Raw genomic sequence first — 72,089 nt, 5'->3', positions numbered from 1 at the left:
TATTCATATATCTGTATATATATGTTTATGTAAATACAGGGTTTGTTACCCTTACACAGTATTAATCTTTAGGGAGAAAAACCAGCTCTTGGAGATCAGAGACAAATCGTCAGATTTTAGAGATGTTCTTATCAGAACAAAGACTCCCAGTAAGTTTATAAGATCTACATTCAGACAACAGTTTGGCAAAGCAGAAGTTGTATATATAGATAAATATATCACATTTTCTTTATCCAAGACATTAATGCCTCATGTATTTGTATGACTGCATGACCAAGGTGATCCACAACAGGGACAATCAGAAAAATGAGAAATTATACTCCATTTATGTATGATTTAGCAAAATGTATAAATGCATTCTACTGTCATGCATAACTAATTAGAACAAATAAAAAATTTTTTTTAGAAGTTTGAACTCAAGTCTTTGTTTTTTCATCTGGCCCTTTGTTCCTTTATCCATACATTAACGTCATGCACTTATTTATATTCAGTAGATTTTATGACAGATACTAGTGATCAGGTTGTACGCAAAATGGACGGATGTGGTATCTGCTATCAGGATGATAAGCTTATGCCAAGACTGACACAGATTGATACAGCGGTCTGTGTGCCTCTGGGTGTGCACATGGGCACTCCCGCTCAGGCCTGGATGAGCATATGCTGAAGTGTGAACTGAGTTCACAATAAAATCCACTGAACTTCTAATGCTGTGCTTCTGAGAGCGTGGCATCAGAATTAGGACTCTCTATATGGGTGACATCAGACCCGAGACCTGAATAATAAGAAGCCAGCCGTGAACAGATCTGATTATGCTGAGTTGGAGGAAGAAGTAAAAAGGTCTCAGATGAAAATGACTTTGGCCTCTTTGAGGAACAAAGAGAAATCCAAGGTGCATGTAAGTAGAAACGGGGTTATAAAATTTGGCACCCAACAGAGATAGCATCGCAAGCAGGTTCTAGATCAGAGATTATTTCTATGAAGGGTTCTTCATTTCAGACACTAACTGTCTGAGGATTCTGAAGATCCTCAAAACCCTGAATATTTGGAAGGACAACATTGTCTTTGTCTAATTGTCTATGCATTTCCAAAGTAGTGTATGACCCAAAGAAGTCTAAGACTCAAAGAAGTCTAAGAATTCAAACCTGGTATATTTTGGTTTTAATCAAATCTGAGAACTGATCTGATGTAGTTTTAATAAAAAAATACATGTAGACACCAAAAGCCATGATTGGGTTCTTTCAAAGTCTTATGATACCTGAGATCAGTGATTTTCCAATATCCACGCTTATGCATTCCAATCTAAAGAGTTCATAGAGTGAAACGCACCCTGCATTGGAGGGTTTGTTCTCTTCGTGTGGAAAATGGAAACAGTTCATTAAATCAGACCAAAGTTCATACAGTTAAACTTTGTAGAGACGGATACAACAAGATTAGGAGCTGAATGCTACGTTAGGGGACACTGCCTGAAATGGGTAAGAGAGGTCATTTTTAGCCTGTGATAATAACTAGCAGCTGTAAAAGCTTCCCTGTGTCCTCAACCCAATGCTGATGACCTGTGTGAGAACAATGGAAGCAGAGACGTCACTGTGCTCAGTATCCCAAACACATGATGAACGATAACACTTACAGTTTACAAGAAAAATGGCCCAATTTCAAGTGTCCTTTCTGGAAGTTCTATGACTGTTTTGGGAAAACTTGCTAAAAATACTAAGGCAGTAGAGACAAAAATAAAAAGAATGAAATATAGTCATCGTCATTCTCTATTTTTTTTATGTTCTTAAGGACACTGTTTAGCATACATCATTTTGACAAATCTGACTTATTTATTAAATAAAACTTATGATCATTAAATAGCTTGCCAGGTGCTGTGTCCATGAACGGTGCATTCTGAGGAAGTTCATTATGTAAATCAAAACGTTGAGAAGCACCATTTTAAATGTGATAAATGTCTGCTTTGCTTCATAACTTTGATGGAAATGACCTGATATATGAATAAATATTTATATCAACTTTTATACTAAAAAAGAAAAGACTGCTTGAAAATGTTTTGTTGCAGCTACTCACAGGTATTTTCCTGATCGTTATCTGTGTGATGTGTCTCTACTACAAAGCATATATTAAAGAGATAAATATATGTATATGCACATAAAAATATATATTTTGGAGAGTATATATATATATATACACACACACATATATTTATAAATGTATATTTTGGAGGGTACTAGGAATTGAACATAGGCGCATTCTGCCACTGAGTCACACCACCAACCCTTTATGTGTTTTGAAACAGAGCCTCATTAAGTTGCCAAGGCTGGCCTCAAACTTGTGATCCTCATGCCTCAGCCTCCTGAGTCACTGGGATTACAGGCATGCATCACAGTGCCCAGCTGAAACATGTTTTAAAACAAGCAGAATCTGGTACAGAACCACCAGAGAACACATGGTTACATGAGCCAACTTATAACTGCTGAAAAAGTACTCAGTTCAGAAAAACGTCCATTTGTCTGCAGAGCCCTGAACAACTGGTTGGTCTCCCCACTTTCTTAAAGTCCCAATTTCTGTGGTCCTGGGAAGACCATGAGAGGTATTTTTCTGTGTTGGATTCTGGAACATATTCTCTCTAGCTTGAAGAATCAAGAACAAGTATGGGGTGTTTAGGGAGATGGAGAAGAACAAAAGCAGAAGGGAGAAGAGGAAGAGTGAGGTGCAGCTACGGCCATGAAAGAGAAAACATCAGAGGACGAGGAGAGAACTTGATCTGTGCGCAGTGAGGAGCCACTGAAATCCTCGATTGGATGAATGGCGCTGAAACTGACTTTTTTTAAAATTGTAAACAAATGGGATACATGTTGTTTCTGTTTGTACATGGCGTAAAGGCATACCATTTGTGTAATCATAAATTTACATACAGTAATGTTGTTTGATTCATTCTGTTATTTTGTCCTTCCCCCCACCCCTCCCACCCCTCTTTTCCCTCTCTACAGTCCTTCCTCCCTCCATTCTTGCCCCCCTCCCTAACCCTAACCCTAACACTAACCCCTCCCACCCCCCATTACGTGTCATCATCCACTTATCAGCGAGATCATTTGTCTTTTGGTTTTTTGAGATTGGTTTATCTCACTTAGCATGATATTCTCCAATTTCATCCATTTGCCTGCAAATGCCATAATTTTATCATTCTTTATGGCTGAGTAATATTCCATTGTACATATATACCACAGTTTCTGAAACTGACTTTTGAGAATCCTTTATCCAACAAGTGGGGGCAAGAGAGGTGTGTCCAAGGGTGCTTTCCTCTGTGTGGTGCAGATAGGACCTCTAGAAAGTAGCTTCCAGCAGGAAGAGTGGCTTTGACCAGCAGGACACAGGAGGCGCTCCTACCCGAGAGGCCTGGAGCTCCCTCCGGTTCCCCCTGGCCATGCTTGGTTCCTGCCATGCTGCGGGAAGTGCGTGCACCCCTGCACCACAGGGCCAGGCTCCACACTCTGAGGCTCGCGTGGTCAGGGAGTCTGAGGAGTATCCCGAGACGCACAGAACTCCAGGGCAGGATCCCACAAGCGACTCTGATCCTAACAGGGAAGGGAGGCTTCCCAGGGGCTTCACCAGCTGAACACAGCCACACAAGTGAGCCCGCAGCCCGCAGGAGAATCGTCCGGCTCACCCACGGACCCCTGAGGGATGACGAATCACTGTTCCTGAGCCATCAAGTTTGGGGAGGGTCTACTGCCTTGCAAGGAAAACCCCAAAAAGCATTTCACAGAGTTTTCCCCATGATCACACTCAGGAAGAGCTCAACGGGATGCACCGAAGTCAATTAGGATTCCACTGCAGGAAGGTGACCCTGAGAAAATGAGGACATGGCCAGGGGCTGCTGCCCAGGCTGCCTCCTCTCACCGGAGGCTGGTGCACAGGGCAATGGAGGGTTCGAATGTGTGGTTTGGAAGTATACTGGGCTTCTAGTCTGGTTCCTCCACTTCAAAGTTTCCTCCCTGAAGTCAAGGTCACAAAGCAGAGCTCATTGTAGTTCCCACATAGGATCCGGACACATCTGAGGAGGACATCAGAGTTCTGGGGTTGCTGGGCACAGAGTGGGCGTCTGCTGGGCTCGCCCCCAGGCCTGCCGTGGATATTCTCAGTTGTCCCCCTCCCTAACATTTCCTCTTTATCTGCTGTTTACCTTCGGTCCCTCCAGGAGCAATGTGGGAAAAAGCGAAGGAAATAGAGAAGGACAATTCTTGATTTTGGGGTTGCAAAAGCTTAGGGGATTTGTGTTTCCAAAGGCTGTGCCCTGAGGCCAGCCTCCATCCCCTCCCTGAGAGGAAGGGGCAGAAGCATCTCCCCTCACTCTCTCCTACCCCTGTCGCCCGGTCAGGGGAGCAGTCAGAGTGTTTGGATGCTGCATTCGGAGCACGGCCACAAGGAAGGGGCCCTCTCCTGTCTGCAGCATTCCCCCTCCAGGTAAACCAAATCCCAAGATGGGAGGAATCATGGAAGCCTAGATGGGTCTAAGGCGGTTCAAAGCAGAGACTTGTGCGCCCTTCCCTAAGGTGGCTTCACTAAGGTGGGTTTCCACCCTGTGACCCCTACACCTGACAAGAACGACTTAGCAGAGGGAAAGTTTCTTTGGGCTGATGGTTCCGAGGTCCAACCCATGCTCCACTCCACAGCTCTGAGCCGAGGTGGGCCGACATCATGGTGGAAGGGCGTGGCTGAGGGAAGCTGCTCAGTTCACACAGCCAGGAAGCAGGGAGCTTGAGTGTCAGGGGCCAGGGTACATAACCCTCCCCCACTGACCTGACCCATCCAGCCACATCCCACCTGCCTACAGTTACCACCCTTTAATCCATTTAAAGTATTAATCTATCAAATGGATTGATTCGCTGATGAGGTTTCAACTCTCACAATCTAATCATTTCACCTCTGAACATTTCTGAAAGCTTTTGGGGGAATAATTCGCAACCACACCATTACAATCATTTTAAGGGAAAAAGCAACAAGACCCCAAGGTTTCCTGGTGCCTGCGGCCTGTTTCTGTCATTAAAAACTCGGAAAGACTTTGAATGGGCAATAAAAATTGCCAGGTATCCTGTCTAGCAAATCCTTCTGGGTTATCTCTGCCTTTCATTGTCTTTCAGCTATTTTATAGCTCTATAAATTGTTGCAAGCTGGTCGTAAGGCGAATAATTCTTATCCACAGAAATGCAAATTGCACGCGGGCAGATGAGCTGACTATTGCTCTGTGGATATTGCCAACTTGATGTACCTTTGTCAGTACTCCAGCATCCCTGATGGCCCACGTGTGTGTGCCTGTCCTTCCGGGTTTCCACAGAAGCAGCTATGACATGCGCTCATTCCAAATGCTGATGAGTCATCAGGGCTTATACCTTTGCAGGAGGATTCCAGGGCTACCACCCTACAGGACCACAGGCAAGGTGGCTACAGAAATGGAAGCTTATTTTCTCCACTCTGGGAGCCAGAAGTCTGAGCACAAGATGTGGGCAGGGCTGGCTTCTGCCTAAACCTCTGCCTGGGGTGTACAGAGGGCCTGTCCCTCCTGCTGCCACAGGTCCCCCCTGTGCTTATTTGTGTCCTAACCTCCCCTTCTCTGAGGGCTGCAGACCTGCAGAGTGCATGCCCAGCCACAGGTGCTCAGTGACTTTAATTACTGCTTCAAAAGCCCCCTCTCAAAACACAGTCCCATTCTGAGATACCGTGCAGCAGGACTTCAATATGAACAGGGAGAATGCAAGTGTCTAAGAGCCTCTTTTAAAACGTTATTCCAAAATACGCTTCACGTGACAATATTCTAAAATGGATCTGTGAAAGTATACTTGAAATATCCTAACCGGGCTGATCTCAGGAATAAAGATTGTGGGCTCCTTTTCTGCCACATGCACCTGTGTACACCTCCACTACCCTTCCTGAGCCCTTTAGGGTGAAAGGCTCTTTATTACTAGCATACTGCTCCAGTCTTGTTTTCAGATTCAATGGGCAGGAGTGGAAAAGTCTCTTCGTAGCCCCTAATGCTTGAACTACAATGCGTACACACATGTTCAAGGGTATGCAGAATTAAGAAAATTGTGCTGGACAAAATTAGAGGTGAGCCCAGGATTTCAAAGGGTGCCATGAAAGTAATGAAAAGTTAGGGTTCCAGAAATCCATCATCTGGCTTTCCCTGGGGCAAGTCATGCCTGACTTCCGCTGGAGAGGTTTTCTCAACATTGCACCAGGGTAAAATGAAACATCAAGGGCAACCTGATTGGGTAAGACCAGAGAAAACCAAGGTAGTACGGATGTCCTCTCGATTCCTCTGGGAAACCCTTTTGGCATCTTGGAATGAGTCTGGCTTTGGGGTCTGAGAAGTTTCTGGAAATTATAGCTAATCTGGGATGAAGTTACTTTTGGGTAACTGTGTGAATGCAGAGGGCTCCCTGTGTGGTGTTTTGCACATCGTCACTGTGGGATCCCCCACCCACGTTGAGGGTGGGAGGCCTTAGGAGACAGGTCTGGTCTTCCTACCCTGCATCCCTGGAACACGTGAAAGGTTGAACTTGGTAGGTGCAGTGAGTTCTGCTGAGTGGAGTGATATCAGTTCACCTTCTGGATCGCAGTTTCCTTATACTCAGACCAAGGTGGGGACCCACTGCAGAGTGTTCCTATCAGGAATTAATATGAAGACATGGGAAGTCCCTAGACTCAGCAGGAACCTGGCAGGATGTTTTGCCAGAATGCCCCTCAGTCCCTTGGCAAATGGATTTCAGACTTCGGCCACTGTTTGACCAAGCACACCCACCTGTCTCTGGTTCCAGGTTCAGGGTCTAGCTCCAGCCCCGCTATAGCTTCATGACATTTGCAATGAGTCTATTTTCTCTTTCTAATGATGAGCCAGACAAAATTATATTAAAGTGCGGTTCAGGCAAATATTCCTTGCAGAGCCTGCCACGGTACTGACTCTTCATCCCCATGCAAGAAATGTGTGTTGGATGAATGGATGAACCACGGCTTCTGCCACAAACCCAAACCCTCCACACCCCTCCCTCCCTCTCCCACGTTCCAGAAGCTTCCTTTTTATGAGATGAATTTCTGCTGTGATCACTGATATTAATTTCATTTTTAACCTGGTTGAGGGATGATTACAGGTTTTGAAAAAGGCTTCCTGGTCAAATGGAATTTTCAGATGGGTGGCAATTTGCACAGCTCCAGAAAAATGCCCCTAAGCAAGCCCTCAGGGTGCCCATGAAAAGTGATGGCATTAGTGGTGATGGGCAGTGGCCACTTCACAGGCGTGTCAGGAGAGACAGCCAAGGGCTTCCTTCCTACTCACCTCAAGTGCTCAGAAATTGTCACCCAACAATGTGTTATGGGGCGCAACTTAATAATAGACCGATCACCACTGAGAAGTCCAAATTTGAGAGTCTTTATTAAGCTGGCTGCTGACTGTCTCACACAGTGCCCCTGAAAATGGCTATTGGGAGAACAGCCCTGACCACAGGGTTGTAGGGGTTCTTATACCAAAAATCACATCAATCCTAAGCGTCTGTTGCTATGATTCGAAATTACACATTAACATCATGAGATCATCCACAGAGGGGGAAGTGGGTCAAAACAACCCTTACCTAGGTACAAACTAAAGAACGGTTAGTAACATCCACACAATCACTGTTACATGGTACATTGTTTAGGAGCAATAGGAATCAAAAGAGAGCAATTTTTCATCACATAAGAATTGTCATTTTGTTTTGCTAAACATGTCATCCTAAGTAACTGAGGATGGGCACAGAGGCGGGGTATTCCCATGGGAGAAGCTTATTTCCTACATAACATGGAGTCTCAGAGCAACATGGAGTCTGTTTAGTCATTTCCCTTAGAGTCTGGCCTGTAACTTTCTCATGGAGTCAGATCTGTCAGCCCATCACAAATGCAGCTGTTGAAGAATTCTGCAGAAGGCACAACAATGAAAAGACCATTGCAAATCCCCCAGAGTAGCAAAAAACACTTTGAATGAGAGTGCAAACGTCTCTCTCTTTCAAGCATCCCAGTGGCAGAAGGACCCAGATGACCTGCAACGTTGCTCACTGGATGCGTGGCGTTGTGTATGCATAATACACAACACCATACATAATCTGGACTCGGTATCTGTTGCTTCTCTGCAACAAAACCATTGAAGGTGGGGGGCGGGGAGAGAGAGAGAAAGAGAAAGGAGAGAAACACCAGAAAATCTGCATTCCCCCAACATGAAAGCACCTTCACAACATTCAAGGTCCTTTTTGTTTTAATTAACTATTTCCTCTGCTTTAGAATCACCCTCAGGAGAAACTTAAAAACCTCCAACTTCAGAATGTGCAGATTCCCCAGAAGCCCCTGATGCCATTTTTCACTTGGCACCATCCACAATCACACGCCTGCAAATGGTTAGCAGGGAGTTTTAAAGTAAAGCAATCCCTAAAAAGCAGTCCCTGCACATGCATGCATCCCAGTTCTGCCTCTGTGAAAGCATTAGGAGAAGAGCTGATTGACAACAGGGACCACCGGTACCACAACTGCTCCCTGGGAGCTTGCGGAGGACCTTTTGGAAATTGCATTAACTCTTTCAGGCCAGGCCTGGACACCGACCTTTGTGCCACTGCGTGAGCTTAATCGGATGTCAGTGTCTGTAGGTAGCACTGAGATTTGAAAAGGCCAAAGGATATTTAAAGTTCTGTTGGTGTTGTTCCCAGTGACATTTGAAGCACAGCTCATTATTTTTCTTCTAAGATTATTTCTGTACTTCATGAGAAAGTCCCCTTGATCAAGATCCTGAGGAGAGCCTTTGGCTTTTGGATGGGAAGTTGATTGCTGCTGATGAAGCAAGAAAGCAGGAAAAACATTAAGGAGATGGACACAGGGAGATCTGAGGAGGAGCTGTTGGTCACGTCCAGAGTCAACCCACCACAATGGAGAGCATCTTTTAAGATTGGCCTCTACCCTGAACGTGCACAAACTGTTTCCTTGTCATGATTCCCTATGCTGTAGAATACAACGACTATCAACAAAGTGTTGGCAGCACCTCAGGTGTGATAAGTAACCCAGAGGTGACCTAAAGCACGTAAGATTCTAGGTAAACAGAGTGGATCTGTGGATTTGGGTGTCAGTGGGTATGTAGCTTTTCACCACTTTACCAATAATCCAACAAAAACAACTTAGAGAAGGAGAAGTTCATTTTGGCTCATGGTTGGCTGACTTTGTAATTCTGGGCTAAGGTGAGTCAGAACATCGTGGTGGAAGGTGTGCAGAGGAAAGCAGCCCAGTTCATGAAGATCAGGAAGGAGAGAGAGAGAGAGAGAGAGGATGCCAGGGGAAAAATATAAATCCCAAAGCCGCCATGTCCTCCACAGTGACTTACTTCCATTCAAGTGAATTAATCCACCACTCAAATCACAACTTTTATAATCTAATCATTTCACCTCTGAATGTTCTTGCACTGTCTCACACACATACTTTTAGAGGACACCTCATAACCAAACCATAACATTCTATCCCTGGCCCCCCCAAAACACACAACCATCTCACAATGCAAAGTACATTTAGTGCTCTTCCAAGAGTCCTCATAATCTTAACAGTTCCACCTTTGCCAAAAGTCCGACTTTAAAATCTCATCTGAGACTCATAATAAACTCTTGAGTATTTTTTCTATAAAGATCAAAAGTAAATTACATATATTCAACATATAATGTCAGAGAGGAAACATTTCCATTCCAAAAGGAGAAATAGGAGCATAGGAAGAAGGGGTGAGACCAAAGGAAGTCCAAAACCAAGTTGGGCCAACAAGTCCTGTAGTTCCACATCCAGTGTCTGTGGTAAAGGGCTTTCATAGATAGCTCAACCAATATGGCCTTGCTAGTTTTAGTCCACATCGCTCCTCTCTTGGCTTGTTTCTGCCTGATTCCTGTAGGTTTACTTAGTGGATATTCCACACCGCTGACATCTCTTAATCTTGGGGGTCTCCTCTGCAGCTTTGGCTTCTTTCTTATAACTTTATGCATTACCCAGTTAGGGGCTGCCTCCAGGCATTGTGACCATGCTACATTTTACCTGGCCTCCCAAGCCTACCTTTGAAATCTTGGTGGAAGACTCCACAATCCCCTATTCAAGCAGGGTGCTCCATGGTCCTCTTCTCAAAATAAAATTTACTTTTACACCTTTAATCCTGTGATGGGTGTGGTCTTGCCAATCCCTGAGATGCCTTCAAGTCATCTTTCCTATTTATTTCTATGTAACATACTTTGCATCTCTTTAGTTACTACAATCTCTTCAACAATCATACCTTTTGTACCCCAGTTTTACATGCACATGTCTAGCCAAATTCCAAGTTTTTCAAATTCCAGTCTGCTTTCTGTTCTTGATTATCTCAGAACACTTGACTAAAAGCCACCAGCACTACTCATGCCTCCATTTGAATGCTTCCCTGCCTTGAAATTTTCTCCGCCCTATTAAGGAGTCCATCACCTTCAAATTCAACCTGACAGAAAAAAATCTCAGGATATGGGGCAAAATATAGACAGCTTCTTTGCCAGGATGTAACATGAATGACCTCTAATTCAATTTCCAATAGAATCCTCCATCCTCAGAAACCCAGTGACTCCAGTTTTCACTCAGACCTGTTTGGAATTCTGTTTCTTTTAAGCTCCCACTCCTACAAGAATTACTCACCAAGTTTTACTTACAAAATTCTAAGACTTCTTTAACCCATATTTCCAAACTTTTCTAAACTCTTTCCAGTAATCAGTTCCAGATGCTTCTAAACCACATGGTCAGATTAGTCACAAAAATGACTTCACTTCTGGTACCGATTTCTCTGTTGTTCAGTTTTTTTTTGCTGTAACCAAAAGACCTGACAAGAACAACTTAAAGATGAAAAAGTTTTATTTTGGCTCATGGTTTCAGAGTTTCAGTGTATATATGGCCAATTCTAAAGCTCTGGGTCCAATGTGAGCAGAACATTATGATGGAAGGGTATGCATAGGAAAGTTGTTCAGATTATGATAGCAAGAAAGCAGAGAACAAGAGCAAGGTGCCGGAACAAACTATAAACCACAAAGTCACACCCACAGTGACCTACTTACTCTAGTCATTTTCTATCTGCCTACAGTTACCATCCAAATAGATTAGTCAGGTCCTGTCAGGTAGGGCCAAGTTACTAGATATCATGGAAAGCCCAGATAGTACCCTGTCAACTTACTCTTGAGAAAGTCTTAGGAAAGATGACATCTATCTCTCAAATACTTCATTTCGACATTTTTTCTTCTTCTTTTTTTGTAACTGGAGATTGAACTTAGGGGCACTCGACCTAAAATAGCCCCAGACCTATTTTGTATTTTATTTAGAGACAGAATCTCACTGAGTTGCTTAGCACCTTGCTTTTGCTGAGACTGGCTTTGAACTCGCCATCCTCCTGCCTCAGCCTCCCAAGCCACTGGGATTATTGGGATGTGTCACCAAGTCTGGCTCATTTCAGCTTTGAAACGAATCACTGATTCATTAGCTGAGCAGAAGAGGAAGAAGATTTATATTACTTCACAGATTTGTCATCAGTGTGTCTGTGTGTGTATGTTTGTGTGGGTGTATATCGTTTTAAATTAACCCAGTATTTGTTTTAATCAAATTTATGACTAAATTTGTTTTAGTCATAGTCATCAAAGAAATTTACTCACAGTTTCCTAGGAGCAGATAGCATGCCATGCCACAGAGGCCTACATGGGAAATACTAGCATTGTCAGGAGTAGGGGAAAATGTAAGCAGAGAACTTCACTGTGGTTTTCAAAAGGAATCAACAAGGGAAGGCAACCCTATATAGGATTAGCTAGTTTGAAAAATTTGAGCAGATTATTCTCAAATGGTATGGATAGGGGCTATCTCTAAGTGGTGTACTGTCCTAGGTGATTAGGAGAGATAGTGACCCAAAGTGCCATAAGTCACTTGGTGGTTGGATGGGTGGATTAAACACAAGCTTATAGGCAAGTCACTGTACTATGTCAAGGAAGTATCTAACTCTGGAGAGGTAGCTCCTCCAATGTTGGGAAGGCACCAAGGTATCAAAACAACAAAAATATGAACCAAAAGAAACACATACACACACACATGTGCATGTATACACACATTTAGAGTTTCAGTTACGTTTTGTGATAGATCTCACATGAACGACATAGAGGGGGAGAAGTTTATTTTGGCTCAGGCAGTTTCATTGGTTCAATCTGTGGTCTGTTGACTCATGGCGCTGGGCCCAAGGTGAGGCAGAACATCACGGAGGAAGGGTGTGGTGGAGAAAAGCTGCTCAGCTCACGACAACAGGAAGCAGAGAGAATTCTGCTCCCAGAGACAAAATATAAACCCAAAGGCACACCCCCAGTGACCTCCTTCCTCCAGCCATACCCTGCCTGTGTACAGTTACCTCCTAGTTAATCCACATCAGTGGACACACACATATGAAATGCATGTGTATATACACAAATCCTTCTTATGTATACAGCTCTTATTCCATCTCTTCAAACAACCTTCAGATTTTCATTTCAGGCATTCATTTTTGCATGAACCCAGAATCTAGTCACTACCTGTGGCACATGTTATTTTTGTGGGACTATCAAGAGTCTCTGGCCCTCTGTGACCAGGAGTGGGCCTCTGATCCAAGCTCAGTTCATCTTTCTCTGCCAGGAAGTTGGATCTCGCATGGACTCATAAAAGAAAGACAAGCTGCTGGCAGTGACTCAAAGTGGAATCCCAACACGCCAACCCACCAGCTTATAGCCAGATTTCCAGGGCAGTGTTGGGTTTGCTCTATCTAAAGTCCAGCTCCCCGTATGCTCTCATTAACTTGGTATTTAGCATTTTCCAGCTAGAGCTGATTTCTGTTGCTTTCCACTAAAGAAATTGCAAAGAAGCAAATTACCCAGGGGTAGAGAAAGTTTTTTTTAATAGGTCTCATCTCTACAGTGATTTCACAAGGTTTTCTTCTGATTGTGATTTTGAATTCTCCATCATGGGAAGAGTGCTCAGTGATATGTAAACATACGGATTCTAGTTTTGTGTGAAAATGACATTTGCCGTCACTACTAGTGAATCAGCAACCTGTTTCCCACTCGGGTCTTCTCCACCGCGGGTTCTCGTGTCTCCTTGCTGTGGGTGATGATAGCTTGTCTCTGAAAGTACAGAGTCAAGTCCACGCCCCACCACTGGCTTTTGGACGCCATGGCTCACTGAGGACCGATACCAGCTACAACCTCTCATCACCCTCTACTGTGATGTTCAGAGGTCTCAGTGACACTTCCTTTGGAAAGGTCAACACTGAATTACTTTCTGGAGCTGTGGTCATAGCAACGAGAAGAGTGCTACTCCGGGGGCTGCCTGGCAGGTACCAGGACAGCACAGCAGTTCCGGCCGTCCTAGCCAGATCCGTCTTTCCTGTCGGTCTGTGCAGATGTTTTCTCCATGGCTGTGAATGAGTGTTTGCGCTCTGCACAGTCACACCAGGGCATGTCCTCTGGTCAGACAATGGCTAACTTGGGTCTTGAAGCAGAGGGCCTCTGACAGCTTGAATATATCCGAAAATAATGTCCAGGCAACTAAGGGCTTTAGGATGTATTTCAGCTGTGTTGAACTCTGCTCTTTTATTACTCCTTATAAAAAGGTCTTTTTTTTATTTTTTTATTTTTTCCCCACTTACGGTGCATTCAAGAGACAGTGGGAAGGCTGGGCAACATCTTGCCTCTTGAGGAAAAAATAGTTCATTGTAAATCCAAGCTAAGAGATGGTCTTTGTTGAAAGATCAGTGCAAATACATTAGAAGCAGATATTGTCAGAGGGTCTGCTTGCAGGAAAGGAGAGAATGAGCTGATTTTTCCCCACTGAGATCCCTAGTGTAGTTTATACCACTTCCAAAGAAAATAGTTATTAGAAGACACATGTAGAAATGAGAAAATGAATCCCAAAATCCTATGCTTCCCATAAGGTAAACAAGGGATGTTCGCACACCAGGGCCATCAGCCGGGGAGGGTGATGGGGCTCGGGCACGCTGCCTGGGAAACAGGCTTCCGGGTGTTTTCTATACCAACCCATCAGATTCCATTAAAGCATAATTAGTATCAGACCACAGCGGGAAAGCCTTCCATCTGACTTGGAAGCCTATGAACAAGCGGGTCCCGGCAGCCCCATGGAGTGGAAAGAAGCTGTTACCCTGAGGTATGGTTAACAGCTGCTGCAGAATGCTTGGCTCTACCTTACCAGCGTCCGGTTCTGTAACCCTTGGTTCTCTTGCCCCCTGTACTAGAGAGGCGAGAGTTCCTCCTGGCAGTACTAGCCCAGCGCTTCCCACCTAAGTAGTTTCGGAGGTCCTCGAATGATCCCGAGACTCCGCAGAGCGGTTGGCAAGCTTCGCCTCATTTGACCTTCCATCACTGACGAAGTGGACGTACCATCTGCAGGAGACACATCAATGGCTTCCCCAGGACACGCAGTGAACCTCGGCCTCCGTGTCTGGCAACGTCCGGCAGGATCCCGCCCCCGCCGACCCCAGCGGCAGCAGCTCCTGACACTCGTCCCCACGTACTCCCCAAGTTCTGTTTCTTGAGTTCTCTGCACGCACCCTGCTCCACAGCCTTGGCACTTGTTGGTCCACTTGCCCACATTGCCCTTTTGGCCTGATCTTCATAACTGAGTTCTTTGCTTTCTGTTTTCAGCCAGGGCCTCACTCAGCTGGCCAGGTTGGCTTTGGACTTGCAGTCATCCGACCTCAGCCTCCTGAGTTGCTGGACTGCCCCATGCCTGACTGTGCCACCCCGACTTCCCTCGTTCCTGGAATGAGCCTGCACACAGCTACCGTAAGAGCCAAGTTCTTCTCATTGAGGTCTCAGCTCTGCGAGTGCATGAGGGTCTTTCCCTAACCACCTTTCTCAATGACTTTTCCCCATCTCTTCCTTCCATTTAATAATCTTTTTATTTGGGGGGTGCTGGGTGCCAGAGAGTGAACTCAGGGGCACTTGACCTCGGAGCCACATCCCCAGCCCTGTTTTGTATTTCATTTAGAGACAGGATCTTGCCAAATTGCTTAGTGCCTCACATTGGCTGAGGCTGGCTTTGAACTCGCGATCCTCCTGCCTCAGCCTCCCAAGCCACCGGGATTACAGGCGTGCAACACGGCACCCAGCTTCATTTACTATTCTTACATAGCACAGTACCAATGGAGTTACCCTGCTCCGCGACAGACCATGAGATAGTATCGTTCCCCCTAGAACGTGGAGCTCCAGTTCAGATACAGCAGTGGGGCTCACTCAGTAATTACCTATTGAAGGACTCTCTGGGTGGGCTTTGGGGAGTCCAGGCGACGCACCAAAGGTGATACGACTATTAAGTGATACGCCGGACTCAAACCCGGGTCATCCTAACTCCTGACCTGCGTTGCTTCTGGGTGGGACTTTACGCCTACCGGTTTCATTTATCCTTGAACCTGGGATGAGAGAGCTGGGGCCTCAGTGCATGGAGGCCCAAAGAACATAACCAGCATGCAAAACCACACAGGGCTGACATCTTGCAGCCACACCACCCAACGGCCACACGGGTGCTGAGATGTTAAACTGGAGCCGCTGCTGTGAGCTCCTGAGACCTGGTCTTCCCAGGATCTCCACTGCATGCGGCAAGTGGAAGGTCCGCTCTCCGCACTCCATCCACCCACCCCGTCCCATTGTGCCACCTCCGTTTCCATTTTTCCCGGGATGACACTGAACACGGCCATGGCAAATGCCGAGTTCCTGGCTTGGGCTGCCCTTTCTCCAGACATAAAACCTGAGCCGCTTCGGCTCGGCTGCACACAAGGTACAAAATCATTTTCCCCTTTGTCTCGTAGAATGCTCATTATAAATTTCAACTTAATAAGGAAAAGAAAAGGACGCGCACTCGTGGAGGGCAATTGTGAACTGCTAATTGAACTGGCAAACCCAGAGTGTCCTGAGGAAGATTTAGGGATCTATAAGGGACCATAATAATCATTTTCCCTTCAACTCTAGTATTTAATTCTTTTTGTCCCTGGCCTCTCATTTATATTAAATGTTATAGAGTAACCTGATGAATTGGCTGATATGAAAACTATCTTCTGAAAATGGTGACAACCTACACTTAATGGTCACCTACCATGTTTTGAGGATTATACTCAGTTATGTATGCATCCTTGAATCATTCAAATTCCCAGTTGTCACAGGCAACCCTTGCAACCCAGAACTGAGTATTGTAGGCATTTGCAGCTACTAGACTGTGTAACTACCCAGGGTTTGGGTCCAAATTTGAACCCTGGTCTTTTTGATGTCAGAGGAAGATCTTTACCCTAAAGAACAGCCTCTTCTCTATTAAAAACAAAACAAAACAAGAAGACAAACCTGACTGGCTTTACAAGTTTCTAGTTAAGATCTCAGCCAAGAGGGAAAACTACACATACACACACACACACACACACACATACCAGTCTATCTGCAACTTTCTGTTAAAAAGAAATAAAGAACTCTTTGGAGTTTAAGCAAATAATCCAGCAATGGTTATCTGTTTTTTTCCTTAAAAAGTATTTCCATATGTTTCTCTTCGGTTGGCATACGGTCATGCTGAATTTCAGAGCGTCCTCCAGTCCCCACTGAGGAGCAACTAAGCCTCCAGGTGAATCTAACCCCTAATGCATGCCTGCAAGTCCATTTCACCAAGATGCGGTTCCTGGTGTACTTGTCAGTCCAAAAATTTAAGGCCTGTATTAATTGCTTCTGGGGCTGTGGGTTAATCCCTTTGCCTGCCCTGACTTACGACTACCATTAATGGTGGCGTAGGCAGTGAAAATCCTAATAAACACAAAATAAAGTCTTGGGGGGGGCTGTGGTGGGGAAAGCAAGCCCCTTAAGTATTATTGATTAACTAATTAGCCAATATTTATAAAGAGCCTTAACAATTAGTGGACTATGTATGTTTTCAGAACCAAGTTATTGATAGCTATGCAGAGTAGAATGAACCGCTTCTCTTTTCGGTAGCAGAGCGGGGTAATGGATGGTGTGGGAGATAGGTACTGAATGCTGCCTGGTGGCAAATGCACACTATCCTCTGGCTACCCACTCATCTTCCCATACTAAAAACCACCTAAAATGTTCAATCTAACCATTAAGAGAATAACCAAATATATCTGTCTTCAGTGCACGCAGAGAGGAAGAATCCAGGCCAAGCAGACGTCAGGCCTTCCATCTTCCGTGATATTCTCTGTTGCCTTTTACACTTTGGGCCACTCGGTGGCAATTTGTGAGAATCCAAATGGGGTGGTAGGAACAAGATGGAAAGACCATCACGCCTTTCTATCTAATTATTCTGCTTTCCCACTTGACTTGGCGTGATTTCAGGAGTCAACTTGGAAGCCAAGTTAAATCACAGTTATTGCTTCAACTACCCCCTCCTACAAACACACAAATAATCACAACATGAAGAGGCTGAAAGAGAAGTATGCACACATGCATGATAACTGCAGAACTAGCGAACAGCGTGGAAAACCAGGAGACCAATGCTCTCAGTACCTGGGGCCTGCCAGGTGTGACTTAACCTTGTCTCTGGCACAAATGTTTGAGATGGGCATCACCCTGCACTTTGTCATAGCCACCCTGTGGCTCAGAGGGGCTGGCCTGTTCCAAGACCTGTTGCCAGTAATTGACAAGGCCAGAGAGAGCCCAGGTCTTTGACCCAAATGTCCATCATCTGTCTACACAAGAAGCTGTTGGAATACCTCAGGGTAAAGACTAAAACTGCAAGTCTTTGAAAGGTGGGTTGAACTGAAACAGAAAGAGTGTGTTTCAAAATAAATCACTTGTTTAGATGAGAGGGGAAGAGGGAGGGGTATGGTACAGAGCTGAGACCATAGACGAGGGTCAGACCCAAAAAGGCATGGGATGCATGTTCTGGAAGCATAGAGTGGCATGCCCCAAATGACCTCAGGGGACACAAGGCCGAGACCTCGGTGGCAGTGTTGAAGATGAACCACAGGGAGAAGGCTTGTTACCTGGAGATCTGACATGGGACTGCCACGGGCAGAGCTGTCTCTCCCCCAGATCTAGATGAGTGGGCCCCCAACCAATATGACTGGATTCTTACAGGAGAAGGAAATTCAGACACGTGTGAAACAAAAGGAAGGTGATGTGAAGAATAGAAGTCCTTCTCTGGCAATGGAGCAGCCACATCTCCACCGGACCCTCCCCTCAGCTCTCAGGAGGAACCAGGTCTCCCACACCAGATGGTCACCTTGGCCTTGGACTTCCAACTCCCAGTAGTGGGAGGAAATCAGTTCCTGTTGTTAAAGTCTCTCAATCGGAGATTTTCATTTTGGCAGCGAAGGAGATTTCTACGAAGACGGATGCCTGGCTTGTCTCAGGTCTCAGCAGAAGCCAGAGAGGACCTCCCTCCTTCACTCAGCACAACATCGGAACCTGCCTGCTGTCTCCCAGCCACCGAGCCGTGTCACTCATGTGTGGCACTTAAAACTCTTCTCTAGAGTCCTCATATCAAAACCCTCCTTATACCAAATATAAAACAAATCTAAGCACCTCTCTGGGTCTCTAATCTTTCATATAAAATTAATTTCTCTCTTCCACTTCCCTTGGTCCTTCTTCCTTTCATCTCAACCCAATCACACTCCTAAACTCCTTGTGAGGGAAAAGGGAACTTCTCTTCTGCCCTCTGCAGTTCCCTAATTCAGTCTGGAAATTCACCAACCATAGAAGAACAGGGAAACGAAGCACAAACATTGATTCTGTGCATGCACACGGGAGTCTGCATAAGATGACACTCAAAGAAGGACCAGATGGTTCAATCTGAAAAAGCCACAAAGACCTGGGAGCTTCTGGTGAGATTTCTTGGAAGGAGATGACCAGCTACCAGAGGGTGAGTAGAGGAACTGAGGCAGCAGGAAGACCCTCAGGGAGTGAAAGACAGCTGGCCAAAATGCCCTAGGCATGGACACCTTCCATCCCTTTTGCTCTGTGGGTTCATGGAGGTCCATGGTGACTCATGGTAACTGCCTTCCTTCTGGAGGAACTTCCTTCAGACAGAGAAGGGCAACTTTAGGGAAAGTCTCCCTGTCCTTCAGGAGAGGAAGAGGTCTTAGAGAGTCAGGCAGACCTTGGCTCTGTGGTTGCTAGTGAGTCAAGTGTTCAGCATGCCAAGCTGTCTGCTGCGGGCATCATTTTCTCATCCCCATTCCCCATCACTTACCCCCAAATATATATATACACACACAAACTCTGGAGTTTCTGAAATTCTTCTTTTGCCATTAATCTCACAAAAATAGAAGGAAGGCCAAGAGAGTACAAGAAGGACATCAAGAGGGAGGGAGGAGGGGAGGACCTGGGGAAGCACTGGGGAATAAAATCTACCAAATTTTACTGTGTCCTTGTATGATTATACCACAAGGAATCCTGCCTAGATATATAATTATAATGCACTAGATATAATAATAATGATTAATAATATCAACAATAATAGAAGAGAGGTCAGGAGAGTGGAGCAAGGAGATAGCAGAGGGAAAGGGAAAGTCCCGGAGAATGAGAATGGTCAAATCATGTCTTGTACAGGTATAAATATGGCACAATGAATCCTACTGTGATCTGTCATTAGACCGCATCAATGAAAATTGAATGATCTAAAGGAAGAATTGACAACAATGTCCCTGTGACAACTATAAGACCTGCCAAGCTATACAAGACAAATGGGGGTAACTATCAAATGTGTCTTTTCAAAAGTATTGAGATCAAGGAAGACAGGACAACAAATTAGGGCCAACTTTATGTATCTCAAAAAATTAAGATTTCTTTCAGCTCCTGGTGTCAAGAAATTAAGTTCACTTTGTTGTGTTTGCACTGCTGTATTTAAAATTAAGTGTTTGCTGGCTGTCTTCCTCTGCTACATTAGATGCTGCGTAAATGTAAGGACATCATCAATGCTACCCACTGAAATTCTCAGCACCCAAAATAGTCGTATTGGTAAATACTCTGTAACATGGGATATTTCATAAATATCAGTTGAATGAATAAGAAGATGCCTGACCACTTTGATAATGGACAGTTGATGATACTGCTTGCTATCATTTGAATATGAGGTGTTCCCAATGAAGAAACGTAAAAAAATGTACACTTATTTATCTAGGTTAGAACCGCTTTAATCATCGCAGGTGGGAATAAATGTCAACAAGTTAGAAAGTAAGAATATGTAAAAATTCTAGGCTGAATTCTCAAGGGAGACCAATTTTAGCTCAAAGAATAATGTATTTTATTAATTTATGCTCAAATTAAAATGTAATAACCTCTCCTCCTTGGAAGCCAGGGTGAGTGAATAGAGTACTCATGCACTAATATTGGTGTCCCTATTTCACTATGATTTATATTTTGAAACAAATGGTTGTAGTTGAATCACTAAGTTGCAATGCATTTATTATGTTTCTCCCAAACCGACAGGAATAGTCAACACATATCTGTGTGTAGGGAGCATGCGTGAGGCAAAAAATTGTTAGATATGTCAGAGGAGATGGTCAGGGTGGGAGGTAAGGACCCGACCTAACTTATCCCTCCTTTAATGGATACTGACAACCCCTGCCCCAGCTGTTGAAATAACCATGCCTGAATCATGTCTGCATGCTGGCCAAGGGTGCAAACAAGAGCCAAAGACAGCTTCACTTCAGCTTCAGGCACAATGAGAGATGGAGCATGGGTTTATCTCCTCCGAGCAGCGAATCCAGGCAGCACCTTGAGAATGAGATGGAGAGCCAGGACGGAATAGGTGGGAGAGATCTGAAAGCGGGCAGAAACAAGCAATACCAGAAAGCCAAATCTGTGTGATGGCGAGAGGTGTGCTGACCAAGCAAGACTGACACCTGCAGGGAGCTTGGCCGATGACGTCCATGGAGGTTGACCTTTGACTTTCTACAGCTCTGGCCCCTACTTTCACTGCTATGAGGATGAGTCACATTGCTAATAGGGGACCCTGGCCCTCTGGGTTACTGCTATTGCTCGGCTCCAGGTTGTACCTATGTCTACTCTCACAGGACACTCCACTCTCCCTGGAAGTGAGTGGGTCTCTAAGTGATGAGAGCAACCCAAGGTGTCCATGTCTTTCTTCAGTGCACAATATCAAAAGCCTCTATTCTTCCCCTCGCTACCCTCCCTTGTTGTGGGTTAGCATCCGCGTGTCAGAGAGAATGTTCAGTCTTGGTTTTTTTTAGGACTAGCTTATTTCACTTAGCATGATGTCTTTTAGAGAAAATCATTTGAATTTTAGTAAAAGTCTGATATCTCATGTCATCTCTACAGTTAGTGTATTTTTTAAAGAAATATTTTCTTATTCTGAGAATGCCAAAATTGTTCTTTCAAAAACTTTTTGTATTTTCTTAATTATTTACTTTGGAAATGCATACAGAATTGATATATCTATGATGTGGGTTATGATTGACATTTTCACTGTCCTGGTGTGGCTAAGATAAACTTCAGGTTACACTGAAAAAAAAATAAATAAAGATAGTAAAAGCTACTTTTGAGTGGAATCGGTGCAATTCTTGGGACCTCCTTAGGATAAGGACCTGCTTTGTGTCTTCATATGCCCTACCGCTGGTCTCTTTTCCTACTGATGGTACAATTCACTGTGTGCTCTTGATTGGTAAATTATTTCTTTCCCTTCTGTAGGACACAGGACACCCACTCCAGGCACAAAAAGCCCTAACCTAACATGAAGGTTTATAAACAGGCACATCCAGAGAGCTCAATTGACTAATATGGAAATTTGGTCTGTACTCTTCATCTGCCTTTCCTTGGTTAGGGCAGATCAGGTATTCTCTGCCATCTCCCCTGTTTCCTCAGTGAACAGTCTCGTGGATGCAGTGGGTGAATTGAGGAGGGGATGGAGACGCATGAGAGAAAGAGAGAGAGGCCAAACCCCCTCGGCTCTTACTTTGGTCCTATCGTGTTGTCTCCGAGTGCTGAACTCTTAGTGAATTACTCTACAGCTCTTCGCCTGGTGGCAAAAGTAAAGAAAGTAAAATAGGTTCTTTTAAATGAGGGAACTAATGGCCTTTTCTGGTTAATTCAGTGGCAGTACTAATGTTAGAATCTAAGCATAAAGGACAGGAGGTGGGAAGAGAGAGTTGCTGTTTCAGAGCAAATGTTATATTGATCTTGCTGCTGATTTAGACTGTATTATTGTTTATAAACTTGGTGACTTAAAATAAAAAAAAATCCTTTATATGTGCAATTTCAAGGGAAAGAAAACCAGACAATTTAAATTACATTCCATTTGAGAGAGGAAATCTAAATGAGTATTTGGAGCCCCTCTATGGTTAGATCATTGATCTGTGTGCTTGAAGGCACAGCTACATTACACCAGCTTGGAATTATTATTACAGCTGCATAAAATGTAAAGGAGGGGACTCTGGCCAATACCACAGTCACGCCATCACGTGCCCTGTTGTGATAGTCATCCCTGACTCTACATATGCCTGAACTTGGGATTTAACCAACACCCAGCATCCAGGGCCACCATGACCATGAGTGTGGGCTGTGTCCCTGTCACAACGCCAGCTTTCTTGAGTTCATCAGGTATTTTGGAGGAAACACGTGATAGAAAATAGAAGATAACTTTGACTTTTGTCTTGTTTTCCTGGGTTTTGCAACAAGACTATAAACTCGTTGGCTCTTGTCCCATTACCTTCCTAATGGACACAATTGGAGACACGAGGAGATAAGGTAATGGAAGTCTTTAGGACACTCGAGACACCTCAAGATCCAGGTGCTCAAGGTCAGAGCCGAAAGAATGACACTCACCATTGACCTGTGTGTACCTAGCAGGGGACCCCGTGTGCATGCACTGTACAGTGCCAGGAAAGCAGCTGCTGCCCACTGGTGCAGGAGGGGTGACCGGGAACCAGTGTGTGTCCCACTCACCAGTCCTACTGGTCCCCCAATGCCTACCAGCCAGCTTTCCTGGAGTGCAAGAACAAGCTTGCATTTCTATTTTGACTTGTTTCCTCTCTTTCAATCATTCACTGCCCCCTGGTCCTCAGTATTCTTAGTTAAAGATACTCAGCCCCTTTGCTCTAGTCATCCACAGAGCTCTGAGGTCAATAATGCTAGATTTTTCTGATTTCTTCTCTACCTTAAAACTTACTATCTTAGGTCTACAAAACAGAAAGACAGAGTCCAGAATTAGACCCCAATATATTTACAAACTGGCATTGGCATTTGATAAAGTAGGCAGAGCATGTCAAGAAGGGAAGTGGATATCCACCCCAGAAATGGTAGCTGTGGCACTCAGTTATTTCCCACAACAAAAGAAGTTCCAGGAGAATAGAAAATCAGATATCGAAGACACAGAAAATGTTCTAGAACAAAACATGGAAGAACACTTACCACGGAAGCATTGCTTCCATTTGACTTAAAGGAAATTACATTCTACATGGAGAAAATTATGGATGAAGTCCAAAGATAACATTAGGCAAACACTATTTGCAATAGAAATTATTTCTTAAAGTTCATTTTTCCTTAGTAGAAAAAGACGGGTTGCAAATCTCAAGAACAAGACTAACAACTAATGGGGAAAGGATGCAAGAGTCACAAAGAGGAAGAAAATGTGGCATGTATACACAGTTTTAAAAATTCAACTTCATTCATAAAAATGTGACATGAAACTTATAGAATCGCCATCACACTACTCAACTGGCAAAAACACAGTCCTTGAATAACACTGCTGGTGGGTATGGGAAAGAGTTGCAAAAAGTTTTGGTAGGAGTGTAAATTGGCACAGTATAGTGACAGTTTAGTGCCATCGTTCAAGGTGAGACATGTTTATGTCCTTTGACCTAACAACTGCACTACACAGAATTCATTTTACAGATAGCCTCAGATGTATCAGAAGATGACCATGTAGGAAAATTCCTTGCAGCAGTCATAATAGCAAAAGATTGGAATCAGCCCATCCATCTTGCCATATGCAACTCACTTAAAAAGTTACAGTATCACCCAATAAGAAGATTACTACGAAAGCCTTAAAAACATCTGGTTGTCTACGTATAATAAGGAGGAATGTCCAATCGACTATGTTAAAAGAAAGCTAACTACAGAAGAGAAGGTATAGTGTGCTTCCATTTATGAAACGTCATGCCTCCTCCATGACAAGCAAACCCACAGACAGACACATACACAAAGGGTTTACGTCTATACCAGTCTATACCACTTTATGTCTGTAGTCACTTTTGGAAAACACACAAGAAAGAGGTAACCATGGGGACTTTTCTAGGAGGGAACTGGGTTGCTGGGGGCTGGGGGGAAATGTTCTTTTCAGTGTTAGGCTTTGAATGGCACTGCCTGTGCCTTCAGAACCCAGGCAAAGGGAGTGAATCACTCTCAGAAATCGATAGGTAGCTTCCATTCTGCTTACGAATCCTTGAGTCTTTCACAAGGGGACCGACTTCAGCACATCTCATACCACACCCAGGAGGCCACCACTACTTGCCGACTGGGTAAAAGGGGGCTTCTTCCATCAGGGCTGCGTGGCCAGCCCATCCAAAGGAGGACTCTCGAGGCTGTGTGAGGACCTCGCACCCTAGTTCACACAAAGCCGGCACCCCTACCACTTTATTATTCTGATCACTCTATAATCATCTACTAATATTTTTTTTTTTTCTTGTATGCATCCTCCATTAAATCATAGACCTCATGAGGGCAAGGACCTCATCTGTCTTTCTCCTGCACTTCCAGAATCCAGAAATTGCCAATTTCCATTTGCCTAGCATACCATAGGAAACAAATGATAATCATGGGATTAATGACTGCACAGAAACCTGTATAAATTGGGTTAGCCAATTTCCCTATAAGATGGTTGACTTTAGATAAAGCCCACCACAGCCATGTCTTCCAGTGAATTATTTCCTCCCTATGTGCCCTGAATCTTTTAAAATAAGCAGTGAAATATAAGCCCAGGTACAGGGACTCTCAACCACAAGGGCACATTGAATTCACTAGATCATGAAATCAAGGTTTTGATATCCAGGCTCCACCTTGATCCTACAGGGAAGGAACCCATCAAAGTAGGGAAATGATGTCTCCGTTTTGTCACAACATCTAAGTGACTGGGATGAGTCACTGTGCTCAAGGACTGTTGAACCATGAATAGAAAATCACACCACACGCCCTTCACTACGTCATCCGGGAGGAAAGTGATGTGCTCACAAAGCCAAGAACTGATAAGAAAGGACAAATCACTTGGGAATAAATAAGACACTTAGATTTGCAAGGCATCGAGAGCTTTCTCTTAAAGACAGCAATATTTCCTTCCAATCTGGACTCCTTCAGAAAGAAAATCATAGAATGCAAAATAATTGGCAGATGCCTTGGTTACAAGTGACAGGAGCTGATTATTAAGGTATCAGGATTTTTCAAGGTGGATATTTAAAATGGGCATTATTAAATATTATTAACTTACTATTTAATAAATTTTATTAACAAAATAATAAGCTCTCAGAACTCACTGCATCTTAATTATCTTATTACCATCCAGTTCAGGAAACTATTGTACTAGGACTAAATCCAACCAGCTGTGTATTTGGTAACTAACGTTTGGAATGTAGTCCCGTTCATTCACTGACGTACATCTCTGGCTGCGTTCACACTGCCATAGCAGAATTGAGCAGTTAGACCCAGATCTCAAGGCCTGCAAAGCCTAAAATATTTACTATCTTTTCCTTTACAGAAAATGTTTGCCAACCCTGTCGGGTGCTCTTGAGGTTATTGACGTGGATTGTGTCTGCCTGATGGAAATTCTATCAAATGGCATGCTATGTGCTTCCCTTCCCAACCCTGACTGGTGAAGTCTTAGGTTTGAAACCGCCCTGGTGGGAGGCTTTACACCACAGACACAGGCAAACATTACAGACTGAGCTCTGATTCTTTCCCTTCCCTGGAAGCATATTTTTAAAACCCTTCAATTATAGATTGCTATATGAAACCAATGTCCAAGAACCATGGCGGTGAAGGGGACAGGAGCAGGCCCTGTGGGAGGTGGAGGGTGAATAAATGTCCTCCACCATCAGGAGCTCCATCCTCAGGTCCAGTGCCTTAAAATGCTTCAGCCAGGTACATAAAGCACAGACTCCAGGATTTCTCAGGCTGAAGGAAGGTGTAACAGATAGCAATGGCTGAAGGAGCAGAAAGGTGAGCTCAGTAATGAGTTATGACACAAGCCGACAAGGTCTGAAATGGTCCAGGAGGAGACGAAGGGAGAGGGATGCAAAGAAACCAAAGGAAACGCTGTGCACCATGGAGAGCCTCAGCACGAAACCCTCTTAGACGGTGAACACGCAGAAAATCTGGAAGCACTTAAGACAAGATGGCGACAGAAAACAGAGGGAAGGATAGCACTGTAAACGAAGACCCACAGAGGTGTCCACAGATGCGTGGGATGCAGAGGCCACTCACTGCTAGGTTGGGTTTCCACAGGCAGAAGCTGCAACACCCCTCTGGGGTCAGCATTGTCAGATTCTGATTGGATTTCCTACTGTCAAGGCTGCAGGACAGGCAGGGGCCAGGGAAAGCCCCTGCTCACGGAGTATAGCCAGCCCACACGGGTTTGAGGATGGTCCTCATGAGACCACAATGCCAGGGTACCCAAAGGGCTGCCCAGGGGCTTGGAAATGTCTGAGGGAATGTCTGCAGAAATGAGGGTCAGGACACTGAGATCTGGAGGCAAGGCTTTATTAGTGGTGCCAAGGCCCAGAGGGATAATTCCCAAAGTCTGAGCCCCAAGTGCAGCAGGCTTTTGCTTTGATACGTAAGTTTGGGGCCCATCAAGGCAAGGGAGTTGGTGCAGTTCTATGGGAGGGTGCATTCGACATTCCTTACATGGTGCAAGCTCAACCGCCTAGGGACACTTAGTTCACACAGCTGAGGGACTTTTCCTGCACTCAAGGGGGGTTCCTTCTATCCCTGCTATCTTGTTTCCGGCTTCTGCTACTGTGGTCATCTTGTCACAGCTACCCGTGAGCCCTCTCAAGTCTCTGTGGTGAAATGTCACTTAAGCAGAGCTGCTGTGCGTCGGCCTGCAAAACCACAGCCTGTCAGCTCTTAAGCGGCTGAGTTTCCATTCTGTTCCACCTTATAGGCAGTCATCCAGACTGAAGTAAACACAAAAAGCAAGAAGCCATGGTTTCTCCTACGTTTTCATGACAATCACAGCAGACTGTACCTGGTATTAAATGGGAGAAGGAAAAGGAATCTTGTTGGTGGGAGAGAGCCACAGTAGAGAAACTGAAGGGTACAGATGTCAGCACACTGAAGGGTTGTGCTTAGTGAGCCAATACAACTGCACTTTGGGGCTTCCTGGGAGTCTGAAGTTCACCCGAAGAAAGACATGGAAATGATGTTTTTAAAAAGTGAATTGGGGCTGGGGGTATGGCTCTGCAGTAGAGCATTTGCCTAGCATGCCTGAGGCCCTGGGTTCCGTCCCCAGAACCATAAAAAGAAAAGAAAAAAAGAGTGTCTTGGTGAATAGGAGTGTTATTTAGTGGAGCAAAATTAAATTAATAATTCTACAAATGGATGGGAGGACTTACGTTATCTCCATAAACTACAAAATACTGATGTTACTGAGAAGCAATTAGAAAGAAAAGAAAAATGAACTTTGTCAAGGCTTCTTTAATATTACAGACTTTGGTGTAAGTCAAAATCAGCAATGCTCACATGCCTTTCCCCACAGTTTGCTCCGTCCTCAACGGCTGGCCACGAAGTTTGAAACAGGTGCTACTTTTGGGTGCACCTGCCTTGGATGTGGGAGCCCCCTGCTTTGCAGCAGAGTTCTTCATCATTAGTAGCTCTGATTCCGGCACCCCTTCCTGCTCAGCGCATCCCCACGCTGAATCTGATTCATCACATGGCTGCTTAGTCAATCTGTCCAGCAAGGGTAGGGTCACTTCATTCAAAAACAGAAAAAAAGGAAACTAGCAACTTCTCGCCTATTGACTACCTCCGATCAATCACCAAATATTTACCAGACTGGCTGTTTTTGCCTCGTGGGTCTGGAGACAGGGTTGAGAACCTACTATCTAAAGAGAGAGACTAGAAAAAATGTTAAATAATAACTAATTGTGGTTTGGGGAGGGGGGAAAGGTGATTATAAAATAATCAGGGTGCTAGAGAACATAGAAAGGTAATTCACAAATCCATTCAGTTGTAAAAGACTGACAATGGGAATAATAATTGTTCCCGATGATGTTTGCTTTTTAATTGGGCTAAAAGCCTTAATGTAGAGAAATGGTATTTTTATAGTTCAGTGGTTCCTAAGGCTGTTCAAGTGTAAAACCACCTGCAAGTTGCAGTGTTCCCTTTGGAGTGTAATGAAAACCATTACAGGTAATGATATCATGAATGCAGTTAGCACAAACTTAGGTAATTTGATTAAGTTTATGGTACTTTGGGATGCTCAATTTAATTAAATGTTCATGCAATAAAACAAAATCTTTTAAAAAATCACAATGACAAAGCAAACACTTCTCTAAAAAGTAAACCACCCCATAGGAGGGCCACCAATTTGAAATTCTGCTGCCAATATTTACCTAGGGAGATGCAAAAGACTTGAGAACCCTTAAAATGGACAAAACTCTGTGTGGCGTCTTTTCCTTCCCTGTTTGTGGGAAACCATCTTTATTGAGCAGAATCAGACTAGATTGAGCCATGGTATGCAGAGGCCTGGCTTCTAGGAGCTGCTGGGAAGTACGTGGCGCCACGTGGGAGTGGTTCCCTGTCTCCTTCTGGAATATTCCCCCTAAGAGAATGGATCCCCTAACTCCACCCTATCTTGTCCATCACAGAAGAGGCTCCTCCAAGTCTTGGTCCCCCTTTACCTGTAGGTTACAAATAAAAGAGAATTGGGTGACTTCATGTTGTCTTGAGAGGTCAGAGCTGGTATGGCCATGCCCATCACGCCCCCTCTCACTTAAAAAGAGTATTGGCTCTTGTGTGTTTACTGAGCAGATAAGTTTTTTGGGTGATAGATTGAAAAACAGCCAACATCCTCCTCTGGCAGTTAACCCTTTTCTCATCCACACGGGATGTGGCTGAGAGACCCCTGCATCTGGTCTTTCCTCTTTAGTTGAGAATATTTGCTGCCCAAACATAATGTTTGGAGCACAGATTCTCCTGATAAGATCCCAATTAAACATGGCTTCCTACGTTCCTGAAGCTCTGCCTATAGAAGTCACGCTAAGGCCCAAATTCTCCTATCCAACTATCGCACAGACACATCCAACTTTACGGTAGATTGTTCAGGAAGCATTCCCAGCAGAAATTTAATCTCAACAAGCTTTAATTGTAATGTACATCACCCTATGTGCATGTATGATTACACGAATGGTATGAATCTACATCATGCACAGCCCCAGAAATGAAATGATGGACCCCATGAGTGTACCATGAATCAAAAATACAGTCCTTAATAAATTAAAAAAAGAATAATTTTAAAAAATTTTAAAAAATTAATTAATAAAAAGAAAGATGGCAGTTTTTGAGTTAGAGTTCTCTCATCTGTCAAATACATTTTGAAATATATTTCAGTCTCAGGTTGATTGACAGTGTCATACAGAAGGGGTAGGGTTCCCTGCACTCAGCCTGCCTGACTTTTCTACATACATTGAACTCCTTCTGGAGAGTCACTCCTTTTATTAGATCTCCTCCAACCTATTGAAGTGGCCTAAACCAAAAGCCATCTTTCAGGGATCCTTGGAAAGCCAAGATCTACTGAATAGCCCTAATGAATATACAGGTGAAATTTGCATTGCTGCTTTTCTTTGGGCCTCTAGTATCTGCTAATAAAGCTTTACAAAGACCTTTTGGCTTCTCTGGAGTGCCAGGTATTAAGCATTTTAATGAAAAAGAAAATCAATTATTGTGGGGCTCACAGAAGCCTCTTGGTTTGCAAATGATAATCTCCCTCTTTCCATCTTAACAGTAACAGAGATGAACTAATAATGAAATTCTCAGGACTACTTGGCAATAGAAGCACGTCCTTCTGCTCATTCTGCCAATTTTCTTCGTGCATCTGCCCTGGAATCTGATGGCTTCTGCAGTCTCTGGTTCTTTGGTGATTAGCTCCGGATAAGAGAAAAACCTGCACATATAATTTCTGAAGCAACTCCCTTTTACTTGGCTTTCATTATACTGGCTCTCTCTGTATCCCATCTATCTATCCTGCCTGAAACTTCTTGATTATCCTTAGATGATCGCTCTCTTTCTTTCTAGAAACATCTATGAGTACACACCAAAAACAACACCTTGGTTATTATCAATCATGACATGATGTGAGCAGCCTCGTTGACACTATTTGCAAACATCTAAATTGCAGGGCAATTAGTAAGATTGATCATTTGTTTGTATTTGTTCATTCATGTTTAGCTTTTGAAAATATAGATGCTTCATGTTTATGAGTTTTTATGAGTGAAATGATCTAATCCTGAAAAATAATATGTTAATCAGAATCCTAGAGCTGTGCATGTGAATTACACTGCATATGGTATCATAAATTTGAAGAGTAGACATAAACTAATGACTGTCAGACACCTGACCATAAAATCCATGTTTAAGGAGTGTTCATAAAATATTCAAAATAAGGTATATTTCAGAAATTATGTAGTGCTGCTTTTATGATGACAATTTTAATTTCCTATTATATTATAGAGAAAAATCTTTAGTTACACTATTATTCTTAAGTACTCACAAATAAGTATGTATTAAAAAGTGGGTACAACCAGAGAAATGAAAGTTGTACCCCATTTGTGTACAAAGAATCTAAATTAAAAAAATTAAAATTAAAAAAAAAACAGTAAAGTGTTTCAGTTTTCAAATTCAGAGTATTAGGCTCCGTTCAGAAGTACACATGCGATATGCTAAAAATTTAAAAATTGAACATGAATTCATTCATTGATTAAGGAATTGATTTTGATAATATAAGCTAAGTGAGGCAGCTTTCCAGGTGCTTCACAACATGGGTTCAGAGAGAAACCTAGGTAAAACAATGAAGGTCATCCTGTGTCAACCCTTCTTAATCCAACAAACATATTTGAGCAAAACTGAACAATGTCATCAGATTGAAGAAATGGAAATAAGTGGAAGGAGAAAAAAACAAACCCCAAAACTCGTGAAAGCCAGTGCAGGTAAATGCTTATGAAGAAACAATTAACACCGTGGTCTGAGCTAATGATCACAAAGGCAAAATCACTGATAATTAGGTGTTAACCCCACTTTAGAGAGTAAAGCCTTAGCACAATGCAATTGTATAAATCGAAAACTGTGCTTTGGAAGGCTGGAGTTGAAAGACTAGACTATCTCCAGTACTTTTTCTCTTTCTTGACTTTTGAAATCGTGCAAAGTTTTGTACTTGCAGAGAGAACCGGTTTACAGCACCTGGCAAAAAATAAAATAAAATAAAATAAGATAAGATAAAATAAAATAAAATAAATAAAATAAAATAAAAAATAATAAAATAAGAGAGAGAATCTTGTGGGTTACCACATGTAGATTAAAGGGGGTTCATGGGTGACCTCAAGAGAGGGTTAGCTATGAAAGCCACCTTGGCTCTGTCTCCAGCATGCTGCCCTCACACCACGTGATGCCTGCATTGCCTCTGGACTCTGCAGCTTCCTCACTAGCAAGAAGGTCTTCCCCAGATGTGGCCCCTAACCTTGGCCCCTCCACCCTCCAAAACCATGAGCCAAATAAAATTCTTTATTCTTTATGACTTATGCAGTCTCTGCTATTCAGTTATAACAACAGAAGTGGATTGAGAAATACTACATAAGTGATACCCCAATCCATTTGCTTATTTTGGACTGTGGTGGTGTGAGATAAAAAGAAGAAAGGAAGCATCGCATATGCTGGATTTGTGTGTGTGTGGTGCTGGGAATCGTACCCAGGGCCTCATGCCTGCAGGGCAGGAGCTCTACCATTGCACTACCTCCTGACTCCTGTGTGTGTGGATTTGAAAACGCAACAAGAGTAGAGCAAAGTTAGGTGAGATAAGGGGCACGTCTCAGCTCACCAAAGGTTCCTGGAGGAGTAACCGACACTCTGAGCTTGTTCTGTCTCATAATGGTGAGGATGGTAACATCCCTTGAACTTGTTATGGGCCGGTAATGAAGAAAGTGATTTTCCAGGTCCTGGATATGTTGTTCGGATCAATTATATTAGTTACCAAATGGATTTGTATGCCTGGCTAAGGAAGAGAGGAGAAGAATCAGGAAGAGGGGAAGCTGGGAAGGGGAGAGGTGAGGACACGGGACTGGGAGGAGGGAGGACAGGAAGAGTATTCCTTGCTTTTCTTTAATGAAACTTCATTTCCACGGCCACCTCTTGCCATTTCCAGAAAGGAGGAATGAGCTGGTACTGAATTTAATGGACCATTATCGAAAAACAGAAACCAATCCTGAGATATGATCTTTTCACCAGAAGATCCTGGGACCGTAGGGAGATTTAAGTAAACATTTATAAGATGGGATAAAATTGGAAATATTCTGACCCTTGGAGCAAAGTGCTCAGATGCTAATCTTAATTAATCCTTGTTTTCCCTCAGGAGTAACAGGAGTTCACATGCAGAGAAGGATTTTTTAAAGTACAGTTTTCTTTCCTCTGAACTTCAGCTGTTAGTCCATTAACCTGGTCCCTTATAATCTTATTTTGAAAAGTAATTCTCTCAGAAGGAATTCTCCCTGTGAATGAGAGATTATCACCAACGAATCCTAATCATGAGCATTCTTGCACTGGAATGCTTTTCTGCAAACAATGACTTACTGGGTAATTTTTTTTTTTTCACAGTAATTATTGTTTCCAGTCACAGCAGTTTCCCTGTGGGTATGGGAAAGATTTCTTCTAAATTCTTAGTGCCTCAAACGGTTGGTTGTTCCCTTTGAGGCAGAGATGGTCTGAGGGGACATTTAGGCTGGTGGGGTTGTACTTTGAACAACAGTCTTAAAATCACACACACACACACACACACACACACACACGCCAGCTCTGTTCTTTGAACTGGTAATTCTGCCCATTCAGAAAAAAGCTGAATTGGTTCTAGCGTCTCTACCCAATGGCCCAGGGAAATCAATAAAGTATTCTGACATCTTTCCAAGACTGCGGATGAGTGTGTGAATCCTTTCTCAGGCTCCTTGCTTTGTAGGACAGGACTCTTCGGGAATAAATTAGAAGCCACTATGTCTCACCAACAGATTCATTTGACTTTTTGTGGCACAAAGACTCACGGTGAGCTGATGTCATCATTTACTCTCTTCTTTCCTGGTCCCATCGGATTGGTTTCCTTCTCCCTATGTATCACCCTTTAAATGTAAGAGGCTTTCCTTCCTGGGAACGACATTCCCTGATTCTTCAATGAAGAAGAGTGAAAGACTGATAAATAATATCAGTCTTTATCTGTTTTAGGGTTGATATTATTTATCAACCCTAAAACAGCAACTGGAAATAGTGGTACCGGGCCACAAGGGAGCGCGGCAGGGCCTGCTCCAGGTGGAGTAGATGGGCACCTTTCCATGTTGCTGGTCCATAATGTTAAATAAAATGCGCTTTTAATGCTTGATCTACTGCCTGGCCACCACATAAGGTGGACGGCACTGCCCCTTCTGGTGGGAGAAACCATGGATTTGTAAGCTAGAGAATTTGCCTGTGAACTCTGAGCTGGGATGTCCCCTGCTGTCTTTTCTCTGCCCCTGTCTGGCCATGATCAGAGCAGAATCTGATCAAATTGTTGAATCTGCAAATTGTGCACTGCTAAGAACCCTTGGGACACTCAGAGAAGGTGGGAGAATAGATCAGCAGATCGACTTCCTGGACTGAGAAAGAGCTGGTAACATCTTCTCCTCCACCCCTGTGCTTTACAAATTAGAAAAAGACTTCAGCTCCAGAGAGGGCACACCCGGGATCTTGCATCTTATCTGCAAATGCACCTGAACTGGAACCCAGCCACACGGGCTACTTCTTTCATTATGCTGTTTTCAACGTCCTGAGTGGGTCCGGGAAAAGAAACCCAGAAAATACGCTTCTCTGCAAAATAAAATAATTCTGAGCAGAGTGAGATTCTGTTGTCCTTTTCAGCTGATTTGGTGTTTCTGGTACATAGGACCTTTGCACGTGTGCCCTGTCTGTCCTTCAGTGACAGGCCAGCCCAAGTCCCTGCCCTGGCCATCACCCTCTGGTCACTGCACTTGGTGCCAGATCACCATCAGAATTTGAGAGAGATGGTTTAGCCAACCTCACCATCCTGGCATCCTGGGATCACCAGGGACCTCAGCTTCCACAGAGGGGCCACCCGTCCCTGTCACATCCTCTGACCTTTGAACGAGGGCTCATCATTCAAGACTCATCCCCCAGTGTGGAATTTGCACCTTGGCATTCCAGTTTGCAATGAGCTGCTTCTCTTCCAAATCAAACTTGCTCAGCACTTACCGCCTGCCAGACATTGGGCCAACTGCTTCCACACACCTGATTTACTTAATCTCAGAACGGTCTGTGGAAGGACAGTCTGTTTTAAGATGAACAGATAAGAAAACTAGTGGTGATCTTGCTACAAAGAGGACCATAACTACTGTTACGACCATTTCTTAAAGTTGTAAATAGACCAAGACTGCTCAAGGCAGAGCATGGGTTTCCTCATGGAATTCTCAGGCAGCCCCATAACATAAAACTGCTGCTATCCTCATTTCACACATGAGGAAACAGAGGTACAGGGAGCTCAAGAAATGTGCCAGGGACACCTTTCCTGACAAGAGATAGCATCAGTTTTGAGGTCAGGCACTTGCATAGACATAGACATCCTGACTTTTCATGACTGTATTAATTGTCCCAGGCCACACAGTAAAAAAAAAAAAAAAAAATAGAGAAACAATCTAAACATCTATCAATAGAGAATAGAAAGACAAAATGGGGTGAATCTATACAAAAGGATATAACTCAACAATGAAAAGAATGAAGTATATACTGTGTCTTAGTGTAGGGAGCAGCTACGAATGACCACATCTTATATGAATCCATTTAAATCAAATGCCCAGAGCAGGCAAACCTATATAGATGGCAAGTTAGTAGTTACCTAGGGCTGAGGAGGGGAAGTGGTCTGGGGGAAATGGGCATGGCTGTGAATGGGCAGGGGATTTTTGTGGGCGGGGAAATGCAAATGTTCCATCCACCTTGGCTGGGGTTGTACCACTCCAAATATACCAAAAATCACTGAGGGGTCCACTTCCAACAGGCACTTTGTACAGCATGCAAATTATGTCTCAATAAATGTATTTTAAATATAGTGCAAGAATATCAGCCCCAGGATTTTGGGTTTTGAGCCTGTGCTTTGTCTGCTGGGCTGTAGCAAACAACACTTCTGTAGCTCACCACCTAACCATGAGTTAGCTCTCCACGGTGGTTCCTATCCTTGGGACAATTAGTCTTAAGACTATCAAAGGGCAAGAACTCTGCGGTAACTATCTTTGCTCCATCAAGCCCCTAAAGATCTCGTCTCCTGGCATTAGCTTCAACGTCGACTCAACATGTAACCTACCGAATGATTAAAATAAAACATTCCTAGTTGAGGTGATCCTAGCCATACAGAATAGACCTGTTCCTGAAGAGTGGAGTGAGACTCTTTTAAATTGAATAAATATTCTAGTATGCTCAATGTTTAGGAGAATCTGTCAGCCTGCTTCGCCTTCCCATGTATGGCCATCTGCCTCATCTTTATTTCTGGAAATCGGATTTATTTTCATATATAGCCATTGTTATTTCCTTCCAGCAGCACACATTTTAAGTCTTCTTGTCTCTTGCAAGATGATTTTGTATGCTGGTACAGTGGTGGAGACTTTTTATTGGAGAACTCAAACTTACTAAGAGTGTTTTGACATTTAGCATCATAATACTCTAAGTGGGTTCCATTGCAACATTTCCATTAGCTAGTGGTAAGAACTTGTGATAAAAATAACAAGTGATTACAACATCAAAAAGGGAAATAAACAACCACGTAGGGGGGTGTGTGTGTGTGTGTATAACTCTGCAGCTATTGCATGCATTTGTGATATCAAAAATGTTAGAATGTAGTAAAACAGTATTTGTAAGTTTTAATGTGTCTTCTCCCCACTCTGCATAACTACTAAAATCCTTCCATTATGCCACAGGAGTCCTCATTATCTTCGTATTTTCCCATCCTCCCCACCCCTCCCAGTTCCATATGAACTCTCTCAGAGGACAGATGGGTACCACTTACTTAGACACAGATTTCCACAAATACCAGTGGACAAAGATGAAGAAAAGGGGACTAGTGGTGGGGAAAGGAAAAGGGAAGAGACCATTCTGGCCAGACAGGGGTAAAAGAACTTCCTCCAAGAGCACAAAGATGTGTCCTAAGCTATGCCCCTGGCTTGCATCCTGCAAGAATCATCCATCAGCTCAGTGAACGCTGAATTTGACAAATGCGGGTTGAGTCAGTGACCCCAGAGATTCTGTTCCATGTGTTTCACCTGCTCCCACATACCTCCTCCCTCCAGGGCAGATGGAAGTAAAAAACCACACAGGAGAAATCATTCTTCTACCATATTAGTGTGCTATGGCCACTGTGACAAAATACCATTGGAGGACCTGAACCACGGGAATTTACAGTTGTGGGGACAGACATCCAAGATCACGGGCCAGCAGGTATGGTTCCATGGGGAAGATCTATCACTGCACACCTTTCTCACTGGCTTCTAGATGGCCATCTTCTCCTGTGTCTTGGTGTGGTCTTCCCTGCATCTGTCTCTACATTAACATTTCCTCTGAGACATCCGTATGTTGGACTAAGGCCCATCTCAGTGACTTCGTTTTAACTTAAGTACCTCTATCAAGGAGGCAGAGGAGACCCAACCTCCAAATACAGTCACATTCTGAGATATGGGGTATTAAAGGCACCACTGAGTCCTGAAAACCTACAGAAAATGGTAATATGTCTCAAAATTACTTTTTGTTTGAGTAGAGCATTTTGTACAAGCCATGATCATACATCCACACATCATATAGAGAATTTAACTTGGAAAAATTCAAGTGCATGATTCAGTTCAGTTCTAAGGAGACAGAGAAAGAGAGAGAAGGAAGGAGATGCAATGGGTAGAAGGTCTGAGAGGTGGGACATGTGGGCCTCCTGGTCTTTCTAAAAGTCTCAATTCCCAAGGAATTTTTTTATTTTTTAGGAAGGGGAGAACTGGAGATTAAGATCCTTAAAAATCCTTGAGCTGGGCATGGTGGCATAGGTCTGTAATCCCAGCAACGCCGAAGGTTTGAGATAGGAGGATCACAATGTTCCAGGCCAGCCTCAGCAATTTAGGGAAGCCCTAAGTAATTTAGTGAGATTTTTGTCTCAAAATAAAAAAAAATTAAAAGGGTTAGGGATATAACTCGTGGTTGAAGCACACCTGGGCTAAATCTTCAATACAAATGATAAACAAACAAACTGGTCAATGAAGGTAAAGTGCCTTCCTGTATTTGTTAATAATCATCCTACCAAGTAGTTGAACCCAAAAAGGGGAGGAAGGTGGAGGTCATGGGAACTTCAATTTAGAACTGATCTGTCAGAAGCATAGGTCACAATCTAGGGCTTTTAAGTTGGCATCTGAAGCGGGGGAAGCTTTGTGGGACTGAGTTCTTAACCTTGAGGTCAGCACTAAATCCGTTGTCACCACAATTGAGTTAGATTTTAGGACACCCTGTGGGTATCTGCTGGAGAATAGCTAGGCATATGTGGTAAAATTCCCATATATCTGGGGTCAGAAATATATATATATAAATATTTTTATTAAAAATATTTTAATAAAAAATTTATATATATATAAATTTTTTATTAAAATATTTTTATTTTTACAGACACATTTTGATTCATTGTATACAAATGGGGTACAACTTCTCATTTCTATGGTTGTACACAATGTATATTCTTGGCATTCATGTAATATATATATATATATATATGTATGTATATATGGTAATACTGTTTCCTTCCACTGTTTTTCCATCCCCACCCTGTTTTTCCTCTACACCATCCAAGGAATTTTGATGCAAATATTTTTTAATTTTTTTAATTTGTCCTAATTAGTTGTACATGATAGTAGAGTGCATTTATACATTTTGATAGATCATATATAAGTGGAGTGTAATCTCTCATTTTTCTGACTACACATATTGTAGTTGCACTAAGTAACACTACAGCATTTCTAGATATATATTTTGATATAAAATAACCACCGAGAGTAACTTGATTTTTTTCTAGTACTCAACCAACAAAAGAGAAAAGACTTTCAATGCCAGTGGGCAAATCTGACTGGATTAAATCTACTGGGAGATGGTGCATATGACTTTCTAAAGGTCTGTTCAACAACAATATTTATTAAGGTGACAGTTTCATTTCTATTTATTTAGGGAATACATACTCATTTCGTTTCACTCTACTGGGTAGGTTAATACATACCTTATGCACTATTTTTTTAGTGGGTTTATGACATGTATATTAATTATATAACCAAAATATAATTTTTAAACATCCGCATGTATCTAATAAAGGACATGCATGTGAAGAATGCTGACAACTCAATAATAATAAAACAAATGTCAATTTAAGTGTGGGTGGAAGGTCTGTGTGATATTCATTTCCAAAATTCATAACCCAAGTCTGATCATGAGAGAAAACATCAGACATGCCAGAACTGGGAGACACTGCAGACGATACAAGGCCAATACCTCTTAAGACTGTAGGTTATAAAGAACTGAGAGCTGAGAAGCTCTCACAGAGCAGAGGAGACATGGGAAATAACACTGTCTCCAATGCAGGTCCTGAGATGGAACCTGGCAGAGGAAAGGGAGACCAGGGGCGAAACTGGTGAGATGGAAACAGAGTCTGAAGGCTAGTTCACAGCAGGGAACAAACAGAGCATGCTCCCGGATGGTGTTAATTGTTAGAGGCAGTTGTGGCTCCCCGATAGCTCCCAGAAAAAACACTCCGCAGACACGAGGTCTCACGCAAGAGACTTTATTTATGCAGATGACTAGTGCGTCTGCTCAGGGCGAAAAGAAGGGGCAAAAGAGAAAGATGGCGCATGGCTTCTCCCAGATATTGGAATCTCGCGGGGCTGGAAGGAACCAATAGTGCAGGAGAATTCTTGCAAGCTGACTGATGAACCAATAGCATGTTAGGACGTAAGTGGGAGACAGGAAGATGGCGACAGCGTAAGCCGGAAATTCCTATAATGGAAGAGGCGGCCGGAGGGCAGATTGACAAGTGGTTGGGAGGCGGGCAAAATGGCTGTGCCTGGTGGGCGGGGGAGCGGCTTTATACATTACATTAATCATGGGGGAACCTATGTAAGGGGTGATGAGGACTCTCAGAGTTGCCCTTGTAGCCTCGTAACCTGTATACAAATCTAAAATTATCCCCCAATACAAAGCTTATTTAAAAAGGAAGTCAAAATATTTGGGAAAAAATAAAAACATTTTGCCCACTAAGGTAAAATAATGTTCTCAGACAAGAAACAGCGCCCAATAGCATCAATCGCTAAGAAAAATCAAATGGAAACCACCTTCAGATATCACTACACGTATATCAAAAAAGTTAAAATGTTAAACTGATGACATTGCCAAATGCTGCTGAGGATGTGTGGAAAACAGATCACTCACATGGCTGGTGGAAGCGACAGAGGGTAAATCCTCCCCCTGAAGGAAAAGGCTAATGGTTTCTTGCAGTCTTAAGCAGAAATTTACAATATGAATAAATCCATGTCCAGTTACCTACCCAACGGAGGTGACGACATACGTTCACAGCAGTCTTACTCTCAACCCCAGTGGCCATCAACTGGCAGATACACCAAATACACTATATTTATACACAGGATTATTATCTAGCTACGAAGAAGACAGTAGCATAACATGCTACATACCTTGGAAACTTCAAGCTCAGTGAAAGGAACCAGACACAAAGGACTGTAAGTTCTGTGATTCCATTATGTCAACTACCAAGAAAAAGCAAAAAGAGAGACAGAGAGTAAATCACTGGTTCACAGAGGTTCAGAATGGGAACAGGGAGTCATTATGAATTTGCACAAGATTTCTTTTTGGGATGATGGCAATGTTCTAAATTGAACTGCGAGGATGATTGAACAACATTGTTAATTTGTTAATAACATTCAGCTGTCTTCTTAAAATAAATGAATTTTATGGTGTATGATTTACACTTCAGGAAAGCTGTTAAATATGCTCTTTGTGAGAGATTTAGATCATGAGAAAAACATAAGAATTATCATTACTGATAATTCCGTCACTTAAAATTACGTTTCGGTGTGTTTCCTTGGCAGTTTTATTATTTCCTATTGATTTTAATTATAAAATCAGGGCAGGTCATAAAGAAATTCATTTTCTCGGATGATGCATATTAACTTGTTAGGATTTATCTCTTGGGGATTTTATGCACAGAACTGACCATCCCTTGCACTTAGTTGGCAGGATATGACTGACAGGTAGTATCCTCTTCTGCCCTGCTCAGGAAGTCCTCCTGTGCTTCACTCACAAGCAAAGCCAAGCCAGAGCTGTACTGAACCCACCGAGCTGTAGTCTGAACACAAGAGTGGTATTGCCAAGAAAGACAACTGGGGAGGTGGGGAAGGTCAGTGTCATATAGAACACTTGCATTGTGGCCTTTGGGGCCAGGCAGAGAGGACACTTTCCCCGTCATATGAGCTTGGGCATGGTGGAGTGTGTCTGAGACCTTCAGCCACCAGGCTGCACAGGGAAATCCATGCGAGTCTGGGAAGAGAAGGGTTCGAAAGGAAACACTAGGATTGTGGCCTTTCCCTCTTTTGCTTTGATTTTCTTTTCTTTCCTTTTTTTTTTTGTGTGTGTGTTTTCAAGGTAAGAAGGGAGACTCTACTATATAGCTCAGACATTTCTAAAATTAATAACGAGCTCCCCACTCCTAGTTAAATAACCATCCAGAACTTCTATGAGCTTATCTGGAAAGAAATCCTACACTGTACCTGGAAGATGCAGCTTGCCTTATCCTGGGTCAAGGAAATATATACAAGAAGAAGTCTGCAGACCTGAAGAATCTGCAGCACAAAGGAAAAAAATGTAACTTATGTCATGTGAGTCATCTGTCCTACACTGCATTTCTTCTCAGGTAGGTCGAAATACAGACAAAGCTTCTCTGTCACAATGGCTAGTACGAATGAAGGCACATCTCAAAAAAATATATGCTTTTTACGCTTTGTTGATTTAAGAAACACTCGTGAAAATTTTGTCTGGTTTCTGGGTCTGACTGCTTCTCTGCCCGCCATGAAATCGTGGAAAGACATCTTTCTCTAATTTAACTTTTTAATTCCAAACGCCCTCATGAGAAGACAGGAAGCATCTTTGGAAACAGGATCACCAGCACTAGAGGGCAATGCTGGACAGGTATCACTGAGACTCACAGAGACACTTGTGAGTCTAACCAGAGAGCTCCCGAGTTTCGGACACGTGATGCTTCAGAGGCGACTTTGAATATGCCGCTCCGTCAGGAGGATGGCGTTCCAGCCCCTGCCTTCCAGGCTGATTACAGGAACAAAGGGTAAGGTTTTCTTGACACCAATCTGCTCTGCTTCCTGGCTGCACCAGGGAATTTTGCCCTGATGGAGGCTGAGCCAGTTTCAGAGTGAGTTGGCATAGGCAGCAAATGATAGCCCCTGTCAAAGTCAAGAAAGTTTCTGGAACCAGAAATCAGAACCATCAAAGCCTGGAGTTTATAGCAGGAAAAATAAAACTAGAACAAACATAAAGAGCTGCTCCTGCAATTGTGTCTCAGGGGTTCCCCCAACGTAATGGGACCCCAAAGAGTTACAATGATGGTGAGAATTATTTATTTACACAAGTTCAAAAAATTTGATTAAAATCTGATTAAAAACTCATATAACTGTAAAATGAGATTTTGCTGTGGGTGGGGTTGTGGTGGTTGGTGGTGGCTCTAATAATCTAGGATTGAACTCTGTCTTATTTTTATTTCTCTCTCTGGTGTAGACTTGTGCTATGGAGTCAACGTTCTGAATAGCTGATTAAAGTCTCCTGGCAGAGATGGGACTAACTCCATGCTTCTCAAAGTGTGGTCCCTGGACCAGCAACATCTGCATCATTAGGCAACTTGATGGAAATTAAAATCCTTCAACCTCATCCCAGACCTCCTAAGTCAAAATCATTGAGGGAAGGGCTCATTGGTCTTCACTTTTTCCATTTCCTTTTTAAATTTTTACTGAATATTGGCAAATAGTAATTGTATACCTTTATAGGGTAGAAAGCCATATATGTATACATGTGTAATGACTAAATCAAGTAAATGGATATATCCATTACCTCAAATACTTATCACGTATTTCTCCTGTTTAATTGAAATGCTGAACCCTTGGTCAGCATCTCCTCATTTTGCCCACCCCAAGCCTTTGGTAGCCAACATTCTGTTCTCTGTCTTGAGGATTCCAGTTGCTTTGCATTCCAACATATGCTAAAGTTGGGAACCAGTGGACTGGGGTGAGGACAGAACAGGATATATTTAGGAAATAATGATCATACAATATCATATAAGTTAATCTCATAGTCTATCATCTTTACCTATTTTACATTTGCCTTAAGTAATGTGCACCAAAATCTTTACATTGTAAATCTTATTTTCAGGAACTCATAATTTATTTTTATGTCACCCAAGCTAGATTTTATATAGAACTGATTTAAATATTAACGCCTAGATTCTAAAACTAGCCACACCATTCTCATTAAATTTCTTGTTATTATTGATAACAATAATAAAGCACATAAATGAATAACACTTTAGCTTAGAAAGTAGCCTTCAAGTAGAAAATACGACAGACTCACAGAACTTGCTCATATGGTCATGAACCAAAAGCCGTGATTTAAGTCTAAAATTGTTGGCCCCAAGTCCTAGTGACATCAGAGTTATTTACACTGGAAACGAAGTACTTTGAATCCTCAACAACAGAAGATGTTATATTGTCACAATAATAGTGATCAGGCAAAGTGATATTTTCTTAACATTTTCTAGTGTTTGATGGAAAACAGGTTTAATGAGAGAAAGAAAGGAGCAGATGGAGCTTTCTGGAGTTTGGACATTTTGCAAGAGTTAAAGTGGTAATCCACACGTGGAAAAGAGATTATGTGGGTGAGGCTGAACTTTAAGCTGTGAAAATTACATGGCAGGGAGCAGGTGGGGGGCACAGCCCTCCCTCGGATGAGGGAAGGAGGGGAGAGCACGTGTTACGGTGGGCAGTCGGCTGCTCTTAGAGCTGAAGGGTTTGGGACCTCGCAGATTGAGGAAGAGATGGGAAGGGCGAGTGGCTCACCAGTATTCACTGTTCCAGAGTCAGGACTAGGAGGAGGTGAATGAACGCTGACCTCAGGTACAAAACCTAAGGAGCGTCAGGGGGGGGAGGGGGAAGCAGAAACAACCCATTGATCAGTACAAATATTTTAGTGCAATCAAAAATTACCAAAAATGTTAATTGTAAGAACCAATTACAACAATGTATAAAACCCCTTAACCTGCTGGTCACAGTGCACATGCCTGTAATGCTAGAGGCTCAGGAGGCTGAGGTAGAAGGATCTGAAATTCAAAGCCAGCCTCAGCAACTTAGTGAGGCCATAAGCAACATAGAGAGACCTGTCTCAAAATAACATATAAATAGGGCTAGGGATGTGGCTCAGTGGTTAAATGGACATGGGTTCAATCCCAAGTACAAAACAAAAACAAACCTTAACCTGAGAGTATGTTAATGATAGACTATCATAATGATCTTTTACAAAGGTAAAGAGCATACATGTAAACAAACCATAGTGCATACATATGTACATGCATTGTTATATAGACGAAAGAGAAAAGGGCAAACCTTACAATGTAGCTGTGTGAATTTGTAGGTTATAACCTAGAACTTGTGGATCAGAGGTCAGCATAGTAAGAACCACAGGCCAAATCCAGCTCATTACCTGTTATCCTGTGGCCAGTTTTTCTCTCAGCTAAGAATAGTTTTTAAATTTTTATATGGTCGAAAAACTGCAAAAGAAGAATGACATTTGGGGACCTGTGAATGTTATTATAAAAAAAAAAAATTACCAAAAATGCAAGAAATCCATGACGAAGACAGCAAAATCACAACTAAAATTCATTTTTTTCCAGTTCCACACACTAGTGTGGCTCAGCACCGTCCATTTTGTCTTCTTTAGAAATGTTGAGATTTTGTTCATTTTAGGGTTTTGCATTCCTTTTTATTTTGAAAAGTTTCACATGAAAATATTATTTCTAATGATTACCAAGTTTTTGACCATTAAATATTGTACCTGACAATCATCAAGAATAATAATTGTAATAATAATAATAAATGCTGGAGTGGATGTGGATCCCATGCTGTTCATGGGACTGTAAATTAGTAGGACTGCTAATGTAAATCAGCATGGAGTTTCCTCAAAAGACTAGGGATGGAACCACCATGTGACCCAGTTATCCCACTCCTGGGTGTCTATCCAAAAGAACCAAGTTCAGCATATGACTCTGAAACATGTAAACCCATGTTTATCGCAATGCAATTCACAGCAGCCACGTTACAGAACCAGCCCAGGTACCTGTCCAGAGATGGATAAAGAAAATGTGGTACATTTACACCGTGGAGCTTTAGAGAACCATTGGGAAGAATGTCATCAGGTCATCTGTAGGAAAATGGATGGAACTGGAGCACATTGTGTTAAGACTCAAAAGCCAAGGGTCATATGCTCTCTCTCATACATGAAACCAGAGAGAAAAAGGTGGGTGGGGGAAGGGGCTTTCATCAAAATGAAAGGGAGAGCAGTAAAGTAGAGAAAGGGGACATGGTGGGGAGGGAAGAAGGGATGGAAAGAGGATGTTCTGGGCAATGAAACTGACAAAACTATGTTGTATATAATCTATGAATATATTACAATAAACCACATTATAATCATAATGCACCAATAAAAAAAATGAAGAAAACTAATTTGTACCTGAGGCAGGTATGTGCCCTGATTTCTACAGGATGCTAAAGTCTTTGCATTAATTATACCAAGGAATGATCACAGCCCATGAGGTACACAGTTTGTGGGGCTGCAAACTGCATGTTTTTCATGCAGGAGATACTCTGTGTCTGAAACACAAGTACACAAACCACACACGGATATGGAAGTATCAGATCATATTTTAGGGATAGAAAATACCAACTAACTCTCACATGCTGGGTTTCTGTTTATAACTGCAAAATTGAAGATAGAAAGACACAGTTCTGGGTATTCTGACTCATTTGGGTTTCTTTGGAGTGTTCTAACTTTTTATGTGAGAGGTGCTAAAACTGCATTAGTCCCGATAATTTTAGGACTCATTGGGCCCCCACTAAAGGAAATGCTTCTCAAAGTCTGTACCTCCAAGTCCTAGCCACAAATTATTCAGGTTCCTTCCTGGGAAGGCAAGACTATGGGTGAATGACCAGTGGTAATGGGACCAGGTAAAAGGGATCCCTGGAAGGAAGGGGCAGAAGTTCTAGAAAACAGCTGATGTCCCCATAGGGTGGACTCTGCTGGCGTCCCTCCCTACACATCAGAATCACTGGGAGCCTTCAGGGTCTGCTCTCTGAGTGGAGCTGGGCATCCCAGCTGATGTCAGGCAGAGCCAATGAAAAGCACTAAGTTAGATGACCTGAGGACTCTGTCTGGCTGGCCGTGTGAAAGCCACTCTCCAAGACCCTGCTGAAGGGGGGACAGATACCCAGTGCTGGGCATCTCACATGCTTTTGTTGGGCTGTGAGTGAGTTTACAAACAAAAATCCCAGCTATCTAGAAATACCAGGAATTTTTTTTTTTAATTGTAAACAAATGGGATACATTTTGCTTCTCTGTACATCAGTAAAGGCATACCATTCGTGTAATCATAAATTTACACAGGGCAATGTTGTTTGATTCTTTCTTGCCATTTTTCCCCCTTCCCCCCCACCCCACCCACCCCTCTTTTCCCTCTATACAGTCCTTCCTACCCTAAGATTCCATCTCACCCCAATTAGAATGGCTATTATCAAGAACACAAGCAACAATAGGTGTTGGAGAGGATGTGGGGAAAAAGGTACACTCATACATTGCTGGTGGGGTTGTAAATTAGTGCAGCCACTCTGGAAAGCAGTATGGAGATTCCTCAGAAAGCTTGGAATGGAACCACCATTTGACCCAGCTATTCCACTCCTTGGCCTATAACCAAAGGACTTAAAATCAGCATACTACAGAGATACAGCCACATCAATGTTCATTGTTGCTCAATTAACCATAGCCAGACTGTGGAACCAACCTAGCTGTCCTTCGATTGATGAATGGATAAAGAAACTGTGGCATATATATACAATGGAATATTACTCCGCCATAAAGAATGATAAAATTATGGCATTTGCAGGCAAATGGATGAAATTGGAGAATATCATGCTAAGTGAGATCAGCCAATCTCAAAAAACCAAAGGAATTTTTTTAATAAGAGCATGTGGTTGTCAAAGAGAAGGACAGATAAGAGAGCTGTCCCTTGGGAGAGAAGGGGGTTTTCATGAAGTTTATGCTACGCGGTAAGAAATATCCAGTCTCATTGCTCTGCCTACGTGCCTTCACGCAGATGTTCATTCCTTATGAATGAGCTGGGACAGAGACAGTCTTTGGAAGGTGAAGTCAAATGATTAAGGACCTTTCAAGAATGGAGAGAGTTAAGAACAGGGACTAAGGACAGGAGACCACCAAGTTAAATGACAAAGCATAAGAAGAGATGCTGGTGGATAGGACAGACAACCCCAGCCTTGGAGGGAGCATGGCACCTGTGCTAGCGCCATCCTTTCTGAACGTAGTAGCGACCTCCTGGGAAGAATGCCTGGCAGCCACCCTATTTTCCGGACCCACAACCTGGATGGGGTCCCACTTGGTGTTATTGAGCACTGAGCTGCTACCAAATCCTCTCTGGTTGAAGTGTTTAACAGCCGGAAGTGACATTGTCAGTGCGGCCCAGTATCCGCGCTGGCCTAGATGACGTGTTACCACCCAGCTGGGCCCTTGTGGATACTTCCTGAGAAAGTCCAGCACGTGCACTCTCGACCATTTTCACATAAGCAGGCTAAAACAAATGTGTTATACGAGCGTTTTATGAACGGCCAACATGGTAAACGTGTTAAGGTAAGAGCAGCGACTGCTCTCTTAACAGAGTCCCAGGCACTTGGAGGCAGAGCTGATGCCCCCATCTGTCAGCCTCGCCTCTCTCCTTGGAGGGAAGTCCAGCAGTATGGCTTCCATGGCACTGCTAAACAATGGCTACCACAGCATTTCCGTCCCACCTGCTGTTCAAGGACCTTCTCAGGTTGGCTTTTGCTTCTCCTAGGCATGCTTGTGATGGCTGGGACCAAGAGGACATGCAGAGGCGATGCTGTGGGACCTCGCAGACTAGCCCACAGCTTTCCCCTGGAAGGCGTTGAAGACACTGAGCCCCCTGAGGCCGCCACACTGGTGGAGCCACAAGGAGACACCCCTTGAAGACACATGCCTGAGGACACGTCCCAGAACCTGGTTGTTGGAGAGTTTGGGGCGCAACCTGCCAGCAGCCCCAGCAGACAGGAAGTGCAGCAGAGAGAACTTGCCTCCCCAGTGTCCGCCACAAGTTCAGAGCCACGAGCAAAATAAGCATGGCCATCATTTTGAGAGACCAGTTTCAGGAAGGGTGCTTTACAGCATTGGATGGCCAAAACCTAGTCGTGACAATAAAGATCGGCAATTTTCTGACAGTCTTCTACGAAATAATAACCCTCTTCTATCACTTTGTCTGTTTTTCACGTTTTACTTTTCTCCAGAATAGTTACAACCATTTAATAATACACTTAATAATATACACTTGCTTGGTCTTGTTTCCCTACACGGATAGACTATGGTCTGTCAGGCAGAAGTGGACTTGAGATGGTTCACCTTGCTAACACATGGCGGCACAGTCCACAATGCATGAAAAATACACAGTGCTCATTTGTATCAGAACAGTGAGAAATAAAATCATTATTTTAGATTATTTATGTGATTTGGATCAAATATTTGATTTGTAGATAAAATATTTTTTGGCACCAGAGATTAAACCCAGGGTCACTATGCAACATCCCCATAGCCCTTTTTTATATTTTATTTAGAGACAGGGTCTCACTAAGTTTCTTAGGGCCTCACTAGGTTTTGGAGGCTGATCTTGAACTTGTGATCCTCCTGCCTCAGCCTCCCAAGCCCTGGGATTACAGGTGTGAGCCACTGCACCCGACCAAATGTAATATTCTTAAGCAACTCTTATTTTCATGTGAGCAGAAATGGCTATGTCAATATTTTGTCTTATATTAATTTTTTTTCACCACCTCAACACAAAGAGGGTCAAAATTAATCTGGAAATTACGTAAAGACACTTGTTGAGTTTTGAAACATATGAATGTTTGGCTTCTCAAGAACCTAGGGATTGGCTTATCTCACTTAGTATGATATTCTCCAATTTCATCCATTTGCCTGCAAATGCCATAATTTTATCATTCTTTATGGCTGAATAATATTCCATTGTATATATATACCACAGTTTCTTTATCCATTCATCAATTGAAGGACATCTAGGTTGGTTCCACAATCTGGCTATGCCTTTATGCCATGTACAAACAGAGAAACAACATGTATCCCATTTGTTCACAATTAAAAAAAAGAAAAAAGAAAAAAAAAAGAACCTAGGGAATGAATGAAATCTTTGTGAACATATAAAAGAAATTAAACTTACCTTCAATTTATAAAATCTTTCTAGGGTTCTGTAGCATGACAGTTGATGCTATAAGAACACTAATCACATGATTCTGGTATTTAGTCTGAAACTCATTGGAATAAATCTATATAATTATCATAGTGGAAAGGTTCTAGAAAAAAGTTATTGGAATAGGCTGCAATCTTATTTAAAGTTGATGTAAATCTGATTCTGCTCAATTCTTTGTTCTGATTTCAAATTTCTCAACTTTAAGCACCAAATACTCAAGCACTAGCTAGAAAGAATCTGCTAAGCAAGACTATTAGATAGGAATGAAAAAGTTATGTTTTGTGTGCAGGATCTCAACAGCTAAATTTCTTAGTTTCACCCTCAGAGTGCCAAAGAAAGGGTCAGGGCTGGAAGGGAGGGGGTCATATTTTAAACTTGTGGTTCTGACAATGATTAAAAGTTTGGGTATAGAGAGAGCCTACAGACTGGGAGAAAATCTTTACCTCATACACCTCAGAGAAAGCAATAATCTCTATGATATATAAAGAACTCAGAAAAACAACACAAAAAAACCAAATAACCCAATCAATAAATGGGCTAAGGAACTGAACAGATACTTCACAGAAGAAGATACATAATCAATCAACAAATATATGAAAAAATGTTCAACATCTCTAATAATTAGAGAAATGCAAATCAAAATGACTCTAAGATTTTATCTCACTCCAATCAGAATGGCAATTATCAAGAATACAAGTAACAATAAATGTTGGTGAGGATGTGGGGAAAAAGGTACATTCATACATTGCTGGTGGGACTGCAAATTGGTACAACCATTATGGAGATTCCTAAGAAGACGTGGAATGGAACCATCATTTGACCCAGCTATCCCACTCCTTGATTTATACCCAAAGGACTTAAAATCAACATACTACAGTGACACAGCCACATTAATGTTTATAGCAGCTCAATTCACAATAGCTAACTATGAAACCAACCTAGATGCCCCTTCAATAGATGAATGGATGAAGAAAATGTGGTATGTATGTATGATATACATATACATACACACACACACACACACATGCGCACACACACACACACAATATTACTCAGCTTTAAAGAAGAATAGAATTGTGGCATTTTCTGGTAAATGGATGGAGTTACAATATCATGCTAAGTGAAATAAGCCAAGCCCCCAAAAACCAAAGGCTGAATGTTTTCTCTGATATGTGGATGCTAATTCACAGTAAGTGGGTGGGGGATAGGGAAGAATAGAGTTAATTTATATTAGGTAGAGGGGAGTGAAGGGAGGGAAAGGGGTCTGGGGTCAGAAGGATAGTAGAGTGAAACAGACATTATTACCCCATGTACATGTATGACTGCATGACTGATGTGATCCTGCAACATGGACAATCAGAAAATGACATGACACTCTGTTTATGTATGACCCATCAAAATGTATAAATGCATTCTACTGTCATGGACAACTAATCAGAACGAATAAAATTTTAAAACATTCTTAAGAAAGTTTGGAAATGCTGTAATAGAAATAGGAAGCTGGGAAGGTCTGCGAGGGCTTGCTCTGTGTGCATGTGTTACACCTTGCTTACCATGACATTTAGTTTTCATCCTGTGTTGCTAAGTAATTTAGTGACAGGAGTTACTATTGAAGAACTATAAACATCTCTATCACCATACCATAAACCCTGAGGTAAACAGAAGCTTCAAATGCCATATTTTGATAGTGCCAACAGAAGGGATCAACTCAACTTCCAGCCATGTGACCAGGACCCTTTTGACTTCCTATTAGCAGATCTGAAAATCCATCTCCTTATTTACCATGTGCAGGACAGTAACAACCACGGGACAAGAAATAAAGACAAACACTTGGATGAGCCATTAATACAAAAATCATTTCCTTCACACAAGCTATTGAGAGAGAGAAAACTGTTGAATCAAAAATTATGCTCTTAATTGCTGCCAAAACACCGTACTAGAAGCCAGGAAGGGTCTTGGTTGCATGACTGGAATTAAGAGATATATTCCTATTGTTGCATTTTTACTGACATCTATCTCCTTATTTCTTTGCAACATCCAGTGTATGCTCACTTTCCATCAGCAGTGTTAGAGTGTCCATTCAACTTTCATCAGCAGAAAGCACTATCAAGTTTTAAAAATCTCTATTTCTTAATTGAATAATTTCAATTTCTTTTAGTCAACTTTTCATCACTGTGACCAAAAGACCTGAGAGGAATAATTAAAGAAGGCAAAGCTTATTTGGGTTCAAGGTATTAGAGGTTCAGTCCATGGTTGTTTAACTCCACTGCTCTGGACCCCAGATGAGGCAGAAGGGTGTGGAGGAGGAAAGCAGCTCAGGACCAGGAAGCAGAGAACCCTGCTCCCCAGGGACAGATTATAAACCCTACAAGCATGCCCCCAGTGACCTACTTCCTCCATCCACACCCCACCTGCCTACAGTTACCATCCACTTAATCCCCGTCAGTGAATTAATGCACTCATCAGGCTAAGGCTCTCTAAACCAAATCATTTCACCTCTGAACTTTCTTGCATCGTCTTACACATGAGCTTTTGGGGGCACACCCCACATCTAAACCATAACAATAGTGAAGTTCAACACATTCCAACTCATTGACCTATAATGATGTTTTATCATGCTATAGAGGTTGAGACCATGACACTTTCCAGTGGCATGAAGTACATCCACAGTGTTGTGCACCGTCACCACCTGCCATCTGCAGAGCTGATTCCTCACCCCCAGCATGAACCCTGATAGCCAGGAAACAATTCCTCCCTTTTCCAGACCCCCGTCCTTGGTCGCCTCAGGGCCATTTCCATCTCTATGAATTTTTCTGGTGTGATTTCCTTGTATATGTAGGGTCATATGGTCTTTGTCACTTTATGTCTGGCTTGTTTTACCAACACAGTGTTTTTAAGGCTTGTTCCTGTTTTAGTGCATAATGCACTGAAATCTTGGAGAGGGCTTTATGCTGTCTGGGCACAGGAAGAAGAATCAAGCCAACTGCACCCATACTTCAAGGCACACAGGCTTCCCCCCCTGACTGATGTAGGCGTCTACCTTGCTGGGTTTACAGAAGAATCTCTCCACCAACCAGACCCAGCGACCATCACCGCATAGTTCCAGGCTGTCCTTAACCAGAACCAAAGGGTGACTTGCAAACATCCTGGGAACATCTCAAGTTCATTCACATATGCCAAGACCACAAAATTCAACAACAGCAGAATTTCAGGGAGAAAGATCTGGCATCTGTCGTTCAGGAAAGCCACTCCCAGGTGGGTAGTTTGGAGCAAGCCCTTCTGGAACAGAGCTCGGGTGTACTTCCCCACCAGTAGAGCCCGGCATGTGGATGCATGCACACAGTGTGGAGGAAATGAAGACGTGGAGGGTTTGCTTAGAAAGCCCTAAGATTCCAGAGAAAAACCTCCCACCTGGCTGGTTATTTGCTTCAAGTTACCTACTGGAATATTTTCTCCCAGTTGGTGATCATGACTTTCCAAGGGTCCCTGAGGCTGTGTCAACCACTTACTTCTCTTTGTCTTCCATTCCCCATCCCTGTTCCCCGGAAGCACACACACGCAGGCACATCGCACGTGCACACCTGTGTGCATCTACTCATGCACACACGCGACTGAGTTCCTTGACACTTTCTTTTTTCTCCTTGATCTGGGTACAGTAAGCTTATCTTTTTTTAACTTTTGAACAGGAAAAAAAAAAAAAAAAAAAAAAAACTCTGTTAAGATATCGATTGTGACATCATTACCAAGCAGCAGGGGCTTTGGTGACTTGACACGTTTACTATAGTGTGTGAATCCTTATCAGTAATCAGCTTGAGGAAGAAAAAGGCCACAAGACAAATGAATGCGGGGCACAGCTGGTAGATGAGTTTTCAAGCCCCATTCCCTCAGGTTCACTGTGGGGCCCTGTCCCTGCCAGGTTTACCATTTGCTTCCCTGGGCTGATGTCAGGTCTGCCCTCTCAGGTGTGCGTCTGAATTACAGGAAAGGTAAACGGATCAGATAGAGCAATCAGATGCTTTGCCCGGTGTAATGACTTGAACTCACTTTATGAGCACCCCACTTTATGTGCTTCCCACCTTTGTGAATTCCCAGCCTGCGATGTCCCCCTCAGATCTGTCCCTGGGATGACGTGCACACCTGAGAGGGTCAGGCCCAGGTAGCAGGTAATTGTGTGTTCTCCAAGGCACTGTTCCTGGGTCCCCTGGGCCCTCTTGAGCCGGTGTGGAGGGATCTCAGAGACCAGGGTAGGCAACCTAGGGAAGAGTCAAATGTAGGTAGTGTGTGCATAAATCGAATTTCTAAAAATTAAGTTAATGAACAATGCCCAAAGGAATTATTTGTTTGTTCTTTGTTCAACCAACAAATTAGCCTTTCTAGGAAAAACCTGATGTATCCATCACTTCTTTTCCAGGGAAATATCAACTGTAGACCAACACTACCCTACAACTTGCTGGATAGCTACTGGGATGAAAAAGTCCACATGAAGAGCTTCCAGGGCTGGGAGCTGAATCTGAACCAATAGGAGAAATTCTCAGGACAAGAAGTTCATCTGGACACCTCTCCACGACTCATTATGCTTCGTGCTTTTTTTTTTTTAAATCATTCTTTATATTTATTTATTCATAAATAGGAATAAAGCTGTCCCTTGGTATGCACAGGGCACTCTGCCCATGCCCAAATCTGTGGGTGCTCAAGTCCCTTATATAAAAATCTCAGAGCATTTGCAGATCCTCCACATCCATGGCCCTGTACCCTTGAAATCATCTCTTCGTGACTTATGATAACTAATACAATGTAAATGCTCTGTAAATATTCATTCTACTGCATTGTTTGTGGAACAGTGATAAGGGAAGTGTCTACATGTGCAGTACAAATGAACTCTTTTCTCATCAAATATTTTCGGTGTTCAGCTGGTGGAATCCACAGATGCAGAACCCATGGGTATAGGGGGGTGGCTGTGTGATGCTTAGTAAGAAGGACTGGGTCCCTGTCTTCATGGAATTAATAATTCGAGGACTAGAGTACCAGCACTTGTCTCAGCAGCACTTAGTGCTTATTACTGGTTTCATTAACAACAAAATAGCGGTCCTAATGATAATGAGGGCTAATATTTCTTCGGCAATTGACAGGGGCCCTGGCGCTGTTCCTGGTGCTATAAATGTGTCCAGTCTTCACAGAAGTTCTGAGGGGAGTGTTCTTAATACCCCCGTCATTTACACCTGGGAAAACTGAGGAAGGAGGACCTGGAATCCCATGCTTAAGATCACATGTCCGGTAGGTGCAAGAGTGACCCTGTGAATCTGGGAAGTCCTACCGGTGCTCTACCCAGCCTCTGGTTCAAAATATCTGTGCCATCTCAGCCCCACGTCTTCTCCAGTTCTCTGCTGAGAGAAGGAGAGCAAGGGTGAGTGGAGCCAGCAAGGACTCTGTAAGGGAGAGAACTGGAGGTCTGCCCTGAGCCCCAGCAACACTCAGCAGGCTGAACGGAAAAGAGAGAGAGGACTGCAAAGAGGCTCTGGTTAGGGATGATTTGCATTTAGCTAACACACTAAAAATATTCTATTATCTCTTTAAGCAGTTGGTGATCCAGCTTTACTTGATGAATTAGGAATAACCCTATGAACAGTGATTAGTTATCAATAAAAATCTCAGTTATTTAAGGGCAAGAGGTTCTTGGTAACTCCTCTTTAACAAGTTGAGTCATGAATCTGGGTAAAGCATTTTTCTATCACTGGCTTGTGCAGGAAATCACCTGAGCCAGGTGTGGTGGCGAATTTCTGTAATCCCAATGGCTAGGGAGGCTGGGGCAGGAGGATTGTGAGTTCAAAGCCAGCAACTTAGCGAGGCCCTAAGCAATTCAGCGGGACCCTGTCTCTAAGAAAATACAAAAAAGGGCTGGGGATGTGACTCAGTGGTTTAGTGCCCTTGGATTCAATCCTCAGTACCAAAAAGAAAAAATAAACAAAACCACACCTGTTGTCAGTTTGTCCTTGTAAGAGAACTTTCTGTAGCATTTTTGAACTTCTAAATTTTGGTAAGTTGGTGACTTAACCAAATTTCTAGATTTGAATCTAAAATTAGGTAATTAGATGTGGGCATGCCTCCTAATGTTCTCACTGCCTTCCACCAGGCCCTACCTCTGGAAGGTTCCACCAATTCCCAGGGGGCCAAGCTTCAGTGCAAGACCACTAGGAGCATTTATGATCCCAACCATAACTGGCATGGTGGCCTTATGCTCCTCAGCCTCCAGAGCCATAAGAAATACATTTCTATGATTTTTAAGCTGCTGTGCTTGTGATATCTTATGAAGGCAGTAATTATGCCACACACACCATGTATTTGCTAAAACTAATCTGCATCACGCTTATGAAAGAACTGCCTGCTCCAAAGCTGTTTTCTACAGAAACAACTGTATCTTTAAACAGTAAGGAAATGGAAAAATAATTCATGCTCTGTCCTGCCTCTGTGTCACTGAGGTGAAGACAGATAAAAATAACCTTTCCTTGAGAGGTGTTTGAAGAGCTGGAAAATCCCACAGTGGTTCCTGGGGTCCTGGCTTTGCTCTCCCCAGAGCTGAGCAAGCTGCCTGGCGCTCTGCAGGTTCCACGGAAGTGAGAAGCAGCCTCTTGTGTATCAGCTGCCAATCCCTCCATCACTGGAATCTGAGCATCACAATGACATTGTTTCCAGAGTTTTAAAACTACTTGCGCATAAGAAGCTGCCACATTGTTGCATTTCCGTAAGAAGCTGTAGGAAACATAAGGGAAGACTCGAAATAACGAAAAATTTCACAGCAAAGCCAAGTCCTTGAGAAAGCCAAAAGCTCAGGGAAAACAGATGTGCATCCTGTTCTTACCTGCTGAGCACTAATTACAAATTAATAATAATAAAGATGAGCTCGGCTGATCGTTAAACTCTTCCAGTCTTATTGTAGTTCACTTTTAGTGACCAAAGAGAATCCCATTTTCCAAGGACCCCCAAAAGCTTACAATGTGCTGTCTCGGTGCCTAACCGGAGAGCAACTATAGGTGTACCTGCAGCATTTCTGCAGGTCTTTGACACTGTGTCCATTTATATATCATCGCCATGGCAACTGCGGCAACATGTAAAATAATTCCAATGTAAATCTGACAGCACCTCATTAGATTTCCTTGGAACTGTGTAATTAGTAAGAAAAGAGCACTGATTGAGAAGGTTAGAAAGCCTGAGAAGAGACTACATCTCTTCTCTTTAATTTAGCAAATGATTCCTTGGACCAAGAATCAGGAAACCTTGGTTTTCAAACGTCAAGCTTCATTTTGGGGAAAGGCACAGCACTGAGATACCGTTTCTGTCTTTAGGTGTAGGTAACCGCAGAGACTTATTACTGTTTTCCTTTCTTATGGCCAAGGGACTCTGAGATACTGTGATGCAGTGTGCAGAAAATGCAGACTCCCATAAAGGTTAATTCCCTGGATCTTCACAGTAGTCTACCATCTTTATTTTTCTTAACAAATTGGATATAATTAAGATTAAAGAGTCACTAAATCATGGGTGTCTCTGGACAAAAAGCCTCCTACCAACAGAAATGGCAGACCTGACTCATATTCTCAATCATCTTTAAATCAATGGCTTGTTCCTGCACCCAGAGGCGAAATTTAAGTTGAGCAGGATTTTTAAATAAACATGTTCTGTGTTCTGCAGAGGTGAGTTGGCACCATGGCTGAGTTGTACTGTTTGCAAAAAGGCAACATTAATGCTCGGTTTCACATTCTTTGGGGTCGTAACTGGGGAGAATGTTTACACTCTCAAAATCTTTTATAATGAGGAAGAATTTAGACTAATTGACAAATCTAACAGGAGAGCTGATTAGCTCCTACAAATAGCTCAACTCTCGTTGTTTGTCACAGAATTCACAACTGTGTCCTTTATAAAGTGAGTTCTCTTCAATTTCATAACAGAAGAAAAAAAGATGCAGAACAAAATCGGTTATTGTTCTCCAAAGACTTATTTTACACCATGAACAGACTTATAAAATTTCCACTTAGAATCGTATTAGCCAATCTGAGTAGGCTCTACATAGCTGACTACAACCACTAAACCAAGAGAATATGTAGAGAAGAGTGGTCTACACCCAGGCAGAAGGCAGAAGGCCTGCGTGGTATTTGTTATGGCGTGCAGATCTGTATAAAATTGAAGTTAAGGGCTGGGGATATAGCTCAGTTGGTAGAGTGCTTGCTTCACATGCACAAGGCCCTGGGTTCAATCCCCAGCACCGCAGGGAAAAAAAAAACTTGAAGTTAAAATAAGTTGCATTGATAATCTTATGATATTCCCTCTGCTGCTACTCAAGGAGCTGTATTCCCAATGAGCCGCTAATCAAATTCATACACGTTTTGACAACTTGAGCCTTTTACAATTCCCACCTGATTTTAATCAGTGGTTAAGGGGAGGGGTGCCATTTGACACTTCCTAAGCCCTCCTCTGGTTATCACAAAGGAGGGGAGGGCAGCGCCCACTGGCTTCTAGAGGCCAGGATGCTGCTGAACATCCTCCAAGCCATGGAATAGTCCAGAAGGTAGTGTCGCAAATGGCATTAGCATCAGGGTTGAAAAACGACATTTTAGAGACATGAACTGATTTTGTTCTCTTAACCCAGTAAATAAAAAAATCATTAAAAAAAAATCACTTTAAAACATCATTCACTGCCTAACCTTCCCAATTCATTCATCCAGACCCTTCATGAAAGAGAAGATTCTGGTGGAACTGCAATTTGTAAAGCACTCTGATTTGTCAGGAGCAGCGAACTCCATTTGGCCTGGAGACGGACAAGCTTGTCACAGGAGAGCCTCAGAAATGACAGAGGAGTGCTTTCCTGACTGTTCAGAACACCACCCAAGGCAGACCTTCTCATCTGAGCCCTGGAACCCCAGGAGGCATCCAGCATCCGCCAGGAAGGAGTGCTTCTCAGAAAAGGCCATTTGTGTCTCCTCTACGCTCATCCTGAAGACCACATGAAGCCAATTCGAAGCCAAAAGCCAGATCAGGGGAGAGTTTCTCATAATGACCAAAGAGAGGCCCTTGAATAACTTCGAAAATGCCACCAACACTCAGCAGAACACGGAAACTCAAGGGAGAGAAGCTCTTTAAGGCGGAACACCTGCTGACAGAGCACATTCCAGCAGTCCGCACGCCATGCCTTCTCCCAGACGGGGATGAATCTGATTTCAAGGAAAAACGGGGGGAGATGGTGGCATGCATTTCACAACACACCTAAAACTAGAAGAAATTTCTTCTTTATGTAGCGAGTTCTGTACTGGTGATTAAATACCTCTGCTGCCACGGGTCACGCCATCCGAATTAACACAAATATACAAGAGTTAAATTATTTCACCGGCAAGGCAAAAGCTTTTCTGGAAATAGGTACTTGGATCGTATATCTACCTATCCCAACTAACGCCTGGACAAAATGGGTCGGAGTCCACAGGAATTATTACCCCATCGAGAGGAAGCTTATATGAAGTAGGTGTTTTAAATTCAAGACTGCAATTAACTCAGCTCAAGTTAATGTTTCAGGATTTATACCAAAACAGGTTTCTGGAAAAGGCTAAGATCAGACTGCAGACTGCATTTATTACTCTGCGATATGAGGCCAGTTATTCTGGAAAGACAAAGCCTCCCTCTTCAGGCTGAATTAAAAGTGGGTGAACCTCATGAATCTAGTTGAATTTAGAAAGATGATGAGATGACGTATTGCAGAATTGTAAATTCTGCAGAAGACCAAGTGGTTTCAAAACTGAAATCAGAGCAGCCGATGCCTGTCTACTATTAAAAAATTGGGAGGCACAGATTAGAGACCCGCAAAGAGGTCAAAGGATGCTCTCCACTGGAGAGAGAACAAACCACTGTTTTCCCACCTATCCATCCACTTCCTTTTCATTTCACAAGACAGACAAGCCGGGACACTGGCAAAAAATGTCTTGACTCTCATGGGAAAGGTTTTGTTTGACCGGAGAAATTAGGCTTGTTAAGATGCACGATGTCATGTTTCTCTGTGTTCTGACTGTCCATTCTTTCTTCTTGTTCATCTGACAGATCCCACAGCTATAAGGCATGTGCTGGTAAATACATGAAGATGTGGACAGAGGTTCAATAAGGAGAGAAAAAAGAGATTTTAAAAAGCTTTCATAGACCCTCTGACCTTCACTGAATTCGAGCATTACTTTCTTTGTTCACATTATACGAGAAACATAGACCAGGGTTGGCAACTAATTGTACATCAGATTGCTTATATTTGTGCTGTTCCATACAGTAGCTGTTATGCCTTTTTTAATTGACTTCATTATTATAGGGGGAAAAACGAAAGGCTCAGAAATTCATGAAAAAACATTGCTTCTTTTTTTTTCCCTCCTAATGGAGAACTAGGCATTGCTGGGTCATCTGATTCCATGGGGTCTCTGGGCTATTCATTGTCTTTGAGTTATTCTACAACTCTGTAAGCTGTAGAATACTGATAATAATGCAAACGATTCTTGTTCATAGAAATGCAAATTGTGTCCAGTGGAGATACAGTTGATTATTATTACCCTATGGGTATTGACCAAATTTACATAAACTAAGCACATTCCTTTTAACCCTCCTGTTCCTCTAGTTGTTGTCTGCTCTTTGGGTTCTACTGTGAGCTCCTTGTAACACCTTATTGTTCGTCATGTATTAAGTAAAATACTTAACACATACTCATTTTATATTTGTAGGGGACTCGTACTTATATTCTTTTTTAAAATTCACATCATAAACCATGTTTAAAGATTGGAAAATAATGCCCCCAAATCGAGTTCAACATCTTTTCTTGAAAAATGTCAAAGTTCTGGCATTGCAGGTTGCCAGTTCTTAATGGCAGCGGTCAGTTCTGGCCGAGTGGTGGATCTCACTGAGGGGATGTGTGCTTGACCTGTGAGCCACGGTCCTCATCAGCATCTGAGTTTGCAAACACTGTTTCTTATACACAGTCATGATGTCCCGCATCAAAATGGTATTCTTTTCAAAGTAAAACCGTTCCGTTCGCTTTTAGGGTGCCCAGAAGGTGCTGCTCACGCGAGGGAACTCAGGACATGTCAATCACTGTCACCCTCATTGTGTTACTTAAGGTGTACATATGTCTCCACTCCCAATTCCCTCTCCTTGCCATAGGCACCCCCTCCAGTGTATTTACAAAACGTCCTACCAATCCATATTTTAGACATTTATTTAGATATACACTTCCTTAGGAACATTTATTTAGATATATGGATTCTTGGCAATGTACAGTGTTATTCTATATGTTAAGTTGCATGAATGATAACACAACACAAATCTCACTCTCTCCACTTTGTACACAGCATTGTGTTTAAGATTCATATGGCCGTACGTGGAGTTCATTACTGATGACTGCCGACGAGCGTTCTACTGTAGGTCTGTACTTCTTCACCCCTTCCTCCAGCAATGGCTACGAAGCTGTCTCCAACTCTCTGCTACCACACAGTGAGCAATGTCCTCCTAGCATAGCCCTGCAGTGGACCTGGGAGACGGACATGAGTGTCTCTGTCTAATGGACGGATCTCCACTAAATAGAGACAACCTCCCACCAGCCCTGCATGAGGGTCCATAGACCACAACCATCAGCTTGTTATGAATTCACAGATTGTGCAATGGTATCTATTTTCTTCATTTAATTTGCATTTTCCTTATGATTTTGTTTCTTCTTGAAGGTACTCTTGATGTTAAGAAAAGAGCAGCCCCAGAAGAGAGTCGATAAATGAAGAAATATAAAAAATTACATTCGATGAATTACATTCTTTCAACTTCATGAAGAAATAAAGTATTAATGGGGCAGCCTTTTTAGAATTGGATTCTGAAAGATGTGGGCTATTTAATGCATTCATTAACAAACAAACAAAACCTCTATGCTTACACTAAAGACACAAGCAAATTCATCAAACGTTTAAATCTTCTACAAGTAATAATTGAAATTTCACTGTGGTTCTACTGTCCATTTGTTGAACAGGATAACATTTACTTATGTTCATTCATTTATTTATGTTTGATTGCCTGAACAAAGTAGGATAGTGTCAAAACACGTTTGGGAACCCATTGAAACATTTCAATTTCTTTTTGAAATTAATTTAAAAGAACTTTTGTGTTGGGGAAAATATTTTAACATATAATTTTTAATTTTTTTTTTTTATGGAGGGAGAGGCCCATGAAGGCTAATGTGGCCACTCACAGATAACACAATCATATTATATTAATATAATCATATAATATATCGATATCAGTTAGATTACATAAAATATGATCATTACATGTTTATATAATATGATCATATAATCTATTCATCTATTATACTGTATAATTATGATTATATATAATTTCATAGTAGAATATATTATATGAAATATAATCATATGCAATATATGATCATATACCATAATCATATAATTTATATGTGTATTATATAAAATGATATACATCAAATTATATATTATATGGTATGATAGTATATATGATTATAGTATATATGATTATTAATAATGTAGCTGTGATTTTACGGTACCATGAAAGATTACTAATATGAGTGACTATAGAGATATGTTGTTTTATATATTAGTTTTTTAACTTCTGATTTATTCTCAGGAAAGAAACTTGCTGCATAATTGTTTTTGTGGAACATGAGATCTCGTGCATGACCAGGACTCATAAACTAGCCAACACTTCCAGGGAAGTTGTTCGAGGTTGCAGGAGATCTGTCCTTGAAGGGTTTGCTGACTTTTGAATTAGTCAGGCTGGAAGCCAGGCACCTTTCTCTCTGATGGGCAGAGGTGTCTTTGGCTCTGTTATTCCGACCTCAGTTACATACGATTGCACAATGTCAACACTACCCTGAACATGCTACAAACCAACAGGTTTGCATCCTGAAACCTTGAAGAAAGAACACAGATAATTCTTTCTTTGGTCTTTCCTTCTTGGGCGACTACTCCAAAAATAAAACAATATAGGAGCTCTGTTTGGTCCACTGTGAGAATAAGCTGCTTTATAAAACGGAGACAGCAGCTGCGCATTTCCATTAAAAGTGCCCAGTGGCCACTTGGAGTGTACTACCCTTTCCATTGCCATCCTGGGACGCAGTGGAGTGTGAGGAGAAGGCATTACTACCCTCCACTTGCCTCTTAGTTTTTCTCTCTGCTCGGCTTTGCTACTACAAAATGCTCACACTGCTTCAATTCCAAGCACGTCTCTGTGGGGGTCCTGCATGCTCCTCTGCTGCCCCTGGGCTTCCTCTTCTCCACAGACCTCTCGAAACTGCACCATGCATGGTCACTGTCTCCACCCTCCCATCGCCTCCTTCCGCCACTTCTGTTTGGACATTCCCCGCTTAACTCCAATGGCATTTATGCCAAGGACTGTAAATACTTTAAAAATTCCTGTACCTACACATATTCAGACGATTTCCTATCTTTTGCCATAAAAAAAATTTGCTGTTCTGAAGATACTTTCAGATACCTCTGCACATGTGGGGGCATTTTTCTGAGATGAATTCCTGGAGACTGGAATTAGTCAAAGGGCAAACATTTTGATCGACAGTGAAAATTCTTCCAAAAGAGTTGAACCAATTTACATTTCTTTCCATAGCAACTGCTATTCGGACTATTCTGTTGGAAGATGCCTACTCCATCAATTCTCAAATTTCAGTGCAAATGAACATAACTTGAGGATCAGGTAAAAATGCATATTCCTGGACCACACTCTACAACTTGTAACAAGCTTCCTGGGTGATTCTGATGACCCAGACAAGAGGTAGGAGAAACCCCCTTGCTCCTCGTCCTTCTGCCTATTTGTCTGCTTCACCTGCGTCTCTCCATGGAATTTTTCTTCCTGCACTCAGCCCTTAAGCAGTGGTGGTCCTAGAGATCATCTCCTCTTACTTCACACAAAATCTTTGAGTTGTACTGTCCGCTTGTCTGGCTTAAGCTGCCACTGACACCTGGTCCATCAGAAAGCATCTCCATCACCAGCCTCCTCTCAGAAGGTCACGCCCACACATCTACTGCGCGTAGAGGCTACGTCCACGTGGATATTCCACAAATGCAAAAGGGCCAGTGACTAAGGCGTCAAGTTTCCCTATGAACCTACTTCTGTGTTCTCTAACTCAGCTGGCATGGCCACCTTGGAAAATCCTTATCTTCCTGCTTTGCATTCATTCCTTATCTACCACCAAGTCCTGCTTACACCACCTGCTATAAGCAGGTGGTTTAGATGGGAGGTGTCCCCCAAAAGCTCACATGTGAGATGATGCAAAAACAAATTAGAGGTGAAATGAATGCGTTATGAGAGTCTCAACCTCAACAGTTGGTTAATCCATTGATGTGAATAACTGGGTGGTAACTATAGGCATGTACAATGTCGCTGGAGGAAGCGGGTCACTGGGGTGTTCATATTCTGCCCTTAGTGAGCAGAGCTTAGTTTCTTTCTGCTTCCAGGGGCTCATGTTCTGAGCTGCTTTCCTGTACCACATCCACCTGCTATGTCCAGCCTCATCTCAGGCCCAGAGCAACACAGCTGGCCATGTGTGGACTGAGATCGCTGAAAGGAGTCACAACTCCTTGTCTAAAATCATTCTCGTCAGGTCTTTCATTTATAGTGGAGAAAAAGTGACTAAAACACCACCTGAATATTCTAGAGGATAGAGAAAGAAGTGTTAGGCCCTCACACTTGTCTCTGTTATATGGATAGAAAGGCTTCAGAATGGGTCTTAGAGTCTCTCCTTCCATCTTTCCCCTACCTATCTGTACACCTGAGAGTCAGTGGTCAGAGCTGTCACTAAGGCCAATGTGACCGTGTTACGACCTTCTCTGAACCCTCACAGAGCACCATGTCCACTATGAGTAAAGGGGGCCTGGGACCTTCTGACCCTCCTCCCTCCTCAGCTCCACCCTCCTGTCTCTTCCACTTCACCCATCAAAAGATCCACACTCTACATTTTTCCAGATACAACATTCTACTCCATGACTTAAGGCTGTGTCATTTCCTTTACCTGGAGAGTCAGTTTCTTTCTATTTTATTTTGTCAAATTAATTTTTATTCAAGATCAAAGATTTGATTCAGGTACAAATCCTTCCAGAAAGCAGTCTCTGAGTTCCAACTGGAATATAATCCCAGCAGTTTGTATTCCATGATCACACATTTGTTCTTTCATCTTCTGTGATGGTGTGGATGTGAGGTGTTCCCCCAAGCTCCTGTGTCAACACAGGAGTGTTCACAGGTGAAGCAGTGGGGCTGTAAGAGCTGGACCTGATCAACCCATCCTAGTTTGAATGGACTGACGGGGTGGTGACCATAGGCAGGTGGGGTGTGGCTGGAGGAGCTGGGTCTCTGGGGTGTGCTCTGGAAGGGTGTGTCCTCGGTCTTCCCTGTGGTCCCTTCCTCTCCTGCTCTGTTCCTGGAGCAATGTCCCGAGCAGCTTTCCTCCTCCATAGCCTTCAGCCGTGATATTCTGCCTCATCTGCAGCCCGGAGCAATGGAGTCAGCTGACCATGGACTCGACTTCTGAGACCGTAAACAAAAATAAAGTTTTCCTCCTCTAAACTGTTCCTGGATATTTTGGTCACAGCAATGCAAAACTGATACACCTTCCTTCCACAAATGGCCAAGGGGTGATTGCTATGCCCGGGCAGCATACACATCACTAACATCGCTGTGGGCTCATTGGAGATCTAAATGGAGTGACCCTCGCCCACTGAAACCTCCCAGGACCAGTTCTGCATCTGCCCACTCAGATGGGCAGTGGGCTCCTGAAGCCAGTGCCCAACGTCTTACCAGTCATTTTCACTCTTGAACTAGGCCCTTATGATTGTGGATGGAAGTGTATACTATTCACCCAAAGAAGCAATCCAGACTGCTGCAAACTCTCTGGCTATTTGTATGTGAGGTGAGTCTTGAAGTTAATTTCTAAAAAAATTCTTTTCAATAAAATGACCATCAAGATGAATGTTCTGATCACTTGTGGGGAGGCCAGAAACACCCTCATCTGGATGCCTTCAGAGCCTTGGATGAACTCCTGTGACTGTAAAAGTCTACGTTTGAAAGGGATGTTTCACTTCCTTTACCATGTAGTTCAACGGACTCTTGCAGTTAAAATTTTCCTTGCAGAAAATAAAGCATTTAATTACAATTTACATGAGGTCTACCTATAGTCGCTACCCACTTTACTAGTTTGTAATATGTGGTAGCTTATCAGAGGTACCCACGTATGTCTTGGATGGAGCGAAAGGCCACGTGTCAGCTGTATTTGGGTGTCAGTGACTCCCTGGCACGATGGGAAGGCTGGGTACTTTCCCGTGGATTCATTTAGAAGCCTGGGAAAGGTTTGTGAAGTCAGTACATAGGGTTATCAGAAACACCAGATGCTTCCCTCCTCTGAGACTCTTCAGTGGGCGTGAAAGAACATTTTGCTGAATTACACATCTATAACATGAGATTTCAGAAATGGGACTTTGTTTTGGGGAAAGCAGTCTATGGTTCCCTTTAGGTTTAATTTTTATAAATTGCAAAGGTGTTCCTTGACATTTAAGTATGACACAGCATGGTATAGATGTCCAAATTTCCATTCCAGTGAGATAGCAGAGCATGCATCATGTCAATGGGTCCGAACATGGCCTGTGGGTTCTCAGCGGGGGCGGAATAAGAGTTCTCCAGATCCTAAGAGTGATATAGCAGATGTTAGCACAAAGGAAAGAGCAAATGAGATGTGAATTGCAGGGTGACGAGGCTTATGTGAATCTCATTTGTTCAACCATCTGAATGGTACACTCCAGGTATTAAATGGGCTAGACTCTATTGAGCACAGTTTCCTGAGTAGCACGGGAAGAAGGCTTAATGAACTATGCCCACTTGCATGTCCTCATATCATCTCACCTCTTCAGCCAGCCATAGCTCACTTCACTTTCCTCCCCAAGTCTTTTAAAGTAATGCCTTGGATGATTATGACCTCGTCATTCTATTTTCCAGGTAATGTAACATTAGGGATTATTACATGATTAGTAATTTAATTAGCAGGTGCATTAGCAGAGATTCTTTTGCAAATTAAGAACTTACTTTTAATAACCACTACACATGGAAAGAACTGGCAGTTTGAGGTGTATAAATTTAAGCCCTTGACGTCCTCATACCCAACCTGGAAACTCTGCTAGTCGACTTTGTAAAATGTCACTTTTCTGCAAACAGCTCCAGGGTTTGCAGAATGCTTTCCATGTCTTAATGTCTCGATCATATTAGTGATGCAAAGGTGCTGGTCAGGATATCTTCTCTTTTCCCACTTCCTGTCACTCTTACTGATCACTTCTGAAACCAGAGGAAACCACTTAATCTTGAGTAGTGAGCAGAGACTATAATTTAGTTTGCCAAGAATAATGGATAGTTCTGCAGTACATTTCTCATTCAATGGATCTGTACCTCTGTTCAGAGGGAAAATTTCAGTGGTCTGGTACTATGAGTCAATTTTAAAGCTCACCCACAGAACTGCTGTCTTCTACCTACATCTGGGAAATAATTAGATGGAAAATAATGCTGGAAACATATTTGTGTGGTTGCAAAGCCAATAATTCCAGGAATAGTTTCAGACTTAGAGAAAACATGATGATTTCTAGTGTCTTCTTTAAATTAAAAGCAGTTTGATTTATACCATCTATGTCAGCGTTCAAAATAGAATGATTTTTCCCTTCTTCATTAACGATTATGTTTGGTTAGGAATCTACAAACCTAATAGTACTGGTATGAGAATAAAAATCTGGAGGCCGGAGAGATAGCTCAGTCGGTAGAGTACTTGCCTTGCAAGCACAAGGCCCTGGGTTCGATCCCCAGCACCGCAAGAAAAAAAAAATCTGTTGAACTTCTTAACAGATTAATACTGAAACATGCATGAGCCACCAGTACTTTAAAAATCATGTCCCAAGACTCACAGACATCCTGTGTAGGTGTCTGGTGTAGTAAGACACTGGGAAGCAAGAAAGGTCACAGAAATAGAGAAATTTCCTTAGGAAATTAAAGGGTCAAAAGGGGTGGGATGGGACCACCATCCAAGGTTTGACCCAAAAAAGATAAAACAGGAAGTCTGCTGGAAGCACTCACGTTTTCTCAGGTACCACAGATTTGCTGGAGTCCATTCCCCAGAGTTCTTTCTGCACGTCTCCTTCCCATTCTGCTTCAGTGACGTTCCATTGGTAGCCTGAAACTGGCCACAGTGGGCATACTTTTACACTGGAAAATTGCCAAGACTACGGATTTACTATTTGGTTTATATTTTTTGCCTTTTCCAGGCATAGCACTGCATTACATCTAGCAGAAGCTGGCCTTAAAAGGAAGGAATCCACAGCAGAGTCAGGAGAGCAGCAAGTTTACTTTTTCCATGCCTCATGGTATCAGAGACTCCTTTGCCACCCTTTATGCTTCCTTATCCTTCTGATGACCTTTCTGTGGATTTACATGGCTTCCAGATTCAAATCATGTATAGAAAAATGGAGTAAAACCTGAGGATCTACTATCTTCAGAGTATCTAGGATCCACAAAGAAAAATCCACTGGTCTGTGCAAGAATAGGCAATCTTCCCCAGTTGTGTGGCTTCCTTGCCCCTGTCCATGCAAAGCAGCCACAGTGACCCTTTGTATGGGTCAGTCCATCCCATGGTTGGCTCAATCTTGGAAAGAAAACTCAAGTTTGCACCATAACCTAGAGGTCCCATGATCCCTCTCCTCTTGGACTTCAAAGAGGTCACCCACCACCTTCTTCCGTCCACTCCCTCCTCTTGCTACTTATCAGCTACCTTAGACACCCTACTGCTTCATGGTCTGCTGCAAAGTTTACTCCTGTGTTGAATCTGTAGAAAAACAAGGCCACTGCAGAGAAAAATGGCACCAGAGTGGTATCAACAGGGTCTGTGTGTTATAAAACACGTCCTGGAACAGGCTGCATAAGACAAACCTGGAGAATCACATGAAATACATAAAGAGATGAGGTCAAAGGGAAGCACAGGAAGATGGAAACAGTGTTAGGGAGTGATATGATGATCACCTTGGTAACTACGCTAGAAGAGGCTCTCAACGATCCACAAGGCAAATAAAGGCACTATTAAGAGCCTCTCTCTCTCTTTCAAACAGTACATGGTATTTTGGAGGGAATCAGACAACTGCGGGATGAACCAAGCATAAAATCGGCATATACGACGCCGGCAAGCCTTGAAGAATTTGAAAGTCAGGGTAAGAGAATATTTCCTGTTAAATAAGGAATGAGACTTTTTCACAGCTCACTGTGAACCAGTGTGTAAATCAAGACATGCATTTTTAAAGGAGTTTGGAATAATTGTTGCTGAAATAATTTATCAATATATATATATATATATATATATAAAGCAAGGAATAACCATTAGCTCTGTACCAATTTAGTACTAAACGATAGGCATCCATCAATCCATACACATATAAAAATTCATCATACACAATGATATACAATGCACTATATTATATAATACGTATCAGCATATACAATATATAAATGATACTTGTCTATATATGCATGTATATTTATACACACAGATATATTTTTATCTCTTTATATATCACAGCAACTGGGCTAGATAATATTGAAAATGCCAATTAATGATGAAAGAACTGAGGTGGTGAGTTGCTAAAGAGGCCAAGGTCAATTACCTAGTAAAGAGGATTACTTAAACTTGGGTGAGCCTGGCAACTTACAACCAGTGCCCATTCCCCCACCAAGCCACATTCTCCCTGTAGCTTTTTTAGTTCTTCGATGTGTATAATTTCTTTAGCTTTTAGTGCCCAAGAGTTCACCTGGTGAGAAGTTCAAGGTTAGCCCTGTTTCTGCTTCTTCCATGCCTGCGCCCAAGTTGCTGGGATCTCCTTAATCTGTCCCTCTGTGATCTGTCCATTCTGGCATCCTAATTCAAGTCTAATCCAGCTCCAAACTGTTGTGCCAGAATAAAGGTGCTCATCCTGCTGCTTCCCCTTATAGACCGTGAAACTACATCCTGATCTCTGTATCCATGCAGTCTGCATGGGGGTCCATCTCAAACAATTTGTGACATTCCCCACAAGATAAGGGAAGCAACTGAGGATGAGCATTTATACCACTTTCATATCTGTTTATAATTTATGTTGGTTGAGTTTAATACGAAAGCTTGAGCTTGTAGTTTGTACACCCTTTTATTTCATTATTCTAGTAATTCATTTTATTGTATTTTACAAGTGGGCATATGTAATGGATTAGGAAATAAGAAATGATTTCCATTAGAGACAACTTGAACAACGTGTCTCCTGTGTAAGGTACCAGGTCCCAATTGCCTGGGACTGAGGGATTTCATGTTACAAGTGACATGGGACTTTCACTTTTCCAACTGGAAGAGACCCAGGGAAACCAAGACAAGTTGGTCACCACACCTACAGTCCTCAGTCCAGACTCCAAACCTCTTCACTTTTGACCCAATCTTTCCCAACTAGTTACTCTTGCTCTTTCTCCCCCTAACACCTATCAGTTTATTTTCTGAATCACGCAGTTTGCAATGATAAGGCTCAGGATGGACCAAGGGATTCATCCTGGTAGTGTTTCTGTAGACTTACCGTGACCACCGAAAGCAATATGTCTGAGAAAATAGTCAATGCAACTTGGGAAGAAGAGAGTGCTTCTGGTGTGCATGTGGGGTGAGGGCCTGCTCTGCACTCACCAGCTGGGCTCTGCAAGAAGGACTTTCCATCTGTGGATCCAGTGACTCTTCCTGCTGGCTAATTTTATGTGTCAACCTGACTGGGTCACAGGGTGCCTAGATATTTGATGAAACATTGCTTTTAGTGTGCCTGTGGAGGTGTTTCTGGATACAAGTAACATGAATCAGTAGACGGAGTAAAGCAGATTGCCCTCCCAAGGGTTCCAAGAGTGTGTTGGAAGCCTGAACAGGACAAAGGGGAGGAGTGAGGCAGGATCCACTGTTAATGCCAGATTGTTTTCAAGATGCAACAACATCTTCTGTACTTTGACTGGATTTGACACCACGGTCTTTACTGGCTCCCAAGCCTTTGGATTTGACCTGGGATTTACAAGTGACTTCAACTGGAACTCACGCCATTGCTTTGGCTCTCAAGTTTTCAGACCCAGACTGGAACTATATACTTCCTCTCCTGGGTCTCCAGCACTCAGATGGCACACAGGGGGACCTCTCCCTCTCCATAATTAAGTGAGCCACTTCTTTACAATGTATAAGGACTTCCAAGATCATAAGGAATTGTTTCATACAGTGTACAAGAATATATCAATGTGTGTCCATCTATCTATCCATCTACCCATCCTTTGTGTTCTGTTTCTCTGGAGAACCCTAACTGATGCTCTCACGTGTAAACTACAACAGGGTCATTGGTTGCTAAGCTGATTACAAAACAAAATGTATATACTTCAAGTCACCAAAGCACTGACCATATTACTAAATGTGGTTAATCTACTACTGTAGCTTCAGTAGAGAACAGTGACATTGGTCCTGGGTCCAAGGGCATGTGGAGGTGAAAACAGAACACATGCATGGCATACATTTATCTTCCTTGATTCAATTTGACAAAAATGCAAGTTGATCATTATTTGGAAACTTTCCAATTTGCGATTCTGAAATCAGATCCAAATTAATTCTGAGTCTCAAAAATCCATAGTGTGGAGAATAAACTGATGATGTTGACCCCACTGTGTACAATGAACTGTGCTGCTTACACCTCATTGTCGTGAATATGCTACACTGATAAATAACTTTTCATTTAAATAAACAAGATATCTCATTTCATTGTTATCCTCAGACAATATGGCTTGCTTTTTGCATACTGACATTATATTATTTTATGATTTTGCCTTTAGCATATCTACTTGATCTAAGTTTTATTTTTGGTTAAATCTATGCACAAATGTACACCACAATATTCACAAACATCACATATATATTTTTGGAAGGGAAAAAATTATTTCAAACCATGTAAGATTATAATGTGTAGAAAACTCGCTTTCAACACTAAACTTTCATATAAGATTTTGTAGCATGATTTTCCACCTCTTGTTTTGCATCAGAAATTCTTGCAGGTCATTAAGGCTGTAGCTGTAATTGTCACCAGTCTAGTCGAGTGTGAATCTTACATGTGGCACTTGGTACCGTCAGATGTAGAAACCCGTAAGAAGTTGAAGGTTATTCTTGCCGTCTGTTCATATTTAACTATTAAAAAAAAAACCACCTAACATTCCTTTTAAAACAATGTTTGTGTTATCTGGAAATTAAATATTGATAATACTGGCCAATCTCCTAGCTTTGATCAGAGGTACATGAATTTCAACAATTTCAAAGCTTAATACGATCAATTACAATAGTCATTTGAAAAAACAAACTCATGTACAATTCTGACCAGTTTTCTCAGACTACATATTTTTGTCCAACTCGGCAATGAACTAGATCATTTCCATGGAATTGTTCCCTTTTGGAGTGTCTGTCCCCTGGGAGACCTTGGGTGTCAAGTGAGGTTTAAACGTCTTCCTGCGCTGTCGTATGATCCAGGGCATATTACTTACCACCTGTGAAGTCCCCAAGGTAAACACCTCTAATGTGGGAGAGCAATGTCTTATGCACAGGGCTTTAATGAATCTTCCTTTATTCCTTCAGGAAACCCTTACGCAGCACCTAGTAATCCCAGGCACTGTCCTTGGTGCTGAAGGTGTAGAGGTAGGACCACTCCTAATCCAAGTATAAGACATGCCACCAAGTGTTGAGCTCACAGTGGGTCACCAGGGTTGGCTTGCTCTGGGATGTCCATGCAACTCGACTCAATCTCCACCCCCTTGTGGGCCCCCAAAATGTGCTTGCCTAAAGTGTATCATCATGTTTGAGGCATGACTATGTCTTTGGCATTTCCTTATATTGTCAAGGATGCAAATATTAATGTTTGTATCCAGAAATTTTTCAAAACCTTTGAGTAACAGAACTATTTTTAGGAAACTATCTTTAAATGCTTTTAAGGAGACACTTTTAATTAATCTTGAGTCAACATACTCTGTCACAACAAGATTAATTTTTCTAGATATTTATCCATAAAATCAATTTTCCCCAGATACCA

Source organism: Sciurus vulgaris (genome assembly GCF_902686455.1).
Source record: "Sciurus vulgaris genome assembly, chromosome: 19".
Taxonomy (NCBI): domain Eukaryota; kingdom Metazoa; phylum Chordata; class Mammalia; order Rodentia; family Sciuridae; genus Sciurus; species Sciurus vulgaris.
Note: the sequence above shows the minus strand (reverse complement) of the source record.